This window comes from Spea bombifrons, chromosome 7 (genome assembly GCF_027358695.1).
Source record: "Spea bombifrons isolate aSpeBom1 chromosome 7, aSpeBom1.2.pri, whole genome shotgun sequence".
In the NCBI taxonomy this organism is placed as follows: domain Eukaryota; kingdom Metazoa; phylum Chordata; class Amphibia; order Anura; family Pelobatidae; genus Spea; species Spea bombifrons.
This window is the reverse complement of record NC_071093.1, coordinates 9,381,332-9,453,420: the sequence shown is the minus strand read 5'-3', so window position 1 is coordinate 9,453,420 and position 72,089 is coordinate 9,381,332.

Below are 72,089 nucleotides of genomic sequence, written 5' to 3'. Positions count from 1 at the left end.
TTTTACTTAACAATCCCTTTATTTGTGTAAATTGTTTCAGTAGCAAAACCGAACAGGCACGTCAAGCTATTTGTTATGGAAAGTGCAGCCCTCTCAATATATTATAACGCTAGGAAACAATGACCAACAGTAATTGTATTTATATTTAATCTATATATGCCATGTTTTATTGATGACCTCTTGCAGTCCAGTCTTGATTTTTTTTTTCTTGATTTACTGCTGTGAGATAAGCAGGTTATTAACAGCTGGCAGTAAGCGCTGTGTTACTTTGCATAAACGTGTGTCCAAGAGATAAATATTTACAAGTGAACCACTGAAAAGAATAGAGAAATAATGGGAAAAAAACGAAGCCAAATAATTGCTGATATTTTCTGACACTCACAAGGAAGCATAAAATACTCTGCAATCTTATGACTAGCAATAACTGCCAAGAGTAATCAGATTATTTCCTTCTTGGAAAATTCACAGAAGCTTTCAATCCATGCTGAGCACATTCAAAGACAGAGGACTAAGAAGAACTCCCCTCGCTGGTTCATTATTATTCGCAGGTTATCCAAGCCAAGTGAATCAGGGAAGCAAATGAATTAGTGAGAATTAAGATGCGTCTGCGGTTTGAACCCTCTCCAGATCTATGCTAAGATGAAAGGTAGACGCTGATGTCTTGTGTCCCAGGGTTCTTAAGACATCGAGCCCCGGTTCCCAGACGCTTCCTCTAGAGCCCTGCAGAAATACACAGACAGTTAATGTTCCCTAACGTCTCCTGACCGTCGGTTCATCCATGTGGGAAAAGTTTTCTAAGGCTGCAAAAACAAACCCCTTTCACTCGACTAATTACATGAATGGTTATAGCACCGAACTGTCAATGAACCCAACAAGAACCCTGCTATTTCTTTATTCATCCTGAAAAAAAAAATAAAACATGATCTGCTCTTATTTCTATTTGTTATAACGTAAGGACAGATCAAGTAATTAATGCCATTTAAACTTGACAATACACAAAGAGATGCAGGAGGAAGGCCCTGCTCTTGTAAGCTTTCAATCTATTAGATTGTATATATTGCAAGAGGCATTCTTTGATGGGCTGTATGGGGCAACAATGTGGTAATGAAGGGGAGGTAGAAGACCTAAGCGAGCATTCGAAGGACATTTCTGTTGCTTAGAGCAATATGATTGGTGATTAGGGGAAGGGCGGCCATTGGCTGACGGGTTTAGTATTTATGGACCTACACTTCTGTCCCATCTGAGATTCACCTTTCTTGAGGAGTTTCATCAGTGCACTTGCATGGTGGGATAATAAAGCTGTGGTCAAGGCCCTTACCCATATCAACGTCTCCTGTCGTCAACTTAATATGGTTGGGTAAAGGAGTTAATGGTATGGAGGCTCTAGGCCTAACCAGTCATGTATAATTAGGTATGAATGAATGAAAATGGCTCATTCAACCTAAACAATTTGTTTTTGATACTTTAAAGGGACAGCCTAGTGCCGGACACTTTCCCATTTTTTAGGTAATGTAATATACATTCTTTAACCTATATTGAAAAAATATAGCACTCACATTTAGAAAAAAAGCTACAGGACAAATATATGGCTATATACCATACTTCCTTGTGGTTAACTATAGGCTCGGCCTTAATCATCCAGACAGATGCTCTGACTAATAAGCCTATGAAGGAAAAAGTTTTATTGAACATGCCTGACTTCTTTAGTGTTGACATGATCAGTCATTTCAGAGTGGTTTTTAAGCAGGGAAAGTATAATAGTCGAAAATATCACAAGTCTGCGGATAAAGACAAAACAATCTTCAGTGCTACCATACAAACTTGCCAAGAACCGACGTCTGCTTAATTGTCTGTCCTACTGTGCATCCTCACTCAGGAGCATCTCAATTTTTAGCTGTCTTGTGCTATTACTGAGGAAAAATCTCCATTGATATATCTGTCTGATTTTGCCCCAAGGTTGGCCCAGAACCTAAAAGAGAAGCACATTTCCACTGCACAAGGGAACCAGCAAGCCCAGATGTCTGTCTCAGCCTTCATGGTCCTCATCACTAAGATCCAGTTGGTATCCTTCTAGGTCCAACAGAGGAAGGAGGTCCGTGTTTGGACTCACCTTTCCACTAGGGGTGGGCGAAATACCATATGGAAAAAGGTTTCAAAAGAACTCAAGAGAGAGCATGTCGGAGAGTGAATGAGAGTGAGAGAGCACGTGAAAGTGAAACAAACCCAACAAAATGCAAATTAAATCAAGTTTTTTCTAGCAGTTTCTTGTATAGATGTCACTGACAAGTATCATGTTTGTATGTTGGTTGTGCGGTACTTTAATCAAATATATGTATGCACTTATAACTTACATTATTCTGTCTTTTTATAGGAAATGTTAACGATGGTGTGCTGCTGCATTAGTTTAAACCACACATGCAGCAGATTTTTAATTGATTGGTCGTAGAATGTTAAGAAATAAACTTTAATGGACATTTTTTTACCATCTCTCAGAAGCCCATTTGAAAGTTGTAACCATGAAATTCCAGTATATTAAACTTAAACACCTTATTGATTACATTAAAAAACATATCTCACTACTCTATTAAGACGATAATGGTGATTTTATTGATTACATGTATTAAACAAAATCCTCACTATGACATTGATAGCGGCGGTGAGTAAAGTCCAAGATATTCTATTGCAACATTATTTTTGCTATTTTTAGTGGCATTAATGGCAGTAGCGTATCTAAAGGGGGGCGGTACACCCCAGGTGCCACTCATCGTGGGGTGCCCGGTGACCTGACAGACGCCTAACGCAGGCCCGCAGTTTACTGCTGTGGCACCCGCGCACTGTAGGAGGAAATTATTTTCCTGCGCAGAGGGCTGCTAAAGGGGCAGGGTTGGCACAGACAGGCTGTTTTAAGGGCAGGGTTGGCTACAGGGGACTACAGAGGTTATTGTTTGAAGCAACAGATCTCTAGTACATTTAGAAAGTAAGTGTGGTAGGAAACTATGCTATGTAAAAGGGGGCAATGTACAGTACAGAGTATGTATGGCATATCAAGCAATAGAGACCACTCCCCTAAAGTAGTAGAGCATTAGCCATTAAAAAATATACAGTTAAAACAAAGTAAAACTAAAGATATTAATATTTCACATGTGCAAATGGGCCAAAAATAATTAGGACACATTTTTTGGTTCATTTTTTTAATTTTGTTCCCTGCCCATTCGTTTCGGCCAAAAATTCAGGGGGCATTTTTCATTCGGGAGTGGAACTTGTTGCCCAGTGCCCACATTCACTCTCACACTCTCTAAGTGTTTCCCTACATTCTCTCCTGACCACTTCTTCTGACCATTTCCGAGTTCAAGTTGGTGGATCGGGGGAGAGGATAGGGAAGAGGACGTCACCGGACACACAACCGTATTGCCCTGAGCGCAAGTTAGGGCGAAATGGTAGTGCTTTCAGTGACATCCTCTCCCCTAATTGGAGGATCAGGGAGAAGACATCACCAAAAGCACCACCATTATGGTGAAAGTTTCCGCCAGGTTATGTCCGTAGAGTGGAGGAAGATAGATCGAAAACAGCAGATTGAAGATAGAATTAGCAGAAGTGGAAATGGTCGGCAGAAAAGGTAGGGAAACATTTAGAGAGCCTGAGAGAGAGTATATAGGAGAGTGAGAGTCCGATTTGTGGGGGGTCTGGTCTCGTTTTCGTGGCTTCGTACAAATTGCAGAATTTACCTAGTCTAATAAAGTCTAATAAATGTTGCAAAACCAGCACAGCTTGGATTTCGGGGATGGCAGCACTGACTCTAAAATAAATATGTTAAGAAAAGATAAAATCTTTGCTTCCGAGAAAAGAAGACACAACGGAAGAGGAGTCCCAACCTGACAGCCCTGAGTAAACACAGCTCATCTACAAAGGACCCTGCTCCAGTTTTCATCAGATCAAAGCTATTCTTTAAGTCCACTAGATGTGAAAGGAACCACCTACAGTTGTCTGGCTTGCCATCAGGTCACGTTAGTTTGGTGGAAAACACATTTAAGGGCATGAGGGGTCCTGTACATGCCAGGAAAATCAGTATAAATTCAGTTGTATCTTCCAAATACCTAAATCTTCACCCCCAGTCTTTGCATGACTTTAGTATGTTGCATAGCCATCCTTGTTGCTTATCAATTATTGAACATATGAACCATTATGCCCTGAAACAATAAACTATGGATTATTTTACCTAGTACTAGTAACATTTTATCCTTGCACAGAAAAAAAGCAAAGCAGAAAAACCAAGTCTAACATTTTTTTTTTAATCTATATTCCATTCACATCTTCTTGCAAAATTTATAGGCTGGAGAACCAGACTATAAATATTAAGAACCATGGATATGCATTTCTAGCATGATGAGTATACTGTATATATGTATATATATGTAGGTGTATATATGAATAAATATTTATGCAATTTTGTGATGTATCATTAATAAGTAAAAGTGCTAACTATGTGTTATATATCTCTGTCTATCCATGTTATATAAATCAATTATACACCTTTTACTATTGTATATTTTTTCTTTTATCAAATTGTTCCTTTTATGTCAAATTTTAATTAAAAAAACATATACGGCATAGCATCAGGATTGCCTATTTACATATTAAGGACAACTTAAATTAATACATTTTCTTTGTGCGCCCAAAGCTACAAATTATTTGACATGTTTACCGTGTAGCTGAAATACTAATTGCAAGCAACGTTTAGATATCTGCCTTTTAACAAATGTTTCTTTGCACGTATTTTAATGAACAGAAAATATAAGAAAACCAATTAACAGCTTTGCAGTCAATAATAGCATAAATTTGCGGCTTTGGCCATTACGAGCAAAAAAATAAATAAATTAAAAAAAAAATATGTAAGATGAAATGAAGCTCCAGCAGTTTGCAGCATTCGGCCTGAAATTAGCACAGCATCTCACCCCGGCCTTTTGTTGGCCACAAATGACCATTGAAATCCCTAAGGTCCTCTCGGATTTCTGCATTTTCATTTCATCAACGAGAAGATAGCTGTCGTTCGTGTCCCACCCTGAGCAAAGTGACATCTGCCAGTCTTGAGAATAAGGATAAATTAGTGTTTATCTTCAAACCACATCTCAGAAAATAAGTGGCCTACAATGGTGCGAACAACCTGATGGCACTCTGTTAGTCCTGCAATTTATTCCACATTACTTATTTTAAACTAGCTGCTGTATACAGATTATCATTGTATACTTAGCAATTAGGATGTGATCGATGCAGACGGAATCCTATCTATAATTGGATGGAACGTGTGTTGTATTCGACTGTTTTGGAGCTGGAAGACTCTGCAGGGCTGTATCCTAAACCCTCCTCTTACCCCTTCAACATTTTACGATGGAACTAATTGGCGAAGTGCACCGGTATTTTAATTGTGTATTTCTTTGCAGCTGAAAACAGACACTAATAGGTGGGGAAATGTCACAAAACAGGGCAAGATACAAAGTACCTTTGCCATTTTAGCTACTAATATCCTCTGCATTCACTTAGGTTACTTTTTTACACAACATCCCTATAAATAGTTAATAAATATCTTTATCTATCTATCTATCTATCTATCTATCTATCTATCTATCTATCTATCTATCTATCACCTATCTAAACACAATTTGGAATAATAAATGGGACCCAACAAGGGGCATCTTCAAGGGAGCCTAGGGCTTCTAAGTATGAATTCTTATGTAGTGTTGTTAGATAGACATTATAACATATATGTTTGGATACATGTCTAGAAGTAATCCAAAAGAACTAAATAATAGAACAAAAAAATACATAATAAACAAAAATCTGGTCGTCGAGGAACCATCATGCTCAATATTTTTTATGGTTCAGTGAAGCAATATGCACATGCTTCACTGCCTCAATAAAACAAAAAAAATTGACTTGGCGTCTATGCTTCTTTACTTTCATCGGTGGGCAACTACGAACATCAGTCAACCAACAACACTGATTATCTGATGTAGGTGCATTCTATGCATGTGCCCAGGGTGTCTTTAGACCCCATCTAGGACTCTTATTGAGCCAGTGCTGAAGCTGACTGAGAATACGACCCAAGTGCAAGTAGCAGGAGATGTGCTTGGCCAAACACTTCTCTTAAAAGCCAAAGAGCTGGGGTGGGGCCAATGCATAAAGGTGAATTCTTCAGAATCCATAAGTTTATAAAAAACATGAGTATGTAAAGGAAGCGCTTAGCTATCATATGCATTAAAGGGCATATGATGGCTGGAGTGTCCCTTTAATGTAATAGATGTAAGCATTGTTCCCGGGACAAAAAATATACACAAAATCCACTATATTTAGAAAGCAGCAATAACCACGTTGAGATATGTTTTCTCTAGATGGCTCTCATGTCACATTAAGTTACGCCACATTGTATCTGTTTGTGACGGAATGCAAGATGACAAGATGTAATGCAATGTAACATATCAAAAAATGTAAATAATACACTTTTGGGGTTTAGGTACTTGCTGTCAATTCATATTGCAGGTACTTGAGCTGAATTTATTGAGGCGGATAGAAGCTTTGTGAAAAACCATTCTGTCTATGGTGTTTGTAAACCAGAACACATTACAGTTCAATGACTATTCCAATTATTTTTGGGTAGTTTGGCACATATGCAGTTTTATTACATTGTGAAGGAAAAACTTCTTGGGATGCATTTTCTGAGTAAATTATATTAAGCCTGACTTCACACGGTCTTTGTCTATATCCCACTCGCAGGCTTACTGCGGATAGAGTTATTCCTAAACCAATCGCTTCGGGATAATTCAATAAGAGTGATGCTTGTTTATAACAGTCCACGCTTAACCCTTTAAACTCCAGGCAGGGTGAACAATAGATTTCTGAATGCAATTAACTCAAGACTGGTGGTAGTAAGCTGCAAGCAGTGAATATAGGTTGGCTTCACCCTACTTGATTTATCTTTGTGGTTTATTTACAATGTCTACACTTTCATTAGTGTGACAGAGGTTGATCTCGGAATTTGCATCTTCTGTCATTTGCAAGTCATTAGGAATCTCTTTGCATTGTGACATGCAGTGCATGCAATTACAGGCATAAAATTATAAGAATACCATTAGTTAATTGGTTTCACCGATTTAACTCCAATTTTAAATAAATTGTTCCACTTTTTTTTTTAATTTTTTTATCTAGCCACCTTGTTTCTAATGAAGAAATTGTTTCTGAAGGTCACTTCTGGGCAAATGGTAAAGTGGGGTAGCCACTTCAATATTGACGAGAGCTTCAATATTAAACAGAAATTAGAATAAAGTAATCTATAAAAGCATCAGACTATTATTAAAGTTGAAAGAAGAATTCCATTCCATTTTTTTTATTTCTAGCAGCTCAATAAAACCAAGTTACCATCATATTGTTTTCAGCTTTAAAAGAATTCTAGTTGTCACAAAAGGTATATAAACAACTTCATCTTAGTTATGTGTTCTAGTTCTACTAAACAAGCAGATCTGTCTTGAGCATCACAAAATATCTTCATTAGATAGAAAGTTTGCTCATTGCCATCTCATTGGTGTTTAAGCAGGTTAAGTCCCCCCAAATATAATATCGCAACAATGGCGGTACCCAGGTTTGCAGATAAAGGAACAAAATAAAACCCACTTCCCTTCAATGCCAAACTATATTACTGTATACAGCATTTTAATGAAAATATATTTAATGTAATCTAGCATCATAATTGCCTCATTTCCTTTACAAAATACATGCTTTGAATTAAAGTAAATCTATATCTCGCCACACTGAGCAATACCGTATATATCTTTGAAGGTTTGAAGGTAACTCATTGCATTAGTATGTCATTTTAATGATGTTAAGTCGCCTGAGTTTTTGGAGTGTGCTTCTGTTCAAAGACTATCATGATTAGTTCTTATGTTTTTTGCATGTGCATGCAAGTATTATCACATGAGCATGTCCTCGCATTAAGGCAAGCAGTGTTTGACCATATCTGCTTCCATCCCACTGCCTGCTTACTGCCTGCCTGGGGCCATGTCCGAAAATGCGGCTGGGGCATTTAATTCACGGGATCTACCTTGGCATGTTTATTCAGTGAAAGAGAAGGTAGAGGATGTTTAGGCTGGGAGGGTGGGAAAAGTCTTATATAAGAAAATCTCGATGGTCTTAAATAGCAGGCAGTTTTTTTTTCATGCTCTGTTATTTTGCCACCACCTCACCATGCGGCAAGCAGTGAGAACCACAAATAAGCATCAGCACCCATTATATTGCAATGCTCCTCTTTAAATCTCATACGTTAAAGTAAGTCAAAATATCTTTTAATTATAACACTCTTTGCCCTAATTAAATTGATACCTCCAGCCTTGTCTACATAGGAAAGAAAGAAAGCAACGAGAGAAAAGAAAGAGAGAGAAGAAAAAGAGAGAACGGGAACAAAAGGGAAAAGCAAAAAAGAAAATGAGTTAGACTAAAACAAAAACGAAAGATTTCACAGCTTTCTGCTTATCATTTTTTGCCCAACATCACCATCCCTATAAGGGAATCTTGTAAGAGCCGTAACTGTTACGACTTTTAATTGTTGCAATAAACAAGCTTTTAAAACGGCTCTAAAATGTTTTATAATAACATGCTTTGGTCTTTCTCCCTAGAACTGCAAAAATAATTAGAAGTAAGTGGCATTGTGTACAATGCCTTCTGGACTAGACTGAAGGTGAAGGAGAACGTATCATGCTACCCTTGTCAGCTGCAAGGGTAATTACTGCTGGCTGAAATTACTCAACATTTGTTTATAAGATCCCTAGAGCACGCTGTAAATAGATTGTCTGTTATAGTCCAATCATATTAAACCAGTGCTCCTTGCACACAGCTACCTCCTGTTTTCTATAAGCCAGGCTGGGAAATCCTGCTTTTTTTTTTTTTTTCTCTCTTACTGAACGCGACACGCTCTAGATTTATGTTTATTATGACTGCTTTTACGAGCTGCTTTATAACAAATACCATACTGATTGTTTTTAATTTTACTTACTGCCCCATTGTCTCATAGCCATTAACTAAATGATCTTCTATCACATAAACTTAAGAGAATGAACAAGATTATATACAGCTCATGAACATTTTTTTTTTTTATTAAAGTCGCGTTGTAGGATAATTATTATTATTAAAGTAGGAATTACTTCAATAGTTTATTTGTATTAATATTGTTCTTAAGATGAATTGCAAGCTATAAAATACTTTATTTTTAAATATTATTGCATGTGACACATTTTGTATGTTATATAAAGATACTTACTTATATTTTATTTAATTTATCTTACTGCTGTAATCTTTTTTTCCATGTTGGTCCATATCAGTATAAAATTGTTTAAATGTATAGGAAGTTAAATTATCTTTGTTATTGTACACCTGTCTAATGTACAATTGCCTTTTTTTCTCGCTGCACACCTCGCATCATTCTGCGATTCATTCATTGCAAAATCTATAGCACTTTGTACTTATTACGGTCTCAGCAAGGAGTCTTTCAACAGTCGAGACAATCTGATGACAGATATCTCATTGACTGGTAAAGGATCGTTGGAGAACCTTTTGGCTGAAAATGACTCTCATTAGCACAGAATAACTTCAGTTGTGGCACTGATACACTGTTGTAAAGAATAAGCTTGTTCTTTCTAGCGGCACATAGCATCTTCAAGAAAGAGTACAACTATAAGAACATTAAGCTAAGCACTCAATGGGGTGGATACATGTTTAAAAGTAGAATAATCGTTGTATACAGTTCATTACAAATATTTTGCAGCAAAATATGTTTGGTCAAAGCCCTCTGTACCACTTAAAGCTAATTATGTCAATACAAAAAATGCAACATTAACTAATTTTGAGAACTAATCAAGTTTTTTGCAATCAGGATCACAAGCTTAGTTTTTTTCTCCTAGTGGACATTAATGGTACTGCAGGAGACCAGCTGCAACCAGTAATCAATGTCATGACATTACTAACAATGTATTTCCATTTGCATATTCATCCGAATTCCACAGGTTATAACCGTCACTTACTTTATAAATTGTTAAGAGTGGCTCTCTGAAATTACAGAATCCCAAATACATAATTTATTTAGAATATGCCACATTTTTTAAGCATAGAAAAAAATGCCAGGAAAGCTAGCATGACATAGTACATCATCCTCCATGGCAAGGAGTCCTTTTGTAACTGCTCTGGTATACTGGTATACTGTAATTATGCACTTCTACTGGTAGGTGTACATATGATAGGTAATAATCAAAATAATTAATTGATCATTTTAAAAATTATTATTGACTATAAAATGTCTTTGCTTCTGTTTTACAGATCTTTCTTCTGGTGCTCCTTGTATAGTCCGCTCCACCAATGCCTGAAGGTACGAAGGTATGAAGTCATCTCCATACCCAACTCCATCAATCATTTAATACCAATGACTTACCCAAACGAGTAGAGATGGAAATTATTTGAATCATTCTTATTATGGTATGATCCAAAACTGTCTTCCTTCATTCAAAAAAGAGCAAGTTATAAGAGTTCAAAAAAGTTACAAAACGGGGGTCTTCTGCCTCTTTACAACTCCAACAATTTTTCCTTCTAATGTAGCAATCTTAATGAAAATGTGTTTATTTTATGGTTTTTTTTGTTTACTAAAACACACACATATAACACAAGGTATTTCAATATCTCAGCTTTTTTGCTAAGGTCATCACACTGGGTCATGTTAAGTCTTGCGCTGGCCCCGATGTGCGGCCTGTAAGTGAATCACTTGGATAAATCAGACCCTGAGAGAGGATTTAATGGTGTCATTGTCACTGGAATACTCTTGTAGATTGCCTAGAAATTGATTTTTTTTCTTTACTTGAAATACACTATAGATACCAGTGTAGGTAATTCTCAAGGTAAAGGTTCTGAGTGATTTGCAGCCATGGAAGAAATAATGTATTTATGTTCCTTGTCAGCCTTTTAATCAAGTAACAAAATAAGCCTGTAGTAGCAGGAACTGAATTTTATTTTACAGCCTTTAGAAAGAAGTCTTTCTGCTATCAGTCATTAGCGTTGGTGGGGGGTTTAGCAAGAATGAACAGATATTAAACCTGAAAGTCAAACTGAAAATATATATATATGTGCTTTTTTAACAAAACTGCAAGCGTTAAGGTGAAATTAAAGGGAAAAATGAAAGTGTATATTTTTATGAGTTATTTTATATGATATAGGAAACTACATATACATTTATTGTCGACTATATGAGGCAGAGGACTTGTGTGCTTGTTACATCAAACCATAGCATATATTGGATTACATTTGTTATTTTTACTGTCTTTTACGTGCAATTTAGTGGTATAGTAAGGGGAAATTATGTGAAAATTTGAACTATTGTTTTTTTTCTATTATATAGGAAACAAGAGGATTTTGATTCTAAAAGCACATATACATTTATGTTTTGTTAATTCATGTATATTGTAAAGTCTAACAATCAGGGTTCTTTATCTGTTCCCTTTTGGCTGTATTTCTAATGTCTTTATAACAAAATCTGTTGGTGCCATATAAATAAAATATAATGATAAAATAATATTAAGACATTTCTAAGTGTATGGAGGCTGAATGGATTTGGGGTAAAGTATGATGCAAGATCCTCACACCTGCTTACATAAAATTTTATACCCTAAACCACTGTTGTTGATCAATTTAATAGGGAGGTCAAGGGCTGGATTTCCTGAGCAGCACACAGGCCTCAAGCATGTTTTTTCTACTGTTTGAAATGAATGAGGGGCCTGTCATTCATGGACTTCGGAAGGAATTCTGTTAGTTTATACCAGAAATATACAGGGTGGAAAATAACCATTTACGAGGGATCTATAGCATCGATGATAAAATGCGGCAAATTCCATTATATGCCCCGAAAGTATGGACTTGTGTGTGTCGAATGTGATGAGCGATTCCAGGAACCAGACTGCATCGGCATATTTGTGTGTTTCACCACAAAAACGGCTGTATATAATTCTAAATCACAGGCTGGCAGGCCTGGTTAGGACTACAAGCAAGTTAGATACATTCCCTTAAGACACCCTGAGCATTAGAATCTTTTGAAGAGTACCACGGTAAGACGTATAGGCACTGCAATTATCAACTTATTTTTAGATCGTCTAACATGTTAATTAAGTGAATTGATTTTCTTTGTTTCAGAAATGTCTATTAAATGCTAAAACAGTTTGAGATTTAAGATATATCTCACCGCATTTGTACAGCACTAGGGAATTTGATGGCGCCATATAAAACAATAAATAATAATAATAATAATGATAATAATTTAAACCTAGGCCCATATATCTGTGATTTTATCTATTATTTTGCATTGCTATTTAAGCAAGTTCAAAAACTTGTGAAAGACTCATCTCCATTATTGAATTCATATTTCAATCATATCATATCATATAATTGAATTCATATTTCAATCATATCATATCATATAATTGAATTCATATTTCAATCTAGATAACCATTTGTGCTTCAATCCAGATAACCATTAGTTAAACTATATACACTTCACTAATAACTCGAAGCAGAAAGATTTGCCACTCTCCGTAATTTTGGTATTTGTAGATATTCAAGTAATTCCTATAGGCCATTAAAATATAGAATTATTTTTTGAGGGTGGGTTATATAGTTTTCACAGATAAAAGGGAAATCTATTAAGTACATTAACTATTATATTATATTATATATTATATTATATCTTGAAATGTGTCTAAAGCTCGAGCTTGGAGGTAAGTTGCAACTTGCCGACCTCTTTATGGAAGCTTATCCTGTAATAAGATCTGAGTCGGCCTTGCATTAGGCGCACTTTATTCAGTGAAGTGATTTTTAAGAAATCTGACTTAAATATGCACAACGCAGGGACAACCAAGCTCTTTTTGGGGTAAAAGCCCACTCGTATGTTAAAGCTGAAACTCCTGTTTCAGTGAATAAACCCTGGCCTATGTTAAGTCAAATCTATAAGCACAGTATACGCCTCTTGAGTGTAGATAAGAACTAATTTCTAGATATATATATATATATTTAAGAAAAAGTAACAAGACAGACATTCAAGAAGAAAAATGCCTATTTTAACACGCACTTAGTAACAACTAATGAAACCATCGTCCGCTACTTAAATAACACGCACATTACTTAAATAAAGTGGATATTACTTAATATGCACAGTACTTTAAAAGGACTGTTATTCGACCAATTATTAGTTAATGGACCTTTGATAGTTTCATCCAAGTTTTCTTTTCTCGATAAACGATTCAACAGCTCTGCAATAATTTTAGAAATTTTGTACTGTCTGCGTGTGAGGTTGCATACCAAATTTAAGATAAAAACATTGAAATACGTACTAGAAATTGCACAGTCTAATTAAAGGTCTGTTAAGATGGGAGCTTAAGTAGGGTGATGGAGTTACAGGAAACATACCTTTTATAGAATCAAGTTTTTTATAAAAAATAATATAAATTTTACCAAAAATGTTAACTTTAGCCTGAAAGAACACATGTGTGCATGATCATGTATGAATATGAACGCAGACCCTCAAGGGTGTTGGTTTCCATGTAATTCTGATGGCTATGGTCTGATTTTCTATGCAGAAAATACTTGTTTATATTTATATAATTTTACGATTCTGGCATGCATGGATGAGTAATAACAAATGTGACAATTTGATGCAATTAGACATCTATGATGCAAGGCAATAAAGCATCATTTTTAATTAAGTTTATAAACTATATATTTTTTTACAGTTCTAAAATTAAGTGAAGACAAAATATTTAACCTTATCCCAACATGAACTTAACATTTAGTAAAACAATTAAATTATATAATTTATAATTTATATTATTATTATTTTATAATTTGGAAATGCTGTCATCAACCATTGAGATGATTCAAATGCCAACTTAGTTAATTGTCGTTTTATTTATAAATTAGTATTTTATCCCTTAAAAAAGACATAATGATGTGGATTCTAAAGAGTAATTCTGGTACAAAGTGGACCAACCATCAGAAACATTCTATAAGAATTGCTGTTCATAACACGTTTACACACACTTTCACCTCTTACTTATTTATACAAATGTAATACCTGTAACCCCAGGGTTTCACCCAGAGTCCCAGGTATTTTTTTACACTCATTCCAGGGTCTGAGTGCAAAGGGTTATCAGTGACACACAGTCTGCCACTGACTTCTACTTATTCTAATCGGATTTAATAATATCCAAGTATTCTCGCCGGTATATTATGTTTGTAGCTCCTGCTTAAATCCCATGCACTTAATTAATGTTTACCTCCTGCCAAGTCATTATTTTCTTAAGGATCATTACTAGAACCATTTGGTTCCCGCCATTAGCAAATTACTACAATCTCTGAGATGGACTATTAAGGGGTTACCAGTTGGTCTGCTCATTTAGAAGGTTCTAAGGCATGCATGTAGCTCATTTCTATGATGTTCGGGAATTCGACGGAACGATGTTATCAAGGTGGTCATGCAGTAACATAATCTAGAACATTACGACATGGTGTAATCAGTTATGTCACGTACGTTATATATCTATGCTGAAAAGAAATGTGAGCAGGCTGCGTAGGAGCAATACACACTGTTCAGCGGCTGCTGAAAATGCATTGTTCTCGGTAGCTAATCACCCATATCTGTTAGCACATTTGTCCCCTTTCGATGAAGTTGTTTTCTTTCATCACAATACATACTTCCATTTGTAATCAGTCAGTAGAACAAATATTAGCTTTCTACCCGCACGTGTGTTGGCTACATTAGGAACGTCTGCTTAATGAAACAATCCTTCGGCTTGTAGAAATGTTGCTGTCATGTAAGCAATAGCAAAGTAAAACTATACAGAGATAATGAACGCTATACATTAGAGCTACATATTTCTCATTTATATAGTTAATGTGGACAAAAGCCCATTACACGTTTTTATATGATTTTCACATATCTCGGTTTAGTGGTGTACAATAGCAGTTTTATTTTAGATAACATGTTATAATTGCATTTCTTCATTTGAAACCTGGCAAAATATTTACTTTGAAAGATCAATGGCGATTTGTTAAGGTGATATAGGTTATTTTTCATCAAGATCAATCTCGTATAAGATAAAGAGATGATTTGGAATAATAAGTGCAGATATTCTGCGAGTTTGTACTTGATTGTACCCCTTTGAGTATTTTGCTTTGAAAATGCTGCCATTTTGAATTATTAAATATTGCCATATAAGGTATTAGTAGAATCTAATTTCTTGAGACAGATAAAAAGAACCATGGGTGGTGCCAGCATATTCATAGATTAAGCTGCTCCGTTGGGCTTCTACTGGTCTATGTGGCCCCTTAGATGATGGAAGTAAGGAACCTGTACAAGTGTTCTATAGATTCTTCTAACAGGAGGAGAAGTTCATTGGGGTTGACCCTTGCTAGTATATGGTGCTATTTGGGAGTTAAAATGTTAAGTTCTCCATCTTTAACGAATAGAGGATTTTGCCTGCTATATTGCAGACAACCCTTTTTAGACCTAAACGGAAATACTTGGCAGAAATTGGTAATCTGGAGTCAGTTCGAATAAACAGTTAATGAAACATGTCATGGAAGGATGTTTTTTTTTCTAGCTAGGATAGCAGGACAGTTGAAGTCATCGGAATGAGTCAGTACGTTTCATTCATCATGGATGCTCCTTGCTTTCCGGGGTCAAAGAAGTTCTCAATTTATATTGCCCTTACGAAACGATATCCAAACATAGATTGTTAGCTCCTCCACTGAGTTTGGGTTTAATGATGGCAAAGCATCTCGGGTGTTTTACCGGTGACTACATAAAAAATATGGTTGCTTACTAAATAATTTGTAAATAATAATTTGCCGAAAACATTAAAAGGAACAAGATGTGATAACAGTTTTTACTGCAAGAAAAATCAATAGGATTATACTAATTATTAATGGTTGTATTGAATCTCGCAGAGTGATTTCAGCGAAATAAAGTTCAGTATTTATTGATGAAACAAAGAAATACATTCTGTTCAAACACCACAACTGAAATTATTTAAAGCCCCATGATGTAGTATTGAGCAAAAATCAGCACGTCAGAAATGTGACCTTGTGGTTATGTGTACTGACGCTATTCTAATTTATTTTGTGTGATTGCATTTTTTTTCATAGATTTTAATTGGATGGTTGCGTCCTTGTAGACAGATGCCTCCTTTCAATTGAATGGCTTCAATTGAGACAATATCTTAAGAAAAAAACAGATGCACATGAATTCCTATTGTACCCGTCTTGAGTGTTTATTTTCCAATAATACATGCTCAAGGATTGAGAAACAGGGAACTATTTGTGTATACAATATTTTTGTTTACGATGTTGCATACTGGTACAAATACAATTAACTGTGTTATTTTTTTTTTACATAAGGAGGCCTGTGAAATAGTTATCTTTATTATTTAAGAATAAAAGCAGCATTGAAAACGCCAACAGGTTTTATTATATAGTCTACCATTATGTCTTCTGAAAATGGAAAGAACTTCTCCTTGAAACAATGTATACTAGTTATTTTCTGTACACACTAATGTTTTTGTGTTAATTCAGTGTCTCAAATTTAGTTTTTGAACTAATAATGATTTTATTTTTTAATGTATTCTTGTATTCTTGACTAGGCGAATTAGGCCAAGGGCAGCAGTTCTAGGGGGTCAGCAGTGCCCCTGCCGCATAACTGGGTCCCTGTTTGCCCCAGCGTGTCTCTTATCCTTGGACCCCATTGGTGGGTATTAGAAATCTCTCTTGTAAATGTACCGAATGCACACTATGGAGCACTGAGCTGTGAAGGTGAAAAAACTCTGGGCCGAGAATGACTTGTGAGAAGGGCCAGACTGGCCTACTGGGATAGCCACCTCCCCTCCCCTCCCACGGCTGCGTAAAGAGATCTGAGCCAACTGGGGCATAGATCTCCTATTCAAACTGCCATTCCGTGTCTGTCGGTCAGTGCCACACCGTCTATCATATCAAATCCCAGGGCACCATTGACTGGCAGAGGTTCAGAGCAAGACTACACTGCAGACTTAGAGGTAGAGGGGGTGAGGGGAGAAATATGCTTGCATGTATATGCATGTATATAAAGGGTAGGGAATGAAGATGATGGGGAAATAATGCTGGGTGGGTATAGAGATGGTGAAAAGTTATGTAAGGGGATATAAAGATTGAGAGGGATGATTGTGGTGCAATATGGGGTGATAATAGTAGGGGATGGACGAGCCAGTCTAACACTATATACTTACCATATCCGTCAATATTGTTGATATCATTTTATAAGCTACATATTACACACATTTTTATATTGGAGGGGTCTCATAGTTACCATAGTGACCTTCCTGAGCCTCACACAAGCAACGTGCCTGGACATGATACTATATTTGAGTTCTCAGCATGGTAGATGACCACAGAGGGAAGTGGTAGATGGCAGCTGGGATATACTCTGATAACCACTAAAACTAATACTACAATACCACTATTTTCTCAATTAGGCCATACTGTACTGGAAATGTATTTTTTATAAGACCATGGAGAAATGAGCTATAAGCAAGACTGAGAACGTAAGCACAAGACAAGCAGACAGACAAGCAGACAGACAAGCAGACAGACAAGCAGTACCTGATAAACCTCATTTTAGCCTTAGCTTGATTCTCAAACCTTTGTTAACATACCCTAACATGACTCATAGGGCTTTTGCATGTGTTACTTACACAGTTACTTTGTTTTTCTAACTTCCTTCTTGGTTCCACTGAGTGGATCAGTACTCATTCAGTTACAACAAGGTGAATTTGATAATGAGGCAGTCTAACATCCTAAATAAATCTATAAACATCCAGAACTTGTATGTTTACAATAAAGCCAATCATATTTTAGGGGCTATGAAAACTGCCCTTGCTTTCCCAACCATATGTATGGTGAGATGTGGTAGAGTATACCCCCTACACACTCACCCATCAGTGAGATGTGTAGAAACCCCATAAGACATGCACAGATGCCGTCCTACATCTTATTTTTGCCTTCATCTCATGCCCAGTGGGATGGGGATTCATATATAAGCAAAAAATGTATAGGAGAGACCAATCCTTTACAGTGCCTTCCCTCACCCAACCCTTCTATACCAGATATGATCTAATTTTAAAAAGCCAATAAGACATTTATGTCCCACAGCGCTGCCCATTGGCCTGGGTAGTTATATTGCTAAAAACTCCTTAGGAGAGGCACAGACCTATCACATGCCGCTCCCCCAAGAAACATAGAATTTGATGGCTGATAAGAACCATTTGGCCCATTTTTCCTACTGTAAGCCACCCAAGCACCCGATGGGTACCAGGGAGCATACGTTGACAATCACTGTTTATCTCCTTGGCACTCAAAGTGAGCAAAACCTGTGTGAGAATAAATAATCTTTGTTTATGTTTTAGTCCTCATTTTCTGGTGCCAAACACACGTAAAAAATTATTCCTGGCACAAAAAGGATGCTTTGATGGACCTTGTCCCCTCTGCCTGGGGGGCTTAGCGGTTGATTCATTGATAAATTTTCTTATTCACAGTGCATCCTTTTTTTCAAAAGTAGTCCCCCCTCCCCACATCCCGTGTCCTTAGGGCCTCTTGAGTTCTTAGTGAATAAACGTATTTGTTTTTATATACAAACCTATTCAGGTACACAAGCACAGAGATGAAAATATGAGTCTAAGAAATAATGACATTTTTATACATAACCACCAATAAGCCTTTTTTTTTTAATCTTTCATACATTTAAACTGCTTCAATTACATACACTTGCATGGTTCCTAAGCTTATCACCTATGGCCATGTAAGGGTAATGGCATACTTAAGCCAGCATCAATCTTTTACCCACAATGAAGCCGCCACCGATCCGCCTCTAACGCTAGCGAAAACTATAGTAGCGGAGAACAAAGAATACGGAAAAAAAAAAAAAGAGTTCTGTGGCGTACAATATGAAGACAGTGAGACACCGGCATAGAAAATGGTCACATAAATAGTCATGAAGCAAAAAGTTTCAGATTTGTATTGAAATAAAAAAAAAACTACTTAGAAAAAGGCCAACAGGCCAGGCTAAATAATCCTCGCCTTAACATCCAATTCTGAATCACATATTAGCTGCAGAGATTTTAATGTAAATATGCCATTACATTGTCATTAGAGTGATCAGGCTCCACGGCTCACAGGTCACATCTCAGCCACTGTTAATTTTGCAGGCAAAAGCTTTTTTTTCTCTTGAAATGTTAATAACTTTCTATTAGTTAATGTACCGTGACTAAAATTCAGATTAGATATAATTCATTTTAATATCTGTGACTGGCTATCCTGATCATTTAGCAATGGTTTCCAGCTCAATACAAGATGCTAAATTGGACTCATTTGCATAGCCCTGTTAAAACATTGCCTTTCTTCGACTGTAGGCATCTTCAAATTAATTTAAAAGATTTTTTTCTTCTGCTGGTTTTGCTATCAGAATCAAATCTTTTTGCTAACAGCTAATTGAAGATACCGTAAGACCACCGCACATCACTTCTTCTTCTTTTTTTTTTTCTCCCCTACTAGAACAAATGACTGTCTAATGCCATGAGTGGTTGTTAATCGGCGCACGATAAAATAATCGCGTATTCCTCCGGAATACAAATAAGGTCTAAATTGGTAACTCTGTGTCAACCAGTCAGAACTATTAAAAATGCCTGGAAAACATTAAATGCGGTATATACCCAATTAAGCTATTGCAAGTCAAAAGTTACGTCTTCTTAGTTATTTAAATGGCCATCGGGCAATGGGTGCATATTTAATTGATATCGGGGAGAAAAAATGCTGTGTTCGTATAACAGAATAATGAAAGAAAATCAGTTGTAGCAAATGTACAAAGTAGAAAAAAAAAACAAAGAATAAAAACAGAAATAGTAATTTTTCTGATTTTTTTTAAAAAATGCTTTGATGCACATGAACAAAAATGCAAATTAGACGTAAAACAGCATTGGGGATGTCAATTAATTGCTATTTTATGAAGATATTACGTAAAACCACATATTATATCTTCAAAATGTGGCAACTGCTTGAGTGTCAGCTCGCAGACTGTCACAAGTGTATGCCGTACAATCATTAAAGTTACAATAAACCCTTATAACTGGTAAAAACATATCTAAAGGAAGAATTCATGCATAAAGCACTTAAATCTACATTATAATTATAAGACAGACACTTCGAGGTTGTATAGAAAAAGGGATTCTGGTGTAAAGTTTGAACGTTGTCTTATTACCACTCGATTTATGGGAACATTCCATCAGTGATAAGATGACTTTTCATCGTTTGCAGCAGAATAATTTTCTACAGATTTTATATCTCTGTAAAATACCAAAAACTTTGGGAAAAGGAAGATAATTTTAAATTCAGAAAAAAAGCCCCCGTGACCCATGTTTAATACAGATTTTGTTTTTCTGTTTTGTTTTTACATACCTTTATATCAGATTGTGAAACACGAAATGTTGTGAAGTTCTTGAATGGAGTGTTATTGTTTCATCGTGCTAAGAAATAGTAACATTATATCTTGTTACACAAATGATAGGCATGAAATAATGGCACTCCACATCTCGAAACACACCACGCCTAATGTGTTTTGCAACAAATTAACACTTACTCATGGGCAACTCTGTAACAAGGAAACAAATGTTTGGGTTTCATTTGTAGGCTCTTCCCAACCATTGACCTATAAGATCACGATAGTTCGGTACTTTTTACTCTGCATTGTCATACACCTGAATGAAAACCTAAATGTTTATTGCCATATTTTACCCAGAGAAGATAGAGAAGCTTGGAGTCATGTTAGTGGGCTAAGATTAACAGAGTATGATGTAGAGTCAAGAGGTCCATCTCATATCAGAAGTAGGAACGTTTGAGGTCTTGAATACTTATGTGACGTTTTACTCTACGAACGTTTGACCATCAAAAGGCATCACAAAAATATTATATGTTGGGAAACATATCCATCTCTCTCTCTCTCTATCTATCTATATCTATCTATATTAAAGCTATATTATCAAAAAAGCTAACATTTTGTTTTTTCTAGGAATGTCATTTTAATGAAGGGCATACACCCTAACACATTTTTACACAGAAAATGTTCAGATTCTTGCATTATTAAACATTCTGCTGCGATTGCTAGTATCACAGCCATCCTCATGTGGCATTTCCAAGAATCTTAGTACACGGGATCTCCTTTGTAGCCTAACGCCATAAGCAGTCTAATGCTATTGTCTGATTTTGCTATTGCATACATAGAATGTAGAAATATCTGTCTGATAGTGATTAGAAGGTGGAATTACAAATGCATTCAGGCATGACCACAGGTCAACCTGTATGGTCCAACTTGGGAGTTTGGTATGTGAGAAACAGTGCACTCATATGCTTTCTATCTACATAACTAATGACGGAATTATTCCCAGTGGATCCGGCCAGAAAAACATATTCAGATGCAATCATCATCCACACATTTTCAGACAGATTGCAGGGTTCTGAATCAGATCAACACAAGTATTGATTTTGAACACATCTTTGTGTATAAAATTGTATTTAAAAGAAAAATAACTATAATTCAACATTTATGATCTGTAAATAATTAAAAGTATATGTAATTAAAACCAATAAAAATAATACATGTTTTAGCTTGATTGTAATAGTTACCAGTGGTACAAGAGATTGGTATATCTTCATGAGTATTAAATTACTATTTCAAAATTGCTTTCGACCCCCACAAAAAAACTTTGGTTCCCCCTGTATGCCTTCTTACAGCCTTAGGTTGGCACATATTGTACTAAAAATCTCATTTAAAATTGGATGACATCATAATTCATTTTATGTTATGCCCTCAGTTTTTGGGGTTCTTCTCCCTAGTGGAGAATGGAATTTGATGCAAAGTTTCAACTCTCTCTCCCATATAACATCCAAAGAGTTCCACCAACGTATCTGCCGCTGATTGAGAGTATGTGGCATAGGATAATAAACATTCTAATTATATCTATCCAGCTGTTTTTTCATAATTATGAAAAGATGAGAAAATGTTGCTGAAATTTGACAACTAACTTCTTCTCCAGTATATTTGCTAGCCCATTAAAAGAATATGAGAAAAAATGCTAAATGAACAAGTAAAGCCTTTCAAAGAAATACCAACTTAGAGTATACTCCAATTTAAAATGATTTGTGATGTTAGAAATTAAACTGGCATGTGCAATCAAATATTAAATACAGATTTTAAATTTCACTCTGTGAAGCTAAAAAGATCAAAGAAAAATCTTAAATGTTCTTTGAATTTAGTATTATACTTTCTAGCAGGTCATTTACTCTCGTAATTTAGTTTGACTTATTTTGGATTCTTATCCATTGGAAGTATGCAGCAAATTGATGGTCTCTCTCTGTCTGTACTTTGTAGTTTTAACTTGAATATGCAAGTATAAGGAGAAAAATGCCTGAAAGGAGATGAGCTCCTGAAGTAGTAATAACTTTCAAATCTTTTGACTTCCTCAGATGGTATAGTTTGGGATTTTGTAGAATATCTATGAGTGAATTCAATATTTTAACCCAATGTACTTCTGTCTGTTTTGCAGTGATTCTAGCAATAGAAGTACAGGTAATGTTTTCTTTAAGGACATGTATATTTATATTTTTTAAATGTGTTTGTACTTTTACATATTTCAGAGATCCACGTAGTTTAGCGATTAACAGTATTTTTTATGGAGAGAGATATTTTTTGTTTTTAAGACCCACCCCTCTGCATTTCTTTCACAAACGTACCAAAGTTTATATGATTGTTGAACTGAGTCTCTCATTAAATCTCATTAAAAATATTGTATTATCATCATTTCCAACTGATGGTGATTCAGTTATGTTTTGTGGCTTTCAACAAAGGCAAAATGATTTCACAAAAAAAGCATTAAATTAACTCAGATACACTTAAAAGTAATTATATATAACTAAAAAAAAGTACTGAATTTTTACAACAATGAGCAACTTTAGAAAAGTGATTTTTAAACATATCAATTATTTATTTCTTTGAGATTTGTCAATTGCTATGTAGATTAGCTTGAAAATATTGATTATATATATATTATTGTATGGATATATTAAACCATAAATTAAACAAGCAAATGTATTAAACAAATGACATAGGATATCTTTATGACCAAATAATCTCCTTGTAAATGAATAATGGTTCTGCAGTTAAGAAGCTTTTTTACAATTAATATAATATTAATACAGGAATGCACGTACATTATCTATAATATTCAACTGCTTGATTAATTAATAAACACACAAGTCAAATTGTTTTTGTACAGTGTCGTTTCTTTTTTGTGGGTTCCATTCTTGCAATTTCTTATTGGGGGTCACATATATATATATATATATATATATATATATATATATATAGCACTGCAAGAACTGTTGGCTTTTTATAAATAAATGATAGTTGAGTTCAATGTACCTGGAGGCTTCTCTAGGCGTGAACCGTTTAAAGCAAATATTATGGGATAATCACAGGTATTAAAGAGGTTTGGTTACAAGGTGATCCTTGAGAGAGCTCACTGTTTGATGGTTCAGATAGATGGTTATTAGATGGTCCTTTACTTGAGATATTAAATCCTCAAAACCCGGGATGTTAGCGTCTTACTGTTTGATTTGACAACCCCTGTTGTATAGCCGAGGAAAGAAGTTAAAAAAAAAAACGTTCAAAGGCTAAAAAAAAAAAGCTTAAGAAAAATCAAGAATAGAAGAAAGGTGACATTTTTAAAATGAAGCAGTTTTCATATATTTAAGATGTAGAGAGATTGTATCTATAGAAATAATAATATCAGAATTAGACAATTGGATTAAACAAGAGAAAAAGTACACAATAAAAACATAAAATTGATCTACATCCCCTTTCCTTTTAGTCAGAATAATTTGTATTTTTTTTATTTATGAAAATATGAATATTTCCATATAGATTTGTGCCGAAATGCTTCAAGAGAAACTTCGGCCATTATATGCATGTTAATACATATGGAAGCCAAGGTTCCTCCCATATGTAAGTGCCCATATGTCTACTGCACAGATACTGTCCATGCAGGAGACATGGTTGACATGTCTCCTGGCACATGATATGCTTGCTGCCAGTCAGCTCCAGGGCTGGCTTGGCAAATCTCACGGGGGGTCTAACAAGACCTCCCAAGCGCATATGTGTGAAAAAACCCATTGATTTCAATGGTAGCACTTTCCTGCCACTGATTGGCAAGTATTGGCGGACTACAGAAGAGGAGGGTAGCTACAGCTTCAGAGCAGCAGATTCTACCCGAGACAAATGTTTTTTTAATTGGACTAAATTAATCAGCTTCAATAAAGGCAACTTTGACATCTCAATCAGGTTTAGCTTTGACTCTCAACTAGAGAGTAGTGTCATCAGAAAGCAACGGGACTTTTCTAGTAAAATAATCACGTTCTAGAAGAGCTCAACTTAGAAAACTCAGCTACAAACTCAATATCTAGGTGAATGACCAAGTTGTCTGCTGTGGAGTCTATCTTGACTGTGTTGTATGCCAGCTTCGCATCAAATGAGGGCTACATGACACCTATTCATGAGAAACTTGAGATTTTGAACAGAAAAGTGGTGTGGTGTTGCTAAATTGAGATTTTGGTTTAAGCTCCCTTACTTCACTATTTATTGTGAAAGTCCAACACGGCCATGTTTCTCCAGCAAGAAGGGCCATGCATCATGTATAGTTCAATGAGTGAGAAGACAAAGGAAATTGTCTGATTTGACTATTCATTATAAAGGACCAGCAAAGCTCCTCCTGCAGCAGAAGCCCGCTATGGTTTGACTTTCATAATATACAGTGACATCAAAGTATTAAACCCACAACTCTCCTACAAACTATCATCTAAGCCTCCTACCCTCTAGATTTAGGTTAAAGCTTCTACCATTTTTCTACCATTTATAAAATACATTTTATATTAAAGAATTATAGTCCTTTAACATGCAGTGTTGGTAAATAACATGCAGTAAATTTCCCCTGAAGATCATTCCAGTACTTTCATTGACCTACTTCTTTTTAATTGAATGGATCATATTATTTTCCTTTGACATATGTAATGTTATTCTTATTTGCTAATATAGATAAGAAAGTATTATTAAAGTGATAACGACAAGATATAACATAGAGAATCTCATTGAGATTTACTTAATCAACATTTGGCAGGTGACAGTGAAGTATTAATGATAATATCATTGCACAAGACTACAGCCTGACTATAAATCAACCCAAATAAGATTTTTGGTGAAATCAGATAATGTTTTATGAGGTTAATTAGACATCAAAACCTGTCAAATCTTCTGTTTTTGTTTTAACATGGAATTAGTAAAACTGGAGTATTGGCTATTTACAGTCAAAAACATGGTGATACCATATGGTGTACAAAGTGATTCCATTCATAACACTGTTTTAAGAATGATAGAGAATATGTAATTGAATTTTACCCTATTGTGAACTAGATCAAAATTTTGAATTAAAATTAGATCTAACTCACGGCTGTCCAGAATCAAGAGACCGAGGAGTGATTAAGGTTTGAGTCTTTACATCAAACGGCAGACTAGATGGGCCAAATGGTTCTTATCTGCAGTCATGTTCTATGTCTCGATTCAATGAAACAGTGCACACACACACACACGCTCAAAGGGTTGGTTACAGGGGGTAACATTGCCGCCATAGACTGCTTTAAAAGGTGCTGTCCATCTTTAAGTCATAGAGTGCCGGATATGATGTCATAGCCTGACGCAGTGTTGTGACGATGTCAGCTGTGGAGCGGACAGCTGGGGCACTGCCAGGTTCAGGACTAGGGTGCCTCATAAATATTTTCTTTAATAGCTTCCAATGTGCATTCAAACCTGCCTACCAGCCCTATTAATATTTAGAACCTATATAGTTTCAAAGTCAATTTATGAAGCACTCAGCAGAGCCGCTTGGTCCGCTATCCTATCTAGTATCTGTTGTAGAGTAGAAACCTGCAAAAAAAATGTGTTGCTTATTAAAAGGCGGCTAGAAATTGGGGAGATAGACCGTGTGTCATTAGGACTCGATTATAGGTATATCACATGTATAGATGTACATTTTTTCCAAAAGCGAAGATACTCTGGAATTTTTGAAAGACAAAAAGTTAGTATATTTTTATACGTAGAATCTTCATACTTATCTTTGTTAAACAGTATACCAAACACTAAATCTTAATAATAATAATAGTAAATTTCATAGCCATTTTTATTAATAAACACACAATATATATAGTTATTGCTACAAAACATATTCAAAGGTAAATATATATTTAGACAGCTCAGAATCTTTCCAGGAATGATCTATAGAACACGTTTGAGGAATATAGTGGCTTGGAATTTTGAGAGACAATTGGCCACAAGGGACTTAACACTCCATCTGCTATACTCATCGGGCTCCATTCAATTGGCCCATTAAATTTTTTTTTCTCAAAAAAATTGCATCTGAAACCTGTTTGCTATTCAAAGGCACTATGCGGTCTCCAAATTCAGCGTCTGGCTGCTAGCGCTGGGAAATTAAATAAAAAATGGAAAATTAATTCAAACTGTAATTTAATGGGCTTTGATACATTTTCAATACTCAATAATACACACTTACCAACTAAGATTAACTGAAAATGAGAGCGATACACATTACTTGAAAAATAAGTGCACTTGTGGTCATTGCCGTATACAAAATCAAAGTGCCACTCTACCCTACAGCCAAATACTATCAACAAAACTAAAAGTATGGTGTAGATGTTATGTATATATCATGGAACTACTTTATGTTTCAAACCAGTATAAAGGTTTGAAGACCAGATACATTACTAATTTAAACAACTGATTTTAAATCTCCATAGTAAACACCTCTGATATACAATCAATTAAACCATACTTCACACAACGTTGTAAAAACTCAAACTTTATTCTACTTGTAACAGTGGGCTTGCTATTTATTGCTTGACCTTATATGAGTGAAAGCAGCAGTAAATCCTGCCCTTACATTTAGTAAATTGAGACATTTTGGATTTGCCTTGAAGCTTTATAACCTGCCATATTTGCCAGCGTCGCTTACAAAACACATCTTCTGAATTACACACATAATACGCACTGTTTGCGGTTAGCGAAATCAACTAATGCATTAAAATGTAAACCTTGTATTGCCAGAGAGGTCTACGGCATCAAAAAAATTAATGTATTTTCCATCCATCTGTCTTTCATACGGTTAAGCAAGTGATACGTACACAATGTATACCTATTTTTTTCCACAATGCATTTAGCAGGTTCTGGATACTCTAATAAATTGATGTAAACAAAGGGGCAGGTGAGCTATAAAAGTAGGAATTGGGTTTTGGGGTCGAGTAAGTTTGAAAAGTAGATTTTTATGAACCCATTATTTGCAGTCAAGGTTTCACTAAAGCTTTTGACGTTATTCACCGAGATAAAATGCCTTGCTAAGATGTTTTTTCTGTCTGGCTTTGTGACATGCAGTACTTACTAATGCTTTGTTTTTATGGATTTTAAGTGAAATTCATAATAATATCTATGCCTATTGCCTGTGTAACAATCTATCATCTGTGAGCCTACCGCAAAATAGTATCAGTTCCTAAAGTAATTGACATACCTGGGAACTCTCCTGGGTGGGCTCCGGGAGCTCTCCCTCTTCTGACCGAGCGACTGGGGAGGGTTAGCTGTATGTAGGGGTGGGGCTATTTCCAGACAGCTTTTAGTGGGTGGGGATTGAGAAGAAAGTGGGCGGGGATTAGTCTCAGCAAACACTGCTCTCCTGCCTAGAGAAAGAAGAAAACTGACCCGGAGACCCAGGGAAGCGGGGCTTCACCCAAAGAGTTATAGAAATTGAATAAGTAGAATAACAGTAAGTCACAGTATCCTGACTCACCACCTGGAATAAAAACACCTGAATGCATTATATACTGTTTGGCATTTTTATAAGAAAATATTCAAGTATTCTAGTAAAGACTGGATTTGCATAATTTCCAACTACTAAGCTGCCCCATGAGCTGCCTTTTGCGCGAGAAGATCTCCGATGTCCCCAAATCAGGTCAACGAGCTGTAAAATCAATAAAGTTATGTACTGGACGCCCAACAGGATATGACATAATATATTGGTGTTTTGGTTCAATAGTTTGCCAGGTGGCTACAAACACAATGTCCCACCCTAGTCCCTTTCACATATATATATATATATATATATATATATATATATATATATATATTTATATATATATTTCAAATGTATGCCTCTAAAATGCTCGCATTGCCTTGCCCACGTGAAACTTCAAAACATCAGGTCGAAGTTAGCTATTTCACGATCTGAGAGGTAAGATTGGTCCAAACAGAGGAAAAGCCATATAAAGACATTTTTAACCTTACATTTGATTTCAAAAGTTAAAAAAAATATCTTTTACTTGCTAACGTTGAATTTAATCACATTTATTAAACTTACAACAAATAAGAGCATTTCACAAATAAACAATAAACAATAAACAAGGTGTCCTTCATAGGTATTTCCAGACCTGGCCGACCACATAGGTTGCGCTACTGAAATTTCTCTAATATCTTTTTTTTTTTTGCTATTTTTTTTTGCGAAATACAAAAAGACTGAAAATAATTTTCTGAAAATTCTTAAAAATATCACTTTTTAACCAATAACTTATTTTCCAATTGCACAGATTATTTTAACATTTAGATATTTAACTTCCATCAGTTTTAGCTGGTAAACATGTTTCATTTTGTACTGTGAAATGTTACATTTATAAATACGTCGCATACGTTTCTTTCTGCAGCATTATGCAGATGATATTATTATTATTTGACCCTCATGCCTGCTAGTATCTCCTTAAAGGGCACTCCTTTAAATACTATTTTCATTAATGGTCCAAAGGTTACCAAATGGTAAAAATAAAATGAATAAGGCTGCATGGTTTTCATTAAAGGTCAGTTACATTTATTGATTAATTATATATTTTATGTTTACTGTATCGGTTGGTCAAAAGACATATGTGCTACACTTACAGACTACAAATTTAAATTACTAACTATGCAAAAAACAGGTACAATTGTAGATAGGGGATTGGATATCTTTGAGTTCACACATTTTCTTGGCTTTGTACGAATCATAGAATTTACTCAGTAAATTTGCAATACTTATGAATCAGAATGCACAACTCTACAATGCACTTATTATTATGTCCTCTTCACCAATTGTAGAGCAAAATAGTATTCTATTATATAAATGAATATTACGTTACGTAGTAGCATGATATAATTATACACAGGTATGTAATAAGAACATAAAATATTTTATATCAAAGAATACTTAGATGAATAGGTAGGCAGGATGTAATGTTTAGGTCAAAAACAATTCGGACAATTTTTTTGTTTTGTTTTTGGTCCATTCGTTTGTGGACAAAGAATTTAATTTCCTGCCCTTTTGGTTCAGATGAAATTTGAAGGGGGGTTTTCCTTTCAGAAATGAAATTTGTTGTCACTCACGCTCAATCACGCTCGCTCATATTCATTCTCTCACTTTTTCACACTCTCATTCACTCTCTCTCTTGCACTCTCTCGATGTCCCCTACATTCTCTGCTGATCTAAGTCCCTGCCTACCTGTGTCTCTGCCAACCATGTCCCTGTCTCCTTTTCCACAGCTCCGCTTTCTCTCTTGCCTCTTCTTGTTTTTCTGTCTCCCTCCTTTCATCGTCTGCTTCTTCCCTATCCAATCCGGTAACAAGACCTCCCAAAGAGCTTCCCCAAAAGAGCAGAGCCTCTGTGCACCACTTTGCCCCCGGTTGTAGGATGGGTTAAAGGCTGTCCTCGTGGTATGCGTCATGGCTCAGCCTTTTTGCGGAAGACACAGACGCAGAAACATTCATGGAGGAGAGAGGTGAACAAAATGTCAAATTTCTTTAAAAAAAATACATTTGTATAAATCTGAATGCACAAGTCTAGTGTTTACCACTGCCTTTTGGAATGGGTTAGTGGTGTTGTGTTGAAATGATGAAAAAAAACATACCACCTTCATCCATATTCAGCCGGCCCCCTTGGTAAAAGCAAAACTAAAATGGTTATCTAACAAGTTATCTAACAGGTCCTTATGAAGAATAATTTGAATGGTATTAAACATACCTACTAACCCATTCTGTATATTTGGACAGTATTTCCTTTTTATTTAATATATTTATCAATCAGAATGCTCTGAAATTCAGTGATTCATACACAGTTTTTTTAAATTTTGAATAAAAGACCTGGTTATATTTCTAACCATGATTATATTTCCCCTTTAAATCGGTCCTGAATTGAAAAAGGCAAACGCATTTAGAGAAGTTTTACATTTTTACAAATCTTCAAGGCTTCCCGTTGTTTTTACGGTTTTTGCTTTCAACGGAATCTCCTGTTTTGGTAATAAAAAGATTTATTTCTTATCCTAATCTTAAAAATTCACCACCTTAGGGTATTTTTTTCATATAATTGTAGTCTGTTTGCATCCACAAAATGGAAATGCATTCACCTTTGTGTCACCGGCAGGAGCATACAGAGCAAAATGCCTTTCTCTTTGTTGGATGAGACTCCAACTAGTGAGTGACAGGAACATTTCTTTTGACTCAGTAGAAAGGAATATAGTTGGTGTAATATGCAATGAATCATCTCCAGCCTAGGCTATTGCATTTTTCATTTATATTACAGATGGATTTACTTATATTTGTCTTTTGCAATATCTGGTGCACACTTTCTTAATCTCCCTGTGTTATTTTTCTCCTCATTTCAATAGCCCATTGTGAATATCCGTTAATGTATTTTTTCCCTCTAAATTGGACCAATCACAAGTGTTAAAACAATTAAAAGAGATACCTTACAAACTTATTTTAACATATGATTATGTTTAGAATGCAGTAGAATTTGACAGATTGGGGCAGCAGATAGCATGGCAGCTCACAACAGCGGGTCCTTCTTCTGTACCGGTATGTTTTACTGTGTCATAATGATATTGTCGATTTAAATTGTGTATTAAATATTTTTACTGTACCCTTTTATAACAGAACACAATGTAAAGTGGATGTATACACAGTTATAGGCAGGGCTGGGTATAATGAGATGGTACTGGCACTTTAAGGCCAGCAGCTGCCTAATGATGTCAGGCAGCACACTACATTTTTATGCTCACGAACCATGCCATCGGGCATATTTAGCTAGTGGCCACACACCATAGCATCCAGTCTGCCGGTGACCAACCAGTTGACCAGTCCTGGCTTAGTTATAGGTACTGATAATTCCATGTATACATATCCATGCAGCTACAGTAATTCTTCTTCTGCACACATGCTACTTTTGTGTAGCCCACCCAATAGCCATATTTCTGCACCATACATGTATATTGCCAGTACCTAATTATATTGAGTGGCTCCATACATAGATGAACCTTATGCCTACTCATATGACCATTAACTAATTGGACGAATACTCAAGTGAATTGTGAAATACAACCACGAACAAATGATTTGCAGTGAGATCATTAATGTACATATATATACATACCTGGGAACCACTGGGCTCTGGCTACACGGAGCCTGCCCTTGCGGGACGCAACCAGGACTGCCGGCTGACGTAGGGGGCATTCCCACTTAAACAGTCCCATTTAAAGGGGAAATTGGGCCGGGGGTGGATTGTGTCAAGACCTCTCCCCCCTTTCCCTGGAGGATTCGGGTGTTGACCCGGAGAACTGGAGAAGCGGTGCTTCACCCGGAGAGTTCCCAGGTATGCATGTATGTTAATGTTTTTTAGACTTTTGAACATTCTTCTCAAAACGTAAAGTAAGCTTGTGAGTAGGTTATAGGGTTCCTGGGGGAGATCCGTTAACAAGTAGCAAAGTTATAGAAGATGTAATCTTTATTTTTTCAACTAACTCATATCATCAGAGAGAGAGAGAGAAAGATCATTTAAGAAGCTCTTAGTTATAGTTAAAGCATGATATATCATTAGAATTATAAGCGGTTATAAATTACAATATCTCTTTAAGGACCAGGGGCACTGGGAACGAAGGTGTTAATGTGTATAAGGGGTTCATTCAGACAAAACTCAATAGACTAGAGGAAAAAGAAAAACATTAAGCATAATCACATTTTTCAACAATCAGTTCTGCTATTTGCTTTAGGCGTACACCTGCTTTTTCCTGTTACACGGACAAAAAGTGAATTATTAGTTAATATATGTTATTGGAGCGCAACATTTGGAGAAATTTCCCTCGTCGTAGAGTAACATAAAAGCAAAACAGATGGAATCAATGTAATATAACATATACAGTGAAATGGGATGCATCAGCATTTATTTCTCATTTCACCAGGTGCATAAGTAATGCAAAATGTTGATTGCAGAAAGATATACCGGCACAGCTTATATCCAATTATGCGCACATCACCAGGATGCAAGTGGATGTTTTATTTATGGCTTCCGGAGTATCCTTTTATACACACATAACCTGTATAATTATACTATTTTATTCCCATTTACATCTGTACTGTCTGCATTCTCCGTCTTCCGCTCTGTCTCCGCGTTATTACTATTTATTATTAGCCATTATTTTTTACTGCTGCTTTATTCTACCGCACTGTTACCTGGTGTTAAAATGTATCCATGAAACAAACATCAGGGAAAGGTAATAAAGACATATTAGTTTATTCACTAAATGGTGAGTCTTGTAGGCACGTTCTGGTAAGTTAAGCCATTTCAACGCGCCGGTTCTTTGACCCACGGTCAAGGAGTAGAAAGGAAGTGTCTCCGGCAAAAAGGGCTGAGGCGGCCTTTCAGAATGAATAGTTAAATTGGACGTTGGAAATGTTTTAACTGTTTTATACAGTCAGCTCGGCACTAGTTTTTAGTTCAAAGCGAAACTGTGGATTTTACAGCTCTTGCTATAGCAGAATTAATGTATTAAAGCTGCTTGTGGATTGCGCATTGTGGGTTCTTAAATCAGTGTAATTTGTTTAGAAATATTTGGTTTGCCACACGCTGCAGAACTTTCCTCACATTTGGCTTCTTGTAGTGATGTTATCTCCTCCTCTCCTCCCCAAACCGTACAAAGATTGCCATCAAAGGGGAACAGTAAGAACTAAGGAGAAGTAACTTACTGGAGATGAATATTGCGGCCAAATCAGGGTTGGACTGGAGATGGCAAGTGAGCCCTGATGTTTTAAGGTTGCCGGCCACCAGAGGACGTCAGTATGACAGACAGCTGGATACATGTGCCCGGGCAGGGCTGGCCCTACCATGGAGCAGAGTGGGGCAATTGCCCCAGGCGGCACTTTTGAAGAGGCGGCACTTTGCCGCCCCAAGTGCCTTTTTTTTTTTTTAAAGCGGAGGAGAGAGAGGGGCTTTCGCTTACCAAGTTGTCAGTACCCGCTTGGCGCCCCACTCTCTCCTCTGTGAGCCCTCTAGCTCGGTCTCGGTGCCGGCTTGTAATGCTTAGCACCGGAATATGACGTCATTTCCGACGCTCAGCAGTAAAGCAGCCCACACCATGGCAGAGCAGGGAGACTCGCCGCAGGACTGCTGAAAGGTAAGTGAAGTACAAAGGGGGGGTAGATAATAGGGAGGGAGAGAGGAAGGGTAGATAATGACCCCTGGCGTCAGCAAGGGGGGGCGGCATTTTAAACTTCGCACCAGCCTGCATTATGTCTTGGGCCGGCCCTGTGCCCGGGCCTGGGCTGAATGCTACAAAAGTATCTTTTGCAGATTTACGTATCCAACAGGTGGCCGCACATGCGGGGCTGACTTTAATTTCAAAATGTCCCCTTTTATCTTCTTCCTGAAGTAGACCAACAACAAGAAAACGTTGACTGATGTATTGAGCACCTTTTTCAATATCAGACCTTGCTTTTGACCACAGCAAGCATTTAAGGTTATTGATAATCCTGAAGTGTCACGTCATATCCCAGTGTCCTCTTTTTAAGCACTATGAAGGCTGTTAGTGGGCTGGTTGGGGAGATCAATGACCTCCCTTTTAATCCTAGTCCAAAAAGCAATGGTGAGCCTGATCAGTGGTGAGCCTGACCATTTAATAGAGCGTTTGACACCCTATAATGCAAAAGAGGGGGGTGCTGCCCACCCTAGTTGGTCTAGGCCAGAATACAACGCTAGCCCCTCTGTTTATTGTGTATTAAGTTTAAATGCGTACGTATGACAGACTCTAATTTGCTACATTTTTGGCAAATTTTACCGAGCAATAATTGTTTGGTGCTTTAATGCGGCACATGAAGTTTAGAAATATATGTTACAATGAAAACATTATCGGATTGTACACATCAGATGATGCAATTCTGCACAATTTTTTTTAGCAAGAACGATGAGGAAATCTTGCCCTTTATCCGAAGAATGAGTGCATGATATTCTATAATTATGTACACAGAATAATTTAGGGAAAAGGACTCAATCACAAAATGGGATTGTGTGAAACACTCTTTTAAGCAAGCGTCTGAATGCGTGCAAACATATGTTCTACCCCAGAAGATGAATGAATGAAAAATAAAAACTGGTAGACCCCTACCTCTTTACCCATTGATACTTGTCTTGTTTTCAGTGGCCCCTGTATCGATATCGTCCTGCATAGGAATATCCATGTCTGCGCAGAAAATGGTGATATTTAGATTATCACAATATATCAGCCTGTTACCACCCAAATCACATATTTAATAGGCCAGTATATTTAAAGATCCCGTAGAATTATAGCTGCACATTAAAAAATGTGTTGCAACCTTTCTTACCGCAAATTCTATTATAACTGTGCTAACTCCAGATTTACTGTTGTCTAAATTCAGTAAATTTGGCTCAATGTGTTCAAGAATGAACTATATAAAGAACATAATATACAGGCTAGAGATTCATACCGTAGGTGTAAGTACCAGAGAGACAACAATTTCATGTTTCCAGTGGGAGTATTTCTTTATTTTAAGGTACATGTCTAACCATGGTCAATAAGATGTAAATTCTCCTTGCTCCTGGCAAGCAATATAATTGTGCATTCTATTAAATATGCTGAAAGCAGGTTTATGAAATGCTGTTTTTTTTTTGATACGCGTAATCCTCCAGGGCACTCCTGCTGGAAAAAAAAAAAATATTACAACTGATCTGTTAGAATTTGCAGTAATTGTTTCAGTTAAATTACAAGGAAGTTATTCTCTTATGAGAAGACATATGTTTTTCATTAGCGCTCTAAATATAGGAATAATTCTTCAAAGGGATTAGTACAAAGAGGTCTTAAATAAGATACAACACTGTGTCAGATTTTTGCTGTAATTAGCAGCTTTTACAATTACGTCTTTCTTTATCTTTATCTATGAATTAGCCGCACACAATGTCAGAATCCATCTGTTTATATAGAAGGTGTTCGGGCAACAAAAAAATACAATGTGACAATTTTCGCCGCTGTAGAAACATTGTAATTAAATCGCTATTGTTTTGTTTTTCATCTGTAATGATCAAGCCTTCTTTCCGCAAATTTACAGCTCGGTTTTGGACGTCGTCCAGAGCTCCCCGTAACTGACTGTAAACGAACAATTGAAATTCCATAACTGCCAAATGCTTTTTTAATGTACATTAGACAAGGGATCAAACTGGACCCGTTATTCCCTGAGACTGGGAGGTCAAAGCCAGATTTTAAATTTGAGGCGGAAAGAAAAAATGACTTCTTTTTTTTTCCAAAGACATTTACAGTCATTTCCATTTCTTGCATGAAAGCTGTTTGTTGGTTATTTTTTTTCTCATTCAGTTACACTTCAAAAGCTAATTAAATTGTTTTACCTTATTTTTCAGCGGTCATGAGAATTCCTGATGCATAGGAAGCCCTCTATGTAGCGCAACAAAAAAATTACTTTAGCATAAAACCCAGTGCTATATACAGTAATCCAAATACATAAACATAATATAAATGAGACTGTTTTTGTTTTTTGTATACATTGTACAGCCAATACACTGTTTTTGCAGCATGCTTACACCTGTTTGGTAGGCCTCGTATTACACATTTGTATTATTTGAGCCTGTGACTAGCTCAGCGCACCGACATTTCTTCTTTTCCCTGTTTGCACATATTTGAGGTTGTTGGCTCCTCATCAGTCTGGTTGCAGCTTGCTGTCCAGGGGTTAATAGGGAGGAGGTTTAATTGCACCTCCCCCAACACATTAATAAGGTTTTGGTAGCCGTATAAACTGCTTTGTGTGCCCACTATGTAGGAGGTGAGAGTAGGTTCTCACCCTATTGAGAGTGTGCCTTGACGTGGCGGGTGAGCTTAATTATGCTTTGGCCAATTCATATAACCAGAACATCTCATTTATATTATGTTTATATATTTGTTGCCAACTTTATTAGGGTAAGAAGCGCAGACAGTTTTTGTTTTTTGTATACTATATACAGTAATGCAGGCTAGCATTAACAAAATCCTGCTTTTATCTTCTTTTGTTCCAAACTAGAGGCCGCCATTCTTGTCGGTCATGTGATATTTTGGGTGACTTTCCCAGCTCAATCACCACACTTTATGGCAATGCTAATGAAGTCCATTCTTACATTAGTTAGAAAACTTACATTAGTTAGAATGTCCAACTGAGTGACCAACAAGGCGTTATTCTATACTTTACCACAGCCAGTATGATAAGGAGTCAAGGTGTGTGTCTACAAGATTTAACAGATCAATAAAAAATGGTGAGAGGTCTCCTTTAGGGACTAGAGAGGTGATTTTGGTTTGGTTTTCACCTTGGTGATTTTTGGAGTTGAAATTTGTCACTTGACTTATGTACTTATGCATTATAAAGAACCAACCCTAGTGAGTTTTTACTGTCACAAAGGCAAAGATGGCCCTGCATACATTTTCATCTCACCACCATAGCTACGAATGGTCAGCTAATTTTGCGAGATGAAATGTTTTCTATCAACTCAGCTCATAGTTTAGTGAATAAAACAATATTTTTCTTTTAGTTGTGCTAAAACTACATTAATACATACAAAGAGACTATACTAAATACATCTAAATCTTGTGTTATTAACAAGTAATTTATTAAAGTCATTAGGGTTAGTTACTGCAATTCTATTAGTATGGGTTAATTGTATTTAAGCAAGCTTGTTTACCTTGTCTCCTTCCTCTCACTTGTCTTTCATTTCTTTTTTTTTCTGTCTCTATTTCCACTAATGACTAAAATGACATTTTTTGTTGTTGTCAGTTATAAATCCACACCCCCGAGAGCAACAGTTCCAAGTTTTCCACAAAATGTCTTGGCAAAAGGTGACAACCCTACCACCACCCATAGTTAGCTGGGTTTGAGGGAGGTCTGTGCCGCCAACATGGGTTTCCTCCATGGTCCATGTGCCCCTGCTGCACAGTGCCAGGGTATAACACTGTTAGACTATGATGACTATGATGGCTCTTGTGGGGGCCCAAGGGACAGGTGCCATGGTCCCCTAAGTTAAGCCTAGATAGAAGGCAGAGCCCCTTTCCCCCGTGTTAAAGACATCCTTGAAAGTGCCTTGTGTTGCCTGAATAATACAATTATTTTTACATATGCCCTTCCTCAGCTGAAGATGGCATCTGGTCTTAAATGGACAATGAAACCATATAACAACATTTTATTAGAATTCAATGAATATATGTTTTAGCTACAATCTATAAATATATAAAACGATATTTTCCCAAAAGACATACATAAACTTATCAGATTGTGGAAAAAAAAAATATTTAACTTGCTCTTTGGTTATTTTTGGATTAATAGATGAAGAGAATATGTCGGAGGGTGTCTTTTTCACTTTAAAAAACAAAAACAAACATGTTATCTTTCAGAAAATACAGAACTTGGCAAATGTCCAACGTGTGCATCATGATCGGGTAATCAGATGTTTGTAATAAGTCCATTGTTTGAAAAATCCCACTTTTTTAATATAAATCTATTTTGTGTCTGTCCTCAAGCCAAACAAATTAACATTTTTTTATATTTTATTATGTAATTAGATTAATGTAATATGCTGGTGACATTGATAAATCATCACGTTTTGGTGGGAATTATAATTTCGACTGCTGAAGATATGAACTAGAATATACCATCATATATATAAAAAAAGATGCAGATATCAAAATGTGTTATAATTACTCTTTGTAGATGCATCAGCTCCTTGCGTGATAAGATAATTTGACATGTAATATGGTACAAACTGCACACAGTATGATCTCAATGCTTTTATTATGATGCCCGAAGAATATGTACATTATCTACATTTAAACTTAATTGTGCATAGTGCTTTACAAGACTTTGTAAATCCAATCGTCCTAAGAAAAAAAATGTGAAAAAAAAGGAATTTTCCGGGCTTGGCTGAATGTTTTGTTTTATCAGCAGTATTCATAAATTTGAAAAGTAAGTGAAAAAATGTAGCTTTGTACAGTTGGATTTAATCATTAAGCACTTAATAGCTGACATTAAATAAGACTGAAATTAAACGGAAAAGAGTAATTTGGTATTTCTTTGTGTGTCATCAACATTAAAACATCAACCATAAAATATAAATGTATACTCTGTGGCAATACACATTGCTTTTAGGGGTAGTAATACCTAATCATCGGAGAATTGCCTACATCGTTTACAATAATACATTTGGCAGTGCTTAGTGTAGAAGAAAAGGAAATCAGTGTATTTGTTGTGATGGTTTTTTATATTTAATATTTTAATTTGTTTTAACAGAAAAACCTAATATGAGATGTCTCCGGGTAAAGCCCGGCTTCCCTGGGTCGCCAGGTCAGTTTTCTCTTTTTGTCCACTAGACTCATGAATTTAGATTTGTATTGTTAAGTTTGTTAATTCATACAAATGTCTGAAAACGAGGAGGGAGACCCAACGAAACAAAAGAAAATGAAGAATAAATGAATTTCAATAGTTTTGAAATTCATTGTTTTTGTCCCACTTTCTCTCACTCTCTCCTTACTTCTTCAGACAGAAGTTCACCGGGAAGCTAAGTTCCCAGGAGAAACGGAAGAAGAAAGAAGTCAAGGGGACAAGTCTACAAAGAAAGAAGACGGAAGAACAAGAAGAGGCAAGATACGAAGCAGAGCTGCAGGAAAGACAAATACATGGAATCGGTCAGCGGAGAAGATAGGAGAGAGTTGAGAGTGTGAGAAAGCATGAGTGAGAGAGCATGAAAGAGTAAATGTGGATGAAAATGGAAGAATCACATGAATTTTGTCCGAACCAAAAGGACAAGAAATCAAATTTGGTTTCCGAAAATGAATGGACCAAAAAACAAAATGAAAACATTTGTCTTAATCTTTTTTGGTCTATTTGCACAAGTCTATTAACCCCTTAAGGACAATGGCCGGTCCCCAAACCCTTTGAAAACAATGCATCTTGAGCCCGTACATGTACAGGCTTTGTCATTAAGGGGTTAAATATAATATTTTCTGAGCAGTAAAATGAGTGTGTCCCTGTATACAATTACTCAAGTATTTAAATAAAAAATATGTTATTTATGATTGTGCTGCATGTAGTACGAACTCACAATGATATTTGATATATTAATTTTTACAAGCATAAAAGTACATTTTTAAACTTTCTCATGTATTTTGTGCATCTTTATTGTGTAATATTTCTTGTTTCCATCTCTTAGCTTTTTGGTTCTACACACTATGGCTTTTGGATTCAAAGCATCACATGTCAGACCTTACTAGCTGATTTTGAGGAGTCAAAGTGCACTTTGAGCCAATTTCAAATGGAACATAAAAGTACGTGAGAGACATATAAGAAAAGTGTGTATTCCCAGTCAGTATAATAGCTTTGTGTAGCTTTCTCTGCGATCGGACTGCTTATACATTTCGTATCCTGGACTGCCTGCGTATTCTCAATAGTGAAAAATTGACTTTTCTCTTCATGTAAAATGTTCCCAAAAATGACTTTCCACTTTGCCATAAACAACAAGCACTTTTTAAGTTATTTTTTCTAAGAAAAAACTTCACATTTGCTAAATGACCAAAATCTCAACATGTATATTTTGCTGATACCACAAAATAGCTAAATGCTACGGCTATTGAACTATATTGCTTGCATTAGCAGTTTTCTTAATGTGTGACAACGTTCCTAAGTGACTTTCTCCAGAATTACAGGACAAATGTTAAATGAAACAGCTATTTCTTCTTTTCTTAAATTTTAGCAAGCTTGTTAGCTTTCAGGACCCACCAGCTTTACAATGGGCTTCCAGAACACAAATACAAAATGCATTAAGTGTGACACTTAGAAAACAAAATGTAATTATTTGAACTTAACTTATGATTGGTCACTGCTCTTTTTATATCACTGCCCACTGCTCGTTATATCTCTATAAGGTTTACTCAACAAAGTTAACTTTTGAGGAAACAGTTATGAGCATAAACATTGTAAAAAAGGCTCTGACATCACATATGGTATATAAGTCACAATGCTTTTGACGTACACGCTCATATGTGGAAATAAGGTTTTTAGAGATGGGAAAACAAAATAGATATGTTTAACCACAGTCATCTTCATTCTGGAACAAAAGAAAGCCTTCTCTCTACCTGAAATGTCCATGTAGGGCCATATGACATCATAAGTGTAAGAAATGAGGAAATAATTAATGAGAAAATAAGTGAATATAAGGGAAATCAAAATCCAGGGGGGGCAAGAGGCAGATTAATTTGGAGACAAAAGAAAGTGAGGGGGGTTTTGGTTTTGTTTCTGTCTACAAATGTGATCACAGGAAATACCACAATCTATAGAAAAAACATACATTTTATAATTAGATGTTTAATTTTACTTACCAAATTTTGTTATTGCGAAATAGCTCTAAAGAGACACCCACCCCTAGAAACTGATTATATTCAAATATATTAGCCTTCACGGTTAGCAACACACAAATACATTTTTTTAAAACATTTTAAAAGATGTATAATATAAATTGGAGTATATTTTTTCACAAAGTTGTCTCGGTCCATGCCTGGCAACAAGATAAACTATGGTAATTTCCTTACCTTGAAGATCTGATGCCAGGGTCATGTTCCATTATAAGCCACACACATTTAGTCAAAAACAGGCTCATGGCCCTTGAACGATAATTACATGCAGTTGTACCAATGCAAATTGTTTAATGGACACACAATGATTACTTTGTTCACTTAATTGTTAATTATTTGCTATATCATTGTGAGTGCTGTGTAAATACCATATTTTTTTCTGATTCCCAAGTAGCTTTTCGCTCTTACAAGAGAATTCTACACATATGTTGTCCTGTTTGCTCACACACCCGTACTGACTGTGATGAAGGGAAAGGGGTAGATTTAAGTAACCACTTACAATTGTTAAGCTTAAGCTAAGTGATTTGTAGCAGAGAAAAATATAATAAATTCTGGACACTGCGGTTACTGTAGATTGCTGGGTATAATATGGCCCAACGTATATTATTCAAGTTGCCAGAAGACTTTATATGGATCAATGCTATTTTGTACCAGGGTTTTGTACTTGTGACCTTGAAAGTACTCCTCAGGAGAGTAGCAAAAGTGCTGAACTATCTCAATTTATAGACAATCTGATTTACCATGGACTGATGAAGATCAAGGCTTTTAGAGATACTTTTGTAACCCTTTTCCAACTTTATGCAAGCCATCAATTCTTAATCTTAGGTCTTCGGAGATCTCTTTTGTTCTACGCATGGTTCATTTACATCAGGCAAGGCTTCTTGTGAATAGCAAACTCAAACTTTGTGAGTGTTTTATTTAAAGGGCAGCTCGGACCAATACCTCCAATCTCCTCTCATTGATTGGACTTCAGGTTAGTTGACTCTTGATTCCAATTAGCTTTCGGAGAAATCATTAGCCTAGAGGTTCACATTCTTTGTACACTCCCCACAGTGTGTTCAATAAAGACTTGGAAATGTATATTTCTTGTGGGTTATTGGTTGAAGCAGACGTTGTCTATCGTTGTGGCTTAGTTGGAGAACGCATCAAATTTAACCACCAGCATGTGCAAAAATCCAAGTAATTCCAAAGGGTTTACATACTTGTCCTGTAACTGTATGTATCTATGAAACCGACACACTCCTTTCTTTGTGATGACTTAATGTAAGTAAACATTTCATGAAATGTTCACATCTGTGACAAACCTAGCATTTAAGTATTAGAAGCACCAGTAGCTCCTGTTTTTACCTACTGTCATTTGATATTGGTTTCAACATATTACATGATTTCTTTTTAGAACATTGATAATACAAAAAAACTCACATCTACAAGGCTGTAAAACACAAATGGACAGTGTTATTGTATAATATATAGTGTTATATATTCTGTAGGTAGCCCATAATGTAGATGTGTGTATAAACTATGCCCACGCTTAAGAATTGTGGTGCTAGACTACATTTAAATGCATAATCATTGACTTTTTCTTAGTCCAAAATAGTCCTCTACAGCCTTAATTGTTTCACATTGTATTTACACAATGGCTATTTATAAATTCTAATAATACATGACAGTTAAATAGAACACTAACTGTATTGTGGCTTGTCAGAAACGTGCCTTTCACCCTTTCACACCAATGGCTTAGACTGTGCGAAGGCACTCATCTGAGACAATGATACACACTTCAGTAGCTCTCTGGAGAGCAGCGCGTCTTGGCGGAGAGATTCATGAATATGTGCATAACATAAGCCTACTGGAAATCACCCTCACAAAAGAACTGCTAGAGAAGCTTAGACATTCCCACTTATTTCTATAATCATAAGGTTGTCGTATTATCTCTGTCTCCTCGGGAAGAAGCAGAGACACAATTTATCATTTTAAGGGTGCAGAACTCAGATATAAGCTCCTTTTGTTTCTCCAAGTCCACATTTGTGTAGGTTGCTTTCCCCCCGTTTGCTCGTTATACAATGCTGAGAAACGGGATGACAGTATATAAATGACATAATAACAATTACATTTAAGGCAATTTGTGTAATTATTAAAGAGTGGAGACCTTGATAGCATCAAATACAAGCACATCGTTCAAAACTTTACAGATACTTTATGAATTACTAATACTCTTTATAAATATTCATAAAGTACTTAATTAACATTTATATATATATACAAAATGTGATTAAAGTAGAAAAAATGCTATTTTTGATCTGATACATACTCTACCAAATTAAGATCTCTAATTCAAAAGTTAAATTCAATGAGCAGATGTTAAGTTTCTGCATGACTTCTGCAGATGTCAGCGTTCGCGCAGGAGGTTGTGCGACTACTGAATATGGTAACAAGGTATTCAAGAATATTCACACAGGGACAACATTTCACTTTTTTTTGCCCAACTCTCATCATGTTACTGCTTCATTTTTAGTGTAGTGAAATGAGCTTGGTGTTCCCTTCCTGCAAGTGATGGCCACTCAGACTCAACTTATTGTGTTATGGAGGACGATCTCCTATTGTTAATAGATAGAACTTCCTAAGTAGTCTAATTTATTTTCTAAAATTGCCATGCCAACCTGGGTGTTTCTGTACACATAATCCTTTCCATCTTTCAACACCTTTATTTCTCCGGGCACAAACTGGCCTTAAGGCACTCTGACCGATTTACTACCGTGGTGTGCTGTCATCTGCATACCTGGGAACTCTCCAGGTCAAGACACGAATCCTACTGATGGGGGGAGTGGGGTCTTGACACGACCCGCTCCCCGCCCATTTCCCCTTTAAATGGGGCTGTTTCCCGCTGCCGTCAGTGGTAACGCCCCTGAAGTCAGTGGTAACGCCCCTGAAGTCAGCGGTAAGGCCCCCGACGTCAGTGCGCAGTCCTGACCGCGTCCCGCAAGGGAAAGCTCCAGGTAGCCGGAGCCCAGAGGTTCCCAGGTATGGTCATCTGCTGGATCCACATAGCTGATAAAAAATGACTGATACTGCTGCGCGGCAGATCAGGTCCTGTAGTGTGCGGCTGATGGCTGGATATATGCATGGCGGCACATTGTGTGAGTATAAAGAGAAAAGTGAGGCTGCGCGGACGTCATTTGGCATTGCCAGGGCCTCCTAGTATCCCCCAGCCTGGCCCTGACTATACATACAGTACAGTATTTACTAGAAAATTACTAAAATAAATAATTGAGCATGAAATAATTGTTAAGTACTAAACAGAAAAGCGATGTGAAGTGTAAGTCATGAAAAACTCAGGAACAAGGAACACAAGAATAAGATTTTTTCTTTTTTAAAATATTTTTTTCTTCTACTTTTTATGAAAAATTATTTTAAGAAAGTGCTATTTTCAGTCTGTCCTAACTGCTGGCATCACACCTTTAGGTATAAAAAAGGCATCACACATTTATATTTATATACTGTATATATAGAACTTAAGTGTAAAAAGAAATCTCTGAAAAAAATATATATATTTTGGTACAGACACGTTTTTGTGGCAGTTCCCAAAAGAGATGAAATGTGCCAATTTTTTCACATGTTTACTCCATGCCTTAAAGGGACAGTTTAATGTCTCATGGAGTGAGGAATAATGCATATTAAAGTATTTTCTGAGTACTTTAAAATGAATTATTAAAAAAGTTTATTTTCTTACACGGAAAATAGCTGGGGGTGTTTAACCAAAAAAAAAGGTAAACGCATATGGCAGTATTCTGCAGAATACATTTGTGAGGGGCGCACCACGTATATTTAGGGACCTCCCTGCTATCATATGCGTTAAGGCGTATATAATGGTTGGAGTGTCCCTTTAATTAAAGGTTTGTGATTAACGCTAACCACTTTGGATCAGTGTAAAATGCCATTATCATGCCACATGCTTTATTTTATTGTGTTCCTCGTCCACGAAACATTCCAGCAATTTGCTGCCGTCTGACAGAGCGGAAAAGATTCCTGCGCACGAATTTCAGGTTCCTTAATGTGTGTCTGAGAGCTTAATGAGTTTGACTGGCATGTTTAATCCAATCTGTCAGTTATTACTGAGACATGTATATCTAATAATGAATCTGCAAATCGTTTTGCAAAATATAACCCACTGCTGTTCCTAAAGGCATTACTTTATGTTATCCCCCCCCCCCCGGTATTTAGAAATGTTTCTGAGATAAACAGTATACTGCTAATGAATGAATTCAAGATTTATTATCGCTAAAGTGGGGTTCTGATCTTGGTATTATTTAAAATATTACAGGCAGCATTTCATTGTTGTGAATAAGAGTTTATTACTCATCTAACAGTTACTTCTGATTGAAATAATAGGCTGCACAGTAGGGAATGGATTTAAGGAAGTTTAATGAATAATTTATAATATCCAGGCGAATGTAAAATATGGTCTGTAAATAAAAGCACACAGTGGTCTGGATTCAATGCTGAAGAAAAAATCTATCACAAGTGATTGAATAGCAATTAGGTACAATCGTCCTTAATGAGTATTATCAATATTTTTCTGTTTTAATCGTTTTTTCATTGCAATCTATGGTAGTAGTTCTATTCGAAAATGCACAAAATAATTTAAATGATCTGAATGTAAGAGAGGTGTGCTGTCAGCATACTAGAGAACTTCCCAGGATAGGCAACCTAGAGTTGTAGGGTGGGGCTTCTTGTAGGGGTGGGGCTAACCACACTAAGAGACAGGATGATCCACACATAGGGGTGGGGCTAGCCATAGACAGTATTTAGTGGGAGGGAACTGGACAGGAAATGTTGGCATGGAGTATGTCGAACATGGGTGGGGAGTGTGTATGGCTCCCCTGTGCAGAGACAGAAAAAGCTAACCCAGAGGCCTGGGAAAGAAGGACTTCACCTGTATTGTTGTTAAACCTTTTTAAGGGGGGGTTGTTTTTTTAAACTCTTAGATTGTTGGAGTTTGATATGATTTGTTTTTAAAATTACATCAACTTCGTACAGTACCTTTTATATGTGAAATTAGGGAAATAGGGAGGCAATTTCGGTGACATCATCTGCCCCAATTGGAGGATTGAGGAAAGGACATCAGTGGAACCGCCAACATTATTGCTTTGAGTTTAACTTAGGGCAGAATGATGGTGCTTTGGGTGATATGCTCTCCCCTGATCCTCCAGGGAGAAGATAAGATGAAGAAGATGCGGAAGCAAAAGTGGTCGGCAGAAGTGGTCAGCAGAGAAGGTATGGAAACATTTAGAGAGTGTGAGAGTGAACAAGAATGAGAGTGTGAAAGATTGAGTCAGAGTTTGGGCAACCAATTTAATTTCCAATTTAAAAATGGCACCCGCATTTTTGGCTGGACCGGATGGGCAGGGAACGTAATTTGTCGCCCAAGAACGAATGGACTAAAACCAAACCAAAAGTTTTTAGAATAGTTTTTTTGCCCATTTGCACACATCTACTTTTTAATACCATCAAGCTGATTAAGTACTGCTCAGTAAGGTTGATCTTACCATATAAACAAACTATGCAGCTGACTAAGACATTGAGCAGGAAGAAGTAGGGGCCACCACGAGATAAGTGCATGCAAGAAGTTGAGCCACAAACATAGTGCTGACCCTGAGGTTGAGTTTAGAGGTGGCCAAGCTCTAGTTCTGGCCAAGTTCTATAGCCAATTTTAACAGTTGCTTTTGCAGAGCTCCTTAACTACCTTGATAGCTAACTTGGTTGACCAAATGCAGCCTTTTTAGCCACTTTCCCGCCTGAATACTGTCAATACTTGAATGTAGAAAAAAATGCCTTTTTAACAGATTCTGTTGATGATTGGACCTTGAACACAGACAAAAAAGTAGAGTATTATATTTGAGATGACTTTGCTATAAAAGCTAGGCATGCTACTGTTTAAGAATTGCTAGATAAATGATAATTCCAAGGCAAAGTTTATAGATGCTAATGTGAATTTATTCATTTTATTACAATTTAGCACATATGTGCCATTTGTCACTGCTCAGTGATTTTTAGATAAATGCATTTTTCTAACATAATATCATTTTTTGTGTAAACCTCGAGGCTTCGTTTTCTACAGATTTTGGTAAATGTCTTTGCTTTTGAAATCCAGTATCTTCAAAGTGCCCTCTAGTGTATTTCCAAAGAAGTCACTTAGAAACTAGGTGGTTTGAATGGAAGCATGCAGGACAATGTTTGAACAACATAATATACACGGTGTCCGTGATAAATATAGGCAAATATAAAAGTATATAAACTTTGCTACTGTGTGTCTTTTAGTGTAAGCGCGCCTCCCCAGGTCAGACTCCGGATCCGCCATCACATAATGTCTTATGACGGTAAGCTTGGCGTGTCAGGTGCCTTAGACCTCCTAGCAGTGTCCGTGGTGGTGCCCAACGGAGTTCATTTGTGTCTACAAGTTGCTGGTGCTCACTGTTGCTTAACTGTTTTATTTTATTTAATTAAATTGCGTTTTCAAACCTGTTTAGTATAATGCTAATCTTATTTAAGTATTTAATGTATTATAGTACCTCGTGAAATGTTGTGTTTTAATGCTTTGGTAATGCCCCTGATTAATTTCCAGATTATTGTAGGTTATTATTTGGATATGCCCTCCATGCCAACTAGAATCCCTCCCACATTGGTTTTATATGATTCATTGTGTATATACACTATATAAATTGTGTGTGTTCAAGGATTTGTGTTTAACACAAAAATCTATTCATTGTAACATGTGGGGTTTGACAGGAGAATTTTTTTATTTAGCTGTATTATTTCTAAACTGGATCAAGTAGTCATGGGATGGGGCAATTATAGAAAGGGATGGGTATAGTAGGGAAGGAGAGGAGCATTAACAGGGAAGGTTGGAAACAGAAGTGGTGGGAAATCTTCCACCCAGGTGCTAGGGACCCTAGGTTCACCACTGACTTATACCACAAACGTGTTTTTAGTAGAGACTGACTAGTCCCCAAAATTCTACTTTTTTTCCTATTATCTTGTTTTTCATGGACTTTAATGGGGGGAATTAGTGCATGCATCTGCTACTGTCATTTGACTTGGTTGACTCTACTGAAAGAAGGTGAAATATCTAAATGCACGTCTTCTATGTATGCCTTTGCCATTAAAGTCAACGAGACCTGAGCTCCTAATGAAATCAATACAAGCAGAAGAAACTACAGGGCTTTAGACCTTTAGAGTAGAGATAGTAGTTTTATTGCTTATAAACACCTGGGCAGAGTTGAAGCTTGAAGAACTACAGTATGTTCTTTTAAGGGGGTTACAACCTGGGGTTTGCACTCGTTATTATATAAGGCAAGAAACAACATCTTTACTCTAGACTAACTTGGTGGTCCTTAAACCTTTTATGACTCTCCATTTGTTTATTCCAGCCTATAAGAAAACCCTATAGAATCATATGGGTTGCATTACTTAAGTGATATAATCTTATCCATCCCTGAAATGCGTTTTATGTGGCCTTACACCATATTGGACATCGCTGCTACCGTATTAGTAATAGTGGAGCTGGTATATTGAATGTATATATGGGGCATCGGCGTATATATATTTTAACAAAGGAAACAAACATAGTTGAGCGCGTAAAAATAACAACTGCTGTGCACATTAGAATATCAATTTTTAAGAGCTAATGCAGCCTAATTGAATTAACTAATTTTTACATCGTTAAACAAACTGCACCTTAAAAGTCTTTTATACTCTGAAATAAAAATATTTTACATTTTTCCGAGAACAATTCACAAATGTTTGCCTTTCCGTGTTCATTGCATAAACTCATTTAGATTCAGGGACAGTAGAGCAAGACATCTCTTGACTAATTTTATAGTAGAAATAAAAATAATTACATATTCTCGTGTAATTTTACATTTGCCGATCCCAACAGAAGTGCTCATTATCAAGGCTGCCTGAGTGGTTTTTGGTGATGACATTTTTTCTAAACCTTTAAGAATTTTATGTTAGTAAAATGGTGATGCTGCTTGTACTTTTTTGATTGATTAACACATTAGTATTTGAGATTTAGAATTGATTGCATTTAACAGATCTGGAGTAGCCATTAAATCCGCACTAGGCATGCTTCCAGAGTGCTACTTTTAGGGGGTGTAATGCCTAAGTGGGAGCTGTGCCTGGGAACTCTCCGGGTCTCGCCCGGAGAACTCTGGGAGAAGAGCTTTTTCTTTGGTTCTTCAGGTCAACACGCGAATCCTCCCGGTTCTGACATGCCCCATTCCCCGCCCATTTCTCCTTTAAATAGGGGTGTTCCCTTCGACATCAGCGAGACCACCCTCTGACCTAGCTGTGTCCCGCCGGAGCCCACAACTTCCCAGATATGGCAAAAGCCCCTTCCATACACCCAGGAGACAGGTGTGTTACTGCTCAGTGAGTTGGTTACAATGGAGATTTCTGATCTCACTATTTTCCTATGAAGAACTGTGCTGTGCCTCCATTAACACACAAAGCACCGGAATATGATGTCATCCTAATGATCCACTATGAGGAGTGAGTGTTTGGGGCCACTGCTGTGAGTTTGGCCTAGGGCCTAGTGGCTGCACCCACTCCTGCTTATTATATATACTTTTTCAAGCATGTTGCACTTGTTATATCTATTGTTTTATAGTTTTCTTTTTCTTGACAGTGGAGAGAGAAGTAAATATTGTCCCATGAGCCCCTAGGCACAAGCGTCTGATTATACCTAAGCAATTTTTTTAAAATGTTCATGTAGGGTTTTTCCATGGTAACCTATGGTGTTTTCACCTACTTCTGCTGTAACTCAGGGAATTCAACCAGTAACCGAAATGCAAACGTTGATTATTTTGTTGTCAAAATTTTTTTTTTCATTTTTTTTTCATTTTTTTTTTCATTTATTTGGTATTCATCCATAAAATAGCAAAGAAGCTGCACAAAATCTGAAATGATATGTGCTTTCTTAGGGAAAGTTTAACAACTAGATTTTTTGCTTAGAAATAAAGTGGCATTTTAAATGTCTGATCATCCAAACGAAACTAACGGTAATTAGGACTAGTGTGGGGTTAATTTGGCCTTTAATTATATTATATAAAGTAAATTAAAATTGTTGCTTTGTAAATGGGGATTCATTAAAGCTACAGATATTAAAAATACACTATAAAATTACATGAAGCATGTACACATTAATAGCCATTAGGAATAGCTTGATATTCCTTAGTAACAGAGGATGATCACTGGCTGCTCACATGACAAATATCTTCTTCTTGCCTATCTGACAGATAACAGAGTCTCATACCTAGAATGCCCTGGTACAACAAGAAACATTTCACATACTTAAAATTTCACATTTATGGGCTAAAGCCTGAGTTAGATCAAATATTTCAGAAAAAATATAATGCGAGCCAAAATAGATTATTTATAGAAATATCGAATTTGGCGGCAATAAGACCCATTTGGCCCGTCTAGTCTGTCTGTCTAGTCCTGCTCTAAAGATCAGTCCTTGGTCTCATCTTAGATTCAGTATAGCCATATTCATGTTTAAACTCCCATACTATGGTAACCTCTACTACTTCTGCTTCCTGAGTCTTGATAAATTGTGTGGTTGTTTTGTGGGGCCATATTATGGAAAAGGAGCCTCTTGATTAACATTGGAATCTGTCCATAAGAATGTGTTTTATAATGTTCTCCGGAGTATATAAATCAGGCTCTTATGAGAAGGCTCTCTTGCTTTTTCTGGCTTTTATGTAGGTCCCAAATATGCCCTGAATGTTCTGGATCCTGTTCAGTGCTGAACCCAGTCTCGAGGGGCAAACGCCGAGAGTGTGATACCCGGAGTGCCAGTCATCAGAAAAAATCTTTAACCAGAAAATTAAAGTATTTTATATAAGACGCAAAATAATATCGGCAGCAGAAATTTGTAAATATTTCATTTAATTGGTTTGTATGATAAATCCATCGTATGCACATTCATAAGAATCCCCTCTATGCATCTGCTCTCTTTTGACTGCCCCAGCAGTAGTGCTCATATGCAGATACCGAAAGCTACCCAGTTCTGTACACGGTACCTCCACGATTTCAAAGGGAACCCTTTCCTGCTAGTGATTGGTTGCTTCAAGCAGCCAATACTGGCGCAACATGAAGCGTAGGGTCGTGCACTGCAGCTCTGGATCTAAGAGGTTTTACCTGGTAAAGGATGAACATTAAAGTACTTTTAAAATATTATATTTTATTTCTTTTTTTAGGGCTTTTTTTAAAGCAGTACTGTGCACTGCAAAATCAACAAAGTGTAAAGTAAAATGCTTTTTTTCTCATAAAACACATTAATTTTTGTTTCTCAATTTTTTTTATCGTTATTTCTTTTTTCTTGTAATTCCGACATTTGCTAAATAAAACGATTTTAGTTGTACAATGTCAAAACCATTACTAAAAAGCAAAATGAAAAAAAAAACACCAGATTCATTGTTTTGTATTTAACAAGCAATGGTAGCAAAAAAAATAAAAAAAAAAATAAAAAAAAATGTCTATCTTAAGATGTGGAGCTGTGTAAACCAATTATCTGTCATGTGGGAAACAGCTACGTCGGTTTAACTATTTAATCTCTAGGGCCATTAGACGTTTTAATGTTTTGATTTTGAAAAGGGACGCCAACAATAAAAAAAATAAGTGAGAATGCCTAAATTTTTCACTTTGTTTTTTCTAACGCATTTTAAGTTTTATTTCAGAAATAATTTGAAATCATTTTTAAATTCTTATCGTGTAAAAACATAAAACAGACAAGCAGACAATGGCTCCAAACCGGACTGTGACAGGCTAATTATTGTGGCTTCATTATAAAAGTTCTTTTTACATAGGTCACTTGGGAAGTGTAATTAAAAATGCATTATAGGTGCCTTTTATTGAAGCAATTAAATTAAAAAGAGGAAAAAAAGATTATGTGAGGAGCAAATAATAATGTTGGTCAACAGGGTATGTCTAAGAAAGAAAAAATGGGCAAGTGGTTCATTAGTAGTAACGGTGTTAACAGGAATAGTGTTTGAAAAATGAGCATAGAGCAGCTTTTAAGTACTCAGATTAAAGGATTTATAATGTCAAGTTTAACACCGAAATTATAGATAACATTACAGCACCTTGAGTAATGACATCCTTCATCAAACTTGGCATGGTGGCATTCACCAAAAGACGTACGCTGTATGAATAAACGCATTAATTAGTCGTGGGATTCTGATGGGATGTATCTATGTATCTAGACTTATTTAATTATGTGTTAATGTACGTGGGCCCCCTTTTACAGACAATACATTTTTGGAATTATTTTATGAGAATACATATTTGATGACATTTAATGGCAAACCATTGTGAATGAAAGGTGTAATTAAGCCCAATTTGTTTTATTGTTTGCATCGCCGGCTCTGGCTATGTGCGGTTCCACCGGTTTCTTGATCAGGAGTGTTGCCTCTCTGTTAATGTACGGTACTGGTAATATGAATTTACGTGAATTTCCAAGATTTCTAAAATGAACCCGGTGGCTGTTCTTTTAAACGCAGAAGAAGGCTGGCAACGTTCAGCCCTTGAGGCTAAGCTAAGCCTTATACAACTTAGATTGCATGTAATAAGTTGAGAAACGTATCTGGTCAATACATGATGCATAAAGACCTAATTACTCTCTATGACTCTCTGATGACTGTAAGTGGAATTATGAGTTAACCACATAAAAAAGGCTAAAAAAAAACTTTTCTGGTAGTGGTCCCAAACCTTTTAACCACAGCCTTCTTCCTGAACATTGGCCGCTCAGTTATCTCCCACTTACTAAAGTTAGCCTGATGCTACCGTTGCTCTGATATGTGGCTAGCACCGTTCATACATGAAGCTACTCCTTCAGCAGAGGGAGAGCTCTGCGGAGCTGACCCTGGGAAATTCCCATAATTTGTAAAAAAAAAATACACATTTTCTGACACTCACAAAGTTCTATATATGTACTGCAGTGGATAACTAAAGTTTCTATTTTTTATTTGCTTTTGTTTTTTAGGTTTTTTTTTTATTATTGGGCTACAAATGGGCTATTAATGTTGTTTGTTTCGTGGTTAATATGTCCATGCTCACGAAGGCTGCTGTATTAACCATAAAAACAATGCATTTTTCTGCCAATTTCCATGGAGAAGGACAAATGGCAAATTAATATAACTGGCCCAGTTTTATTAAGTCATCAGTTACTTTTACAGCAGTTATTGGACTAGAAAAAAAGAGCACCAACTGTTTTAGCTCCGCAACACAAAAATTATTCATTGAGCATATTTAATCATTTTAGTGTCACAGGAGAATTGTTTTGGGCTCACAATGTTTTTTTTTGTTTGTTTGTTTTTTAATAATGTGTCTAAATTTTAGTACTTATATACAAATATTAGAGGACATGGCAGGAAACTCTTCATGGGAAATATAAAAACGATTCAAAAGATCAGAATTTGGTTATGAGCATAACGATGACATTTGAATAAACATGACTGAAGAACCATCTTATGGGGCTTTGCCTGGATTCTCCCCCAAAAATTGTGTGGTAAACCCAGCCAAACATGAAATTCAAAACACAGACTAAAGGAAGGAAAATACAGACTGAATGGGATCTGCAGAATTTTGGTCTTGAGTACAAAGTTACAAAATATTCCTTCTTTTGCTCAGCTGATTTACTCCCAACAGTTTGTGTTAAAAATGGTCCAAAAATGGTTCCGCAAAAGGGCTTGGGGACAGGGAGCAGCTGTGGTGAGGAGCATAGGAACTTGGCATTACATGCCCCCCAGGGTAGAAGATGCCAGCCCTCGTCTGACAATGCTTTTGATGTATGTAATGACGGATACTTATGGTACCCTTTATCAGTGAATGTAGATATTCTCAACATCAATATTGATTGAAACTTCACCACGTGTGTTGTACACAGTTCGATTGATATTTGACCCATTTTGTAGCATTTACCATTTTGTCGTTATTCTATGGACCTCCGGATATTTATGCTGCTTATAGGAGAGTCCTATTCTTTCAATCTAGTCACTTGTTCTAATGCAGGGACAGAGAAAGGAGCAATCAGTGCATGTTTAGAAATGCATTGTACTGACCATTTAGTACTGAAATTTACATGGACTAATTGAAAATCATCTGCCAGGTGATATTTAAGAGGATTCCATTCATATGAACCATGAAGTGAGCAAATACGCTGTCTGCATATTTATGATTTATTTTGGCTGGTGTTTGAATATGAAACCTTGCGCAGATTTATTAATATACCGCAAGTTGAGTCTATTAAAATATTGGTTTTCCACATTTAAGTCTTTTTTCATAAACGTAATGAATGTCAAAATGGCAATACCCAAAATAAATAACAAAAATAAACATGAAATGTATATTAAAACATTTTTTATCCTTTTTTTGTAGTTTATTACTGAAATATGTTTTCATTTTTTCTCCAACTCTTCCCTTCCTATTTAATATACACAAAGTTGATTTTAATCAGATAAAATACTTTCTTTTTCTAATCTATTATCAGTCAATGACATATTACCCAACACCATACATATTTTTGCTATGTAATTTGATCATTAACAATGAAGTTTTATTATTTGCAAAGGTTAATTTACAGAGTAACTTTAGTAGCTCAGATGTTTGGAGAATAGCTGGACACACTGACATATGTAGTTTTATAGCAGCGGCTCACGAGAAGTACAAATTTGCATGCACCTTACAGAATGACGAACGACATCTAGACTTCAGAGAAATGGCAACCCAAAAAAATGCAAAATTGCCATATGTATTTCCATATAAATGACCCAAGGGATGCCAGCATTTGCATGTATCGTACACCATGATAGAAGTATATCCTTGTACTGATTTTTAATTAACACATGCAAGAGAAAGTCAAAAGTATTAGTAATTGTTTGAAACGCTGAAAGAGCGAAGCTGTCTTTTGGTGCCAAGAAGAATCTCTTAATCTCTTTTTGTATTAAAGGTCCATTCAGAAACAAGAGCGCCTGATCTACAGTTTGGGAAATCCATAGGATAGTTATTGAAATGTCCATCACTGAAATGTCCATTTTTGTCTGTTTAAGGAATATCCATAAGTTGGGGCCCAAAACTGTTTTCATATAAAACTAAGAAATGAATGCTAGCACAAGTAAGAAGTGCCTGTTTTAACCAAGTTCCAGAATACATTTTGGTTTGTTATATGTTATAATCATACCTAGGAACACTTTGGGTTTGACCTGGAGTCTAAAGTGTGAAGCCCTAATTCCTCAAGTCTCTAAAAAAATAATAATAATAAAAAATAAAAAAAATAAATATATATATATATATTAAACATATAAAAATGTATATGCAGATTTACAGTATATTAACATATGTCTTATGATCGCTAGGCACTTTAAAGTTCAGTTAATCATTAAGAAAATAAATGGGCTAAGGAGAGTGTAATTCTTCTGAGAATTAATTTACAGTTCAAGTCAAGGACAAACATAATAATACCTCACCCTACTAACTTATTTGTTTTTAAATAGTAAATCATTGTAAACAACATAATTTCTGGTACATATGCAAAGATCATATTACCAAACACTGAGATAAGCGTAAGGCTATCCTGAACCCAAGACTAGTCCAAGGACCGATTAAGGTCTGAGTTACATGAGGGAAAAACGGGCAGACTAGATGGGACAAATGATACTTATCTACCCTCAATTTTTAATGTTTTACTGCAAAAAAAATAATCTCTTGGAAAAACTGCATTTTTGGTTGCATTCCAAAATATTTTTGACGGTTAACTAAAATAATTGCATTGACGCATGAGCTGTAATGTTTCCATGCGTGGTTGTGAGAATACGGTCATGAAGTGGGATCTTTAGACCTTTATTTCAGTTAGGGTTCATTCACTGGCATACATTGTAACCCTGTCATGCACCTCTTAGAAGTGTTTCGTAGATAATTTCATAAAATTCATCTAGATTTGATTCTGAATGCAGTATGTAGTGCCAAAAACAGAGTAGATCCCTATAGATGACTCAATTTATCTAATTTACGTCTAATATTTGGAACATTTTTGGAGCACATATTCTCTCATCTTTAGATAGACGTAGGGAACGGTCAGAGGTCAAAGGTCTGACATTCTTTTCAAGTGTAACAAGCGGGAGTAGTCTGTGATGTAGCTGGTCAAGTATGACTGTGGTTGAAACAAGAATACTGTCAGAAGGGGTAGAATCTTCAGTATACGGACATAATTGTCATTTGCCCTCTATATGCCAAGTTAAAGTACTGACTGTAGAAATCTCATTGGTGTTTCTTGATATTAATGTCTATCAGTGTCCTTAGATATATATCATATATGATCCAAACAGGTGTAAGCATGCTGCAAATATAGTGTATTGGCTGGACAGTGTATACAAAAAAACCAAAACTGTCTGCGCTTCTCACCCTAATAAAGTTGGCAACAAATATATAAACATAATATAAATGAGAGGTTTTGGTTATATGAATTGTCCAAAGCATAATTAAGCTCACCCGCCACGTCAAGGCACACTCTCAATAGGGTGAGGGTTTAGGAGGTAAGAGTAGGTTCTCACCCTATTGAGAGTATGGCTTGACGTGGCGGGTGAACTTAATTATGCTTTAATGTCTGCGCTGGATTTCTGATACATTTGATGTTATTTTTACAGACAAAATTTGCTTTCTTGACCCCAAACATTTGAACGGCAGTGTATATAGCTTTATATTTATATAGGTGCCTCTCCTATTATTGACTGGCTAATCATCATGGGAGCGCTATCACAATCTCATTCATTTTTTAATGGTGTGTTAAGCTGAGGGTGAAGAACAAAAATTAAGGAGTGGCCAATGAAATGTGTTGACACCAGCAGCACGGGTAACAAAACCACACAAATTACTGCGTACAAAAATACAAAACAATAACCCTGAGCAAGAGTGACGCACAAACCAATAAAGCATCCAATAGCCATTGTTATAAAGTGCACACAGATTGAAATGATGTAGTGTTGGATGAAGCAATAGATTGCAATAAATTGCAATATAAAACCTAAAAAGATAAACACTAAAATTGTCAAATAAACTCAAAATAGATATAAGCTATATAAATTGCTATATAGACTCATAAACAGGGCTCCAGAAGTACACTGGAGCAATATATGAACACCGGAAACAATGTAGATCCAAGCTGGTCAATGATAATAAATGCACATATAAAGAAGTGGCGCTGCTGAAAAGGAGATGAGGACAAGGAAGCGGTTGGAGGAGAATGTAGTGAGAGTGAAAGAACCAACGAAAAGCAAATGACAATTCAGGACTCTCTGCTTGATCTTTTGTTACTTTGGGGGTCTCTCCTCATTTTCGGCCATTTTTATGAATTAATAAAATTGAATCAAAAAGTATAAAATCCGTATGTCGTTTATCGGTCATTTACAAAGTTCAAAGCACAGGACTTCCCAAAATGTCTTGGTGTGTCCCCTTCAGCATTTTGGAAAATGCTATGCTTTCAAACTTGTGGGAAGAGTTTGGGGAAAGCCCTGACCATGACCATGATGTGCACAAATTAATCTCCATAAAGACATGGTTGGATGAGGTTGGTGGAAGAACTTGACCGGCCCGCACAGAGCCCTGACCTCAACCCCATCGAACACCTTTGGGATGAACTGAATGGAGATTGCAAGCCGGGCCTTCTTGTCCAGCTTCAGTGCCACTATTAGGATCTTGCTTGCTCCACGTTAGCCATAAAACACAAAAAAGATGAGTAAAGTGGACCATAAGGCTGAGCTGGTACAGACAAGGTTCATTAGCCGAAATATCACAGCGGAAAGCAGTAAAGTGTTGTGAATCAAAGATCCGTACAGTGTTTTTATCCACACTCTATTTTTTTTTTTACTATTTCTAGCGACTAAGACATGGCTTAATATTTAGAGATTTCACCATAAAAAAATAGGGCAAACTGATTTTATTGAAATCTTTATGGAATAGTTATAAATGAAAGGTCATCTCATACATTATCCTATGGGGAAAACATAGAATAATCAAAGAACAGTAAATCATTTACATATTTCCAGTCAAACAGAAATGCTTTGTCGTGTTTGCGGCTAACCCTTTCTCAAGAATCCAAATGCTTTTGAAATAATTGAAAATACTGTTCTTAAGAATAACGCTATGCCTTGCAAATCTAAAGCAAAGAACACTTTGGTGATGAACACAATTGAATGAATATACTTAACCTTTTCCATCAAATATCTTTCATTTAAAGATCCCCGTGGCCTTCGGTTAACAATAATCAAGCCTGTCTTGTTTTAATATCTTTCCGGTAAAACTAAAATTGCATGGTATGTAAGTTTCCAAGATGATAGTCGTTGCATTGTACTTGCCATGTATGTTTATCTGAATAATAGAGAAAGATTAAAAAAAAGAAAAAAAATCAACTAAAAATATTGAATTATTATAAAGAATGTGTGGATGCAAAAAAGTTATACATGTATTTTAAATAAAAATGTAAAATTAATGATAAAAACGAATAACATTTTATAAAAGGGTAATCAATGCATAAAGATAAAAAAAAAAATTGTATTTTATACCAGATCAATATGTGCTTAATAATAGTATTTTAAAATTGAATAAGATGAGGTCCAATACTAAAATAATAAAAAATAAAAGATCCTGATAAGGTAATACATGTAAAATAACAAATCTGTTGGTGGGCTATGTTTGAGTGATCTGAATATTTAACAAATGATGCAGTAAGAAGGAGAACCGTACAAAACATGTGTATTATAAGTACATAAAATTGTTAAGTGAAAATAAATATGAAATAATGCTCCATATATAGTTTATTTGGACATCTTCATGAAAGGCTATGGGAGGGGAAGCCTCGCCTGAATCTAAGACAAAATTATTTAGAATTAAATGTCATATCTCTCCACCTAATGTATCGGTTTGTCTCAGTCTGTCAATTCCCGTCTTGTCAGACCCCTTGAATATATGAATTACTTTAAGCGCTGTGTAAATTGTTGGTGCTATATAAATAAAAGATAATAATAATAATAATGAACAATATTTAAAGTTCTTTTGAGTACATTTCCATTGCTTTGGACATTAGTATGTCCGTATGACAAGATTATAAAATATTAGGTGGTTACACATTTTAATAAAATTATTGTTAAAACGATCTAGTTTTCTGTTTAATAATTTTGTTTATTTGAATTAAGCTTAGTTTGGTTGAATGAATGATGTTTGCAAAATATATCTAAAACTTAAAAATATGTCACTGCCCTTTTCTCACGCAGAAAAATGCCCATGTCCCTGTTTATATGCTTTGTGTTCATGGCAAAAACTATATGTTAAATGCTATATCACCACCCTGTGACCATAGCTATTATAGCACTTTCTAACATCTAACCTGATCTGAGGTAGTTGTCTTCTGTCTATTTTATTAATTTATTGTTGTTATAGGTGACGTTTTTTACAGCCCCCAATTTTTGGGTGAAACAGACATTTCGTCAGTTTGGTGAAACCGTTTATAATAACAGAGGTTATTATATATGTCAAGCAAAAGTAGACATCACTCTTTATTTTTGAAATATACTACTTTTAGCTGCCTTGTAATTTACATGTGATGCTCGGTTACATATTGAGGTCTGAAAAGAACCCCCAAGAATGAGCGACTTTGGAAACAATGAAGAAAACATTAACTTCTATTTTAGTGCCAATATCAATAAATTAATGTCAGCTGCCTCCACCTTGTACGTTTTCTTAATTATTAATTTGTCCATTAGCACTTGTAGTGAACACTAGAAGACATCCAGTTTCTACCCAACAGGTCTTTAGCTGATGCCGTTGACACATTCATTACATCAAGTATTCTAAAACCAAGATACCGCTAGGTTATAGGCTTGCAAACACGGCCCTCTTTACCTAATGCATCAGTTCGTCTCAGTCTGTCGGTTCTGGTTTTGTCAGACCCCTTGAATGTGTTTATTGTAAGAAGCCCTGCGTTAATTGCTGATGCTATATCAATAAAAGATAACCATAATAATAATACTGGTTAAAAGATAGAAGATGCCCCCAAGACAAATGTTAACACAGGTGAAAAAATAAATGAAGTTAAATGAATCCGTCAGGATGGAAAAGAAAGAGTAAATGCTTATTGGGGGAAAACATAGGGTTTTTAAGGACAAAGGTGACTCTGGGTAAACACACAGTACACAAATCAGTTTAATTATTATTAATATTTATCGTTTTATATAGCGGCATCAAGTTCCTTAGCGCTGTATAATTATCTATGGCAAATAGAGTCGAATGTAAAGGGCGATTGTCCCTTCAATGTGGCCAATACATTTGAACCTGGGGATTGTGAGACATGGGGACCAACCAGAAAGGTGGCTACTATTTAAATGCTTATAGCTCTATTAGAGCAAATACAAATCTTAGGGGACATTACCTTTGGATAGTTATGAGATTATGTATCTTCTGTCTACTGCTACAGTGTTATTGTCCAGCAAACCGGACCTGGGTAATAGTGGAGTTAGCAAGTGGAATTCTCATCCTGAAGATAATAGCTATCTTGATAGGAAAGGCTAGTTATATGTAACGAGTTCCTGACAACTTTGGAATGGATACAGTAAGCTGCAGATGTGCCCGGAAGGAATGTTTCAGGAAATCCTTTGTACGGTTGCCAGTTGCTGGTAATGATCATTGTTGTGTGGATTATAGGATCAACTCTACACATATCGTAATATATACTGGTAGATGTTATTTGCACAGCTATATTTAACTTGGACATAAATACAAGGAAACATAAAAAATATTTTATTAATTCTAAATGTTTGTTCATTCTCATGTTTTGTGTCTTTTTTTAGCCCATGCTTGTGGTTTAGGAGTGGGATAATATATTTCTACTCAACTTTGTCTCATATGCTGTCTTTCCTCTCCCATGTACATTCTAGTCTACCTATCTCGATCAGGCCAAGTTCAACCAGAAAATGAGACTATGATTTCCACTTTTCATTTTCTAGAACAAAGGGAGATGTCAACTAGAATGGACAAGTCATTACTAGCATGAGGAAGATGAGGTTGCCCCTTCATAATGCATAATAAGCTTTTCATTCTCCCAACTTAGTGAATTTAGTGAATAACCAGTTATCTGTGGCAATAAATAAGCAACACACCTTTAAGCTTACAACAGTTTTGATCACTTTTTCCACCTCTATCCTATATTCCTCTTTCGCTTTCTGAATGCATGTGTGTTTCTGCTCAGTTATTTTTGTGCGTTTGTTCAAAATATATTATCCAATATATGACATTATAGTCAGCAGTGAACAAGAAAGACATGAAAAATAAAGAAAACCTCACTGTTATCAATTTAGAAAAGCCTCTTCTCTGAACGCCTGGTCAATATACATCATTCATTCTTGTGCCTCATGTAACATTAAATAAATGTTTTATTTCCCAGAAACAAATCAAATTTGGATATACTGTAATGATGTATGGATAAGCGACCTGAGAAAAGATGTGGTTTAGTGCCAACACGCAATAGACAAAATATGTAAGAAAAGCAAAAAGACAGATATTCAACTTAAATTAAATAGGAAATGAATTAACCCGCGAGTTGGCATGTCTGCTGAGACAAATTGTGGACAACATGTCTCTCAACAAGAGAACTTATTTGTTTTGTCTTGCCAACTGATTTATCACTGCCCAGGCAAAACAGGCAAAATACATTAGTGTCATGGTAAACTGATAAAGAGAAGTGCTTCAATCTAGCATCCTCAATGGTGAAAGTCCTAAGGTTGTATTGATCTGTGTTATATAAATCTTGTTTTCCGTCTGGAGAAGTGAATCAAGAATGACCCCAAAGGTTAGGAAACATTGTAATGCCTTCCAGCCAGGGCAGATGTCTGTGTTCTCTATACATTGTGTTTAGCCAAGTCTCATCTTGTTATTTCACCAAACTTAACTAATTGCTAATTGCTGATAATCATGGGACATTCAGCTGGAAGATGAAATTCTTACAATTGTTTTTTTTCTTCTTTTTCGGTCTCCTTTATCAACTTTAACAAGGGCTTGAAGCTATGTAGCAATTAGTTAGCAGAAGTTCCTGGCTGAGTTGAAACTTCTATGTCATTGAAACTTTGTCTTCATAAAAAGCTTAATCAGGAACTAATTACGATTACATGATTTTCCCACCTCCTGTTTCTTGTCCATGAATAAATACATACATTAATGTATAGTTGGCCCCCCTTTGCAGCCGTACCAGCTTTCACTCTTCTGGAAAGTCTTTCCACAAGATTTTGGAGAGTTTATTTGGAAATTTATGCCCATTCATCCAGTAAACCATTTGTGGGGCCAGCACTGGTGTTGGATGAGAAGGCCTGGCTTGCAATCTACTTTCCAGTATATCTCAAAGGTGCTCCAAGGGGTTGAGATCAGGTCTCTGTGCAGCCGGTCAAGTTCATCCACACGAAACTCATCCAACCATGTTTTCATGGAGCTTGCTTTTTGCACAGTCATACTGAAATAGAAAAGGCCCTTCCCACAAAGTTGGAAGCATAGCATTGTCAAAAATATATTGGTATGCTGAAAGGGACATACCAAGACGTTTTGGACAATGCTATGATTCCAACAACCATAAAACAGCAAAGCCGAAACTCAACACCATCAGGTGGGCCAGCACTTTCTACAAGTTCTACCTTGGGACCCGGCCCATATGTTACCACAACAACCGTAATTCCCACCATTTTTGCTAAACCTTAGATGGCTAAAACCCCAAACACTGTTTTATTTAGTATGTGTCTAACCTATGGACCCCTCCCCCACTTAACATGAACATGATTCCCTTACCAAACCTCAGAAAGAAAAAAGGACGGATGGGCAAGAATCCTTCTTTGGCTCCAAAGATGAAAAAGGAAGACCTCTGGCAACCCCTTTGGCTTCCTAAAGAAGAACTTTCCCTTTCCAGGGTAAGCCCTTTCCAATTCCTGGCAGCCTCTACAGAAAACAACTATGCCACCCTCCAGTCTAGGCTTGGTCATGGCGCCTCTCCACAAATTACGGCTCCCTGGATTGTAGACAATATTAATCATCTCAGTTATTCCATACATTGACTAGATTTCCTATGACTAGAAATCTTCTATTGCCATTCCTATGCCCCATTCAGTTTGTAACGTCTAATGCTGAAACTCTTCTGTCAACATTCCGCATTGTTTGCATAATCATGCATTTATATGGTATATATTGTATTTAACTGAATAAATAAAACTATGGCTATATTATTAGCCTATATACAGCCACTTCTTTATGGATGATGACACTCCAGGACTTAATCAGGAATGTGCCTCTTTATAATGATCTCGTGGCACCAACATTTGCTGTGACTTATCCAACTTAAAGGCAGGTAAACTGAAGCAGCAGAAAGACCTCTTGGGAAAAAGACTTTAAGAATTTAAACTTCAATAAACGAGTGACTGACATTTCTATTTCCCTGAGACTCTTTGCACCACTTCTGGGTGCGTGGAATTGTAAATTTTTGCCTCTGCACCTAACTAGTTAGTATGTGGGTTACCTGCATAATGCCCAAATAGTAATCCTAAACACATTCTTAATACAATATTACTGTACAAACAATAAAATATACAAAAAATATCAAATTACAACATTAAAGACAACTATTGAATGTTCATCATTCAAATGTCCATTATCCAAAATGTAAATATATTTAAATAATCACTTATTAGATTCCAAAATAAATGTTCATCTTTCAAAAATGTATATATATTAATTGCTTAAGATAACTTTGACATGTTATTTCACATGAATACAAAAGCTACATGCTATTTTTTTTTTTAAATCAAATATAACTACAGCTCGACAAAATAATGCAATTTGGCATTTTTCTCCCAAAAGCAATATTGTACAATGAAATCTTTAAGTTTGATGGTTATATTGTGTACACGTTTGCGGTTGTCTGGGGAGTACTTCAAGATTCCATTATGTCCCCGTTTGAAAATGTGAAAAGTGTTTTTGGATGACAATCAGAGCTTTTCTTTTTTATGACAAAAAGGGTCAAAAAACGCTCTAAGCGTTTTATACCAAATGTATTTCATTTGCAATCTAGCAACACAATCCGTTATAGAAAACAATGTAAGTAAATGTAAATGCAGTCACCTGATGAAAAGCCAATGTTGAAAAATACTCCTAATGACTGCTTCTTATGCATCAGTGCACCTACTAATGAGCTGCCAAAGAAAGCCTCGCGGAGCCTAGAGATAGAGCAGGAATGTGAGAAGCCTGAGATGTTACTTCCCTGCTGCGATCCTTGCTTTTATACTAACAGGGTGCACAGACTCTGAGCTGCTAATGAGCATTCTATATAGAGTGTCCGAACCAATGATATCTGTAGGCAATCTACCTGTCTCCTTTCAAATACAGAATAAAAAAGTGTGGCGGTGAGAAACCACATTGGATCATTTCATTAAATAATTCAGAAAGATATTGATTTGTAACATCTAGTTTTTAACATTCGCGGTACATATGTTTTGACAGAACCCCTCATTCACACACACACACATTCTATCCGTTTATAGCGTAGTTACGGACCTCTATTATATTTTAGCGGACGATCATATAGAGTAGAAAAAAAAGTTTGAGGAATTATACTTAAAATATTCAAAGGTTAACATGAAACCGATCGCTTGATTCATGGTATCTTGCCCCAAATTAGGACATTTGAAATTCCGTATTGATGTTTCAAGAGCGTGAAGGCAATTTAAAACATTTATTTCAAAGATATATGCCTAACCCTGTGCATCGTTAGAAGGATGCCAGCAGGTTGCTTATAAAGGCATTTACCTAACTCTGTTTGCAGAAATTCGTAGTCTTCTAAACGGAACGCTTACTGCTTGACACCTTTCAACTTTTACTACAAGCTGTCCATGCCATACATCTTGATGACACCGCACTTCCTTTGAGTTTTTAAAAGACCGGCCTTTTATTGGGGGGAAAAAAAAAAAATAAAGCTAGCATTATGAAAAGAATGAATGATACGTAACATTCACAGTCTGACATGGCTTAGATCATAGCTGAGTAAATTTAGTTCTGAACAAAAAAACCTAAAGCAATTTTCTTTTTTAAATGTACCATGAGATCTGCTGACTCCAGCATTCACAATAAAAAAATCTATTCAGATCACAGTTTTGCTGTAGTTATGAATTCTGTATTTTTGTCCTAAAATTGTGCTTTGGGGAACATTGTTTCCATAAGAAACTAAAAGTACATTATAGAGTCTATGTTTGTAATAGTTTAAATATGGATGGAAATGGTTTAGTGTTAGTCAGTACGTTATAGTCTTCTACAGTTTCTTTAATAATAAGATGTTTTGGTGTGTAAAGTTTTTCAATTAGGGGCAATCAAATTACTTGGCAGCCATTTTATATGCAAGAGTAAATTAGTAAAGGTGACCCATGGATGCCACCATTTGGACAGGTGAAAAGTGGGCTGTGAACATGCATGTTAACATACATTGGTTATTTAATGCTATACCTTTTAATTAATTTCAATTTTGATTTAAGTCATACGCCACTCTGGCAAATAGGGGGTGAAAAGGCATATCATGGGACAGAGTGGCATATAGGGGGACACTTACACACCCAGACACTAATATACCCACTTACATACCCAGACACTTACCTGCCAACTCTGACACTTACCTACCCACTCTGACACTTACATACCCAGACACTAATATACCCACTCAGACACACTTCCAAACCAAGACACACACTCAAGCAACTAAGGCACTTCACTCACTGCGATGCCTCAGCAGGCGCTTACTGCAGCTCCCACGGGATTACGCAATGACGCTGTGTGATCCCGCTAGGCCCGCCTCCTCCAGAAAATTAAAGAGGTCTACCGGATCCGCCGATGACTTTGGGACGGCACAGTGCTGCCAGGGTCCCGGTCTTGCTTCTGGAGCGCAGCCTGTCACAGAGAGATCAATGATCTCCCCAAACGACTCTGCTTCCCAGCAGTGGGCGGGCCATCCTGGCGCAGAGGAGGCGCCCCCCATGGTGAGGGCACGCTAGGCCGGGAAAGGTACGTGTGTAGACAACCTCCGCTGCTGCCCAAGCTTTTGTCGGAGCTCGGTTGTAGACGTCCGGTGGAAGTGCTGGCAGCAGAGGAGGTTACCAGACAGGAGGATCCAGGTCCCCTGCAGCGCTGCGGGGGATCTGGATCTTAGTCTCAGTCAGATTTGAAGTCTGATTAGAAGACAACCTCGATTATAAGTAAAGGGCTATTTTTCAGAGCATTTGCTCTTGTCTTATAATCGAGCAAATACGGTAATAATAAAAGAAAAAAGCGGACTATATGTTGGCTTCCTTTTTCAGTGAAGCTTATCCATTACAATTCTAAATGAATTATGTCACTTTGAAGCAAAGATAATTAGGCACTGTGTAATTATCTCTGTTGTGAAAGATTTCAAACTAATTTCAATGATTTAATAATGATATGTGTTTCATAAAACACATATTCATAATAATCCGATGTACCTGCAAGAGAACAATTTGTCTGAAGCTCTCATCAGCCATGTGAACGTTAAGGTAAGAATAGTGTTATAAAAAAGTAAATCCCCCTGAAAACAATGGAAAATGTAATTTAATAAAGTTTCCTCTAGTTTGTAGCCAGGAGACACTTTCCAAATCAGCTTTATAAGTTGAAGTCTTATTGTATTTTGTTTATTTACTGCTACGCCCCTTGATGGTTGATCCTAACTCGGTAAGTTCATGCTTTAGTGTATTATTTTGTTATTACTCCCCAAGATGGTTTTATCTTTTATGTCTTATATTTTTATCGCTGTTTCCAGAACCTACATTTTACAGCAATAAGCAATATATGTGTATTAAAAACCCACCTAATATATATACAATGGGGAAAAGTATCTTAACTTACTTTTATTATTCTTCCCCATTCATTTATCTCTCTTCGTGTTGTTAATTTCTTAATTGTTGTTGATTGGGTCACGCAGCTGTGTGCGAGGAGAAGGGAGAGTTAACTATAGAATAGGAAAATGATCAGGTAATGCAGGCCACTCTGAGATGACGAGAACTTTTAAATTAAACGGACAGTCCGGCTGTCATATGCACTTTAATTACATTTTTAAATTTTCGTGTGGATTCTGCAGAATCTCCTTAAATGCATTTGCCCCTCCCCCTCAGCTAAATGCCCTGCAGTAGATGCATTCCTCCGAATGCATCTCCCTGCACATGAGGTTTTCTCCTCCAGCCAGATCCACCATTGCTCCATTGCCACACTCCCATTGATTGTATTAGAAGTACTATCATGCCACTGATTGACAGCTTAAATAGCCAATCAGTGGAGCTGAGATTTACCGAATGCCTGCAAATTCTGCTTTTCTGCTAATTGCTTTCATTTTCATTTATTTTTGTTTTAAAATAATGCATAAATACTCACAGAGGGTTAGGATTGCTCACAGAGTACCTATCTATAGTAGGGGTGTAAGGGGTAACAACTATTCACAGAAATACTGTGACAAGTCCACCGAAGTATCTGACTTGCAAATAAAACGGACACTTTACAAACATGAGGACATAGATAACTGTTTACAAATTACCTACAAAATTACATAAATATTATAGTATTGGTTTAAGTATATAACATGTATAATTATTTAGAACAACATCCTCCTGACCAAATGGCAATTACAGAAACCATCGGGTATAAAATCGTGCCCTATACTGTGTTTAAACAATATTGCGTGGCTATCAGGATTTAAATTAGAACATTCTCCGCACAAACATATTTTTAAGGATGCCTATTACGGTCTTTATCTTTCTCTCCCTAATGAGGACCCGTAAGACAGCCAGATGAAACGTTCTTGTAATAGTCATTACGAATATTTAAAATATAGGTTTCAATTTTCAAATTTGTATCTACTATTCAAAGATGACTTCTAGGCTTATACTCTTCTTGCAACTCTAAATACATTTCATGGATTCATTGATTTTTTGAACTGTGGCATTCTCTCCTTTTGTCCTCAGGCTTTAGCCATGATATTGACTTCAAAAAAACTACCACCCTCCTCAACACTATGCTTCTTTTTTCTCTCATCTCCTACTCACCTATTAGTATTTTAAGTCAAATAAAATGATTAGACGGAGCAGCCGCTACTAAAAACGCTGTAATGGTGGTCAGATACTTACCATCCAGGCACCTAGAACCCAAGATTTAAGAGCCATACTTCTTAGACAGTAATCTAGAACTTGTTGCCAAATACTAGCAAGATATAATATATGAATAATAATTCTGAAGAACTTTATCTGAGACTTGTGTTGATCGCTCCTTGGTGTTAGTGGTGTTGCTTGTATAAATATGCTGGAACGTTACAGGAATGAGTATTTAAAGTGAAATAATGTTGAATTGCACACCCTAAGGTTGATCACATTAAACGGGCATCTGAAACAGAACTCTTCCACAAGAGTAGTCATTAGCTGCCACAAAAGAATATCTTGCTATGCTCTGCTCAAAACTTTTATCCTCATTACAGAATGACGGATATTAGTGTAATTGGTCTTTGTACAAATGTGGCACAAGGCTACCTACCTGGTGTAGAAAACGAGAGAGAATGTTGTGTTCTCCATCAACTATTCAAGTGTTCTTCAAAACAGTGCGTGTGTGGTGCACAGAAGTGGAAAAAAATTGTAAAAAGGTTGGATTCAGGTTCATTTCTTTATTCTATGGGGTCTCCTGGGTGTCAATCTTACCTAGTGCCCCCCTAGTTCAGGCACCTCAGGCAGGTGCATGGGATGCCTGGTAATAAGACCGTCCCAGAGTACTTTTGGCACACTTATTTGTATTTGTTGGTAACCCTTGAAATGCGAAAAACCGAAATTGTGTATCTTGTACCAGTTCATGGAGGCTATAATTGCTAGATGGGCATATCTTCTTCAAGCAAATGAGCAGGGCATCTTTATATTGACCAGGGCTTATTTGTAGAATATTTTAACCCCTTAATGACAAAGCCCGTACATGTATGGGCTCAAAATGCATTGATTTCAATGGGTTTAAGGACCACCCAATGCCCTTAAAGGGTTAAAGTAAGTAGACAGATTCTGTCCAAAAACACATGCAGTTTTTGGTTATTGAGTTTTCTCTTTCTGTCTCTACACCTATACATAATACGTAAACAGATATATACAGTAACTCCAAGCATATGAAGTTTACCTTTTAGAAGGATGTATACATAGAGTGGTCAATACAATCGCAGAACGTATGTATATTTTTAAATCCTTTTATTTTCACCCAAGAGGAATGCTTTTTTTTAGTAATGACACTCATAAATTAATGAAATATTCTGTATACTCTATTCCGATTCCAAATCATTGTTACTGTTTGTTGATAAGTCTCTGAAAAGCTCGGTTCTAATTAGTCCGTGGGGGAATTCCCTTCCTGATCAAGATTTTTTAGCCCATTACTTTGATGTAAATATTTAGAAGACTCGTCAGCCGTCAAAAGAATGAAAATAATTGTTTGGCGGTTCTAGGATTTCTTCAACATATTCCCTACATTTAGGATTAAAAAAGCACACGATTCAGTGTATTAAAAATATCCAAATAACAAACTTTACATGTCCTACTAATATTGTATCAAACAAACAAGGAGCTTAAATGCCCATTTGACTCCTTCCAAGTGTGCCTGTTTGATAAAGACTCTCCTTTTCCTCTTTCCTTCCCTGTTTTTTAGGAGCTCACAATGTCTGGTGGGACTGGGTCTGATGGTAAAGCACGGCAGCACAGCCTCATGCGTTTCGCACAAGATCTAGGTGTCTATTATTAAGCCTGGTGCAATTTTCACATTATTTACTCCCTGGACTCTACCTGCATAGTTCAGACTTCAAATATACACATGCGGGTCCCATGTAAAGCTATACAATAGCTTAAAGGACGAGTTTAACCCCTTAATGACAAATGTCAAAATGCATTGTTTTCAATGGGTTTAGGGACCGCCCATTGTCCTTAAGGGGATAAAACATTGCATAGTGGAAGACTGTTTTTGGTGTGTGCCTTTCTGCTGCGGACCTTTTGGGGTGGCCCTAGAAGATATGGTCCTCCTTAAGCTCCAGTCTAGGAGGGAAGAAGGGAGTTACATATCCACCATGTAGGGAGTGCAGCCTCAGAAGAGGAAGATTGAGGATCCAGTCTTTACTATGGCCTTACTGCTTTGGAGCAACGACACTCATCTTCATACGATGACAGCCAAGCACGAGATACTCTAGGTGTCAAAGATTTTTTTATTTTTTTTTAAATAAGTTTTAAAAAAAACCATTATGATGCAGCAGCAAGATGATATATACAGCACAGCAAAGAATAACAGATTGTTTTGTAATTATTAATTTAATGTGATTAACATATGTAGGTATAAGAATTAGGATGATGCATAATCAACAAAATGGCAGTTTTCCCCTATATATTTATGGAATATTTTGTTAACTTATATCATTACAAATTGAGACTATATAGTTAATATACTTATTATTTTTATTGAAATGCATACAATAAAATGTAACTACTACTGTTAAAATATTGGTTTTGTTATAGCTGATGGAAAATCTATTTGTCTAAGCTGGTAATATGGAATATATTGTTTAAAATATACATATTCAGCTCAGCACCTACCATTAACAATGTTGACCTTAATGGATCATACTTTATAATAAGTTCATTCTGTACAATATATTTTTTTTAACATACTGTATTGACACGTAAAGTCGTTTTCTCCCGCAATTTAATTTGTTAATGAAATCACCAGCGACACATCTTTGATGCTCATAAAAAAAAAGTTTAATGGATAAAAATACTTTGCAAAACTTAAAGTTCAAAGCCTTGAATTTAGATGTTATACTAATCAATTTAAGCTTAATTTTGACATAAGATCTAACCCCCAGCTGATAAAAAAAAATAAAGTATATCCTTCAGTTACTGTAAATGAATGGCCATGGCTATTATTTTAAAGGAATAATATGTGACACACTGCATAATTATGTTCTAAAAATGTAAATTATGCCAAGACTACTAAATAACGCATGGTTCAATTTTACTTTTATAGTTGGAGTTAACAATTGGAATCTTTACAATGGAAATGAAATGGAAGAGAACACTTTTGCCTACAGCTAGCTTTAGCATTTGCATGGCTTTGTAACGTAACATTCTAAAAGGTCAAAACTTGTGGCCAGAGGGACAGATATAGAGGTCCTCTGCTTTGTATGGACCTCCTCAAACTCTAGATGTGTTCTATGATTCAAGTAGAGATTACAGATACAATGTCACAACATGTATGGATTTGTGAGTTCCATGCTACTGTAAATTTTTATTTTTTTTTACCATTTATAAAAAAACAGCACTTTCATATTCCCAAGAAACCTTGGAGAACACTACAGTTACTGCACTTAAAGAGATGGGGCTCATCAAATAGTAACAGTACAAGTTGTGAAAATAAAAAATCATTAAAGGTTATAGCCTCATTTCACCTACTTTGTTATTTGTGAAACCAGTTAAACAGCAGACAGCTGTCCCGGCCACTTTATTAAAATTCAGACAATCTTTCTCACTGTTTTCGATTATTTGCAAAACATTCCGCCTGTGTTAATATTTTCATTATCTTTCCCATGACATGGAAGAAACTGCGAAAACAATTGTAAACAAAATGATCGCGAGGTTTTTTTTACGGTGAATATAGTAGCAGGTACATGAACCAGTGATAGAATTGCAAATGTATGCTATTAACACTATATTGCCTGGTAGGAGTTCTACCTGTTGTAGAAGAGGATGGGAAACTCACCCTTTGGTTTGAGATCAATCATTGAAGTAGAGATTTTCGTTTTCTTAATCAGCTACAACACAAAAAGTTCAAAGTTGTAACCAAATAAGATATGCCAGGGGGACTATCTTAAAATCACATAACAATATTTTTATTGTTGCTATCATCCTTCATTAAATCTGCCTGAGCTGGAACCCTTGAGTGCCTGGAGCCTTTATTTATTTTGATAACAA